The following is a 68,833-nucleotide window of genomic DNA, read 5'->3' as shown; positions in this document are numbered from 1 at the left end:
CCATCTGACGTGGCATTCAATTGTCTGGAGATGCTGGCCATGCTTCGAGTTCTCCCAGACCTAAAAGATCACCATGTGTTGGTGCGCACCGACAGCACAGCGGTATTCTCTTACATCAACCACCAGGGAGTTCTGCGTTCGCGCCCCTTGTACAAGCTGGCGCACCAGATACTTGTGTGGTCCCAGGGCAAACTCTTCTCGCTGAGAGCAGTTCACATTCCTGGGCATCTCAATATGGGAGCAGACATCCTCTCGAGGCAGGGGCTGAGGCCCGGGGAATGGATGCTTCACCCCGAGGTGGTGAAGCAGATATGGAGAGTGTTTGGCCAGGCTCAGGTGGACCTGTTGCGACTCATATGATATCACACTGTCCCCTCTGGTTCTCTCTGACTCATCCAGCTCCACTGGGGCTGGATGCCATGGTACAGACGTGGCCGAGGCTTCGTCTGTACACCTTTCCTCCGATTTTCTGCTCCCGGGAGTTCTGGAGAGAGTGCGCCGGGATGGGGCCTGTCTATTGTTAGTATCCCCGTTCTGGCCTGGCCGAGTTGGGTCTCAGGCCTGATTTCTCTCTTCGACGGTGCTCTATGGGAGATTCCCATCAGGAGAGATCTCCTCTCACAGGCGGAGGGCACGCCCCCACCCGGAGCTGTGGGTGTGGCCTCTGAGGAGGCACAACTCATAACTTCCGGTCTCTCAACCGAAGTTGTTGAGACTATCCTCCATCCAGAGCTCCCTCTATGAGGAAACTGTATTTCTGCGGAGACCGCCAGCCCGACCCAGCTAACTGCCCGTTTGGTACAGTGCTGGAGTTTCTGCAGGCCTGTTTATCTGCAGGGTTGACCCACTCCACCCTAGAGGGCTTCGTGGCGGCCATTGCGGCCTACCACGCCCCTCTCGGTGGCCATTCAGTGGGAAGACATCCTCTTCTTACACGTTTCCTCTGCGGTGCACTGAGGCCGAGGTCTCCGGCCAGAGAAGCTTATGCTAAGTGGTGGATCAGGATGCTATTCCATAGCCTCGAGTCCTCTGATCTCCCCTCTCCTTTGGGGGTCAAGATTCACTCCTCCAGAAGTTGGTCTTCGGGATGGTGAGCCCCGCCTACTTTAGCCACTCCGGGCTCTTCTGTTCTCTCGCCCTAGCTGTGCAGTCTTCCACACTAGGCAGAGATTTGGAAGTCTGGCGGCGTGGGCATTCTTGTTCCCCTAGCGTTTTTGATGAAGCTCGAGTTCCTGAAGAGGAACGTCTCAGGTTACGTATGTAACCCTAGTTCCTAGAGGGAACGGGACGCTGCGTCTTGGTGCCATACTTCCGGCGTCCCTGCCGGCGCTTGCTTCATTCCTAGAAGCTGACGCTGGCTCTGCTGCACGTGCTTTTATAGCTTCCTGGTCATGACGTCATCCACCGTGATGTCCCGTTCAGCTATTGGACTGATTTGACATGTGATTCAGAGTGTGGGTCGCAGAAGGCGTTCCCCCTAGGGTTTTCGATGCAGCATCTCGCCCTCTCGAGGAACTAGGGTTACATATGTAACCTGAGACGTTTTGTCTGAATGATGATTAGATTCACTCTTTTGGATTGCTGCATTTCATCTGTGAAAGCAGGTACAGAATGATGCCTCGGTGTATGATAGAGCAAACAGTAATAGCACGTGCAGCAGTGACAGCCTCCCCCAGGTTTTAATCTGTAGGGGACACTGTTGGCCTACTTCTAATTGAATTAAAAGTAAAATAGCCTACACAAATAACATTTAGACTGTATTTCTGATTAAATAAAGCAGTAATTGATGTCATAAAATAATGAGTATGTTTTGATTTAAAGGTCAGAAGCTATAGCTTACATGAAAAAAAATCACAAACATGACACTTGTAAATTAAATAATTGTATATATACCGATTTAGTCATTAATGTGTAATATGTTTTATTTTTTAAACAAATCATAAGCTCTAAAAGATTTTCAGAATTTTTGCAACTCTTTTGCTTTAGACCATCTACAAATGTTAAATCTTAAAATAAAATGTTATGGTTAAGACTGCATCTTTCTGAGGAAAAAAATACAGCGATTGATATATAGTTTATTTATAGTTATTTTCAAAGCTTCAATGTACTGTCAAAAAACCTTCATTATTGTCTATTTAATTCTAACAAATAAGTTCTTGTTAAAAACTAACCAAAATTAAAAATATTTTGCTTATAATTTCTGCACAGGAGAGACTTGGTGTTGTTTCCAAACAAAAGGAAATATATCGGTATCGTTATCGGTATCGGCCAAGATGAGTTGAAAGATATCGGCATATCAGATATCAGCAAAAATCCAATATCGTGCATCCCTAATTTTCTCCATATCTACATAGAGTAAAGTCATCAAAACTATCAAAAAAAGGATATGGGGATTCTGTGGTGATAAAATTTTTTTTATTCCAAAACCTCTTATATTAGTTCACATCATACTGGTTCCCTTGACGGAAACCCAGTAGGATTTTTCAATTGCCTTCTGGATTATTGCAGAAAATAAGCTCTGTGACCAACAAAAGTTTATGATTCTTACACGTTTTGTTCATCATGGTAATCCTCACTAATGCATTTTGAAGCCTGAATAGAATCGCCAGAGGTGAACAGCTAATAGTAAAGCTATAAACAAACTAAACCACAGTCACATGACTTAAACATCACCACCGTTAATCTATCAGTCTTCAAACTTTTCCCTTTAAGTTAGAATTAGAATAGTTTCAAGAGCGCGATTATAAACACAATGAGGCTGTGAAAGTGAGGAGTAGATTACCTGTTCGTGGTGATGATGGTTATTGTCATGACAACCTCTGTAGTCCCATTTAGACACTTAGCAACCAACAAGTAACTGTTTTTAAAAACCACAAGGGTGCATTACTGATAATTGTCAAATAAGAAATGAAAATATCTTGAGCCTGTGTTAAACACAGACCTTATTTCAGGCATATAAACAAAAACCCATTCAACAAACCGATGGACGATGGAACCAGAAGTGTTGAAGTGCAACTCGTTTCTGGGTTTTGACCTACAAAAATACATCATCCCTGCAGCACTCTACTGTAAAGGTATATTGTGATATAATTTTCACAAATGCGTTTAATATCACTGCTGCTTCCACAGCAGGTTTGTTTTCACATGCATCCACCGCATGTGTGTCTTTTTCATGTATAACACCATTTTTAAAAGAAAAACCTGACAGCTATCGTGTGAATGTCTCTGCACAGAACAAATCATTTCAGAAGCATCTGTTTTTCTGTCCTATTGGATTTAGTTCATAAAAATCATTCAAGATTTCACACTAAAAGACATGTGAAGCACGAGCTGAAGGAGGACGTTTGTAATTACGCTAAAAGACCTTGATAATAAAAAAGTCTAACCCATCAATCAGATGACAGAAAGCATGTAATAGATGTAGGTTTTCCAGCAAAGTTTTGATCATGTTGATAATGTAAAGGGTTTTAGAAATTCGAAAGTAGCAGGCATTATAGGGTTAATATTGTAATCAGTTTAACTGGTGCAATCTGATCTCTATCAGTTCGGTGAACTCTGAGCTTTGTTCAGATTGGATATTTAGGAGATGGTGTGATTTTTAAACATTCGTTTAGTGAATTGATGTCTTTTGAGGAGTTAAATAAGGAAGAAATGCAAGTGACAATAAGGCTCTGTGCCATAACCCAGTGAACTGCTATTGATACTTCTCAATAATGAGTGAATTATAGCTACTGAAAAGTTCAGTATTTCAATGTTCTATGTAATTAAAAATATGTCTATTTTAGCCAATGTTTGTGTGTTTTGTGTATTTTTATGTTTATTGCAGTAGAGTATTTCCCTTCATCTGTCATCATCTATGTGCACATTCACATTAGCATCTTCTCTCTGGAAAATGTGAGGCATCCTACAAAGATGTTTGAGGAAGATTTTTTTTCATTGTGTTGTCTTTTCATTGTCTTGATCCTCTATTATTGTGAACAGATTGTTGTTGTTGTCTGATCATGACTGCAAACTGTGCCTGTTGTGATTATTGATTTGTCTTCTTAAAATTTACTTTTTTTTTTTTTTGCATCTTATATGCTAAGTTGGTGGGAAAATCAGACAAACATCCAAGGTAGTCAGTTAGGAACAGCTGTAACAGTGCTGTTATATGTCATCCTGATGACTGCATACAAAAAATACCAAAATGATATTTACATGAAAGAAATAATGACACTTGTAATACTTTTATTTAACAAAGCATGCGTTAAATTGATTAAAAGTGACAGTAAAGACATTTATAATGTTACAAAAGATTTCTGTTTCCTGAAAAATATACATATCACAGTTAACACAAAAATATGAAGCAGCATTTGTTTTCAACATTGATCATAATCAGCATATTATGATTTCTGAAGATCATGTGACACTGAAGACTGGAGGAATGATGCTGAAAATACAGCTTTGATCACAGAAATAAATTACAGTTTAATACATATTCCCATAGAAAACAGCTATTTTAAATGTTAATAATATTTCACAATATTACTGTTTTTTTTATTGTATTTTGAATCAAATAAATTCCTTGGTCAGCAAAAATAACCTTACCAGTGTTTGATTTCTAGTGTGTGTTGTTGGTGGTTTTAGCTTTGCATCAGGGGTCACTAGGTTTTGGAAAAGAGCTAGTGTTCCTGTTTCTGGAGTTGAGAGTTACAAAATCACATCGTCCCCTGTGTAGACGGCTCTTACACTGCACCGGTGTCACCCTGTCCTGTTCATCGCTCAGATCCTGAACGAGAGTCTCCACCCCTTCTCTCTCATGATGGAGAAGTTTCTGGTTCTAAGCGCGAGTCCCCCGTGTCTCATTAGGAGCTCCACGCCACTGAATCTAAAGGCCAAGCCTGCAGGCAAAGTCTGCGGTGAATCCAGCTTTGTTATGCAGCGGTTTGAGGGGTTTCTCTTTAACAGACATCATAATGAAACAAACCTACAGTGTAAGCGGGGTGAAGTTAAACACGTCCTGGTCGGGTCGCAGAAGCACCATAGTGAGAACTTTCCACTTCCTTACTTCAGCAAATAAAAAATGAATGAGCTTGCAGAAATTTTTGTTTCTGGCACTTCAACTTTTTGATGACCTGTGTTGTAAAATGCCTTTCAGGCGTCTGCGGTGCATCCAGAAAAACAGCTAACAAACAAAATGAAAAAGCTGTCAAGGAAGAAATATCAAATATAGCCTTATTCTTATCATTAGAATTAGGCCTGCAGCAAACTCCTTTGAACGTGTTCATCTCTATGCTTTTAACAGTATGAAGGACAGCGCAGCGAGCAGAAGACAGGCATCACTCATGCTTTATTTTGCACTGAAATGCAACACTGATAAGATAGCAGTACAGTTAATCCTTATAGCTGTTAAGAGTGCACATAAAACAGTTCCTGTCCAGCCTCTTTTTTGTCTTTAATTCCAACTTATTTTCACCTGCAGTCTCTCTGTGTGAAGTGTATTTAAAAACTAAACAAATAAATATTTCATATTTAAATAATATTTTCCACTCAAGAGCACATGAGAGCAGGATTTTAAAATCCTAGCTAAGATCTAAAAGAGTTACTTAAGGTTTAAAAAAGATTCACAATGACACATAACCCAGGATCACATGATCAATAATTGTCAAATTTAGGACCGTCAGTTGATTAAAATCTTTATTTGAAAATTGATTACATTAAAGAATTAAAATCATATTAAATTAATTTCAGGGTCAGTCAGATTTGTTTATAATTTAGTTACAAAAGATGTATATTTCAAATAAATGCTGTTCTTTTGAACTTTCTATTTAGCAAAGAATCCTGAAAAATAAAATACATCACAGTTTCCACAAAAATAGGAAGCAGCACAACAGTTTTCAACTGATAATAATCAGAAATGTTTCTCGAGAAGCAGATCAGCATATTATACTGATTTCTGAAGATCATGTTACTCTGAAGACTGGAGTAATGATGCTGAAAATACAGCTGCGCATCACAGGAATAAATGACATTTGACTATAGATTCACATAGAAAACAGTCATATTGAAATTGTAATAATATTTCACAATATTACTGTTTGTTTTATCCAATAAACGCAGCCTTGGTGAGCAGAACACATTTAAAAAAAAATTGAATTGTAGTTTGTCAGTGTTTTTCAGACAGTCTTTTGAAATAATTTATCATGTTAAATCGACATCCCTAGTAAAAAACCTTCTTCTGCTCTTTATATGCATAAGCAGCTTCCACGTCTTACAAAAATCCCATCTGTATTTCACCCAGACTTCCATGCATCAATGCTTTTCATAAGACAGGAAGCAGTATTTGCTAGTACATCTATTTCAAAAGCGATCATGTTCTCCTTAAAACTCCAGGGGTCAGTAGATTTATACAGCATGCTGTCTTGACCTCCACAGTGGAGCTGGTAATGATAGATGGACAGTAAGGCAGGAGGCGATCTGTTTGCCTCCACACAGCCAAGATAAATAGCCCAATTTAACCAGCCAAACACTCCTGCCACCGGCCTCGTGGCTTTCTGCCCGCTCCAAGACCAAGACATGAGAGTAATAACACCATCATCTCAAACACACAGTATCAATCATCCATTCAAACAACATTGTGCAAAATCACACTTGAACAACACACTTGAAATACTTAAAGAGACATAAACTGTGATTTGTGCAGAAGTGATGATACAAAACTACAAAACTGTTGTTCCCTATTGATACTTAACTCGTACTGCGTCTGTTTAAGACGCTTTGGGGAAAAACTAATTTTTCTCAGATGACTGAAGCCTTTTAATAATGCAGTTAAACTGGACAGCCATTGGTTTGTGCAGTGTATTAAAAACGAACCAATGACTCGGCAGCAGAGCTGCACAAGCCTATGGCGGTAAAGTCCGCCAGAATGGGCGGGGTCATCTGGCTATATAAGCGGCACATCGCCATAGGATCCTCAGATTTCTTCTCCTTCAGTGATGACTAGTTCATCGCTGATCTACGAGACTAAAAGCCTCTCACCGTAGAATCGCCTTCGCAGCGGATCAAGCTGAACCAGTGACACTGACAGCTTCAAATTGGTGTGTGTGTGTGTTTTACCATGAAAGTAGTCTGCCCCTGTTCATTCGCGGAAGGCGGCCCCACCTCCCCGCTCTCATGTTTCTCTCCTCCCAGTTACCTCGGAGGAAGCAACGTCGAGCTCGCGGGTTGAGCGATCAGGATGAGCAATTCATGCTGGCACACATCATGCGTGCTTGATCTGCCAGTGTGTGTTACACATGAGGATATAGTGCCCCTCGTTACACCGAGCGGCTTAATCCTCCTAGGCAGATCAAAGCAGGACGTTTGCACCTTCGCATTTGTGTGTGAGTCGCTGAGCCCCGCCTCCCCCGCTCTTGTGTTTCTCTCCTCCCAGTTACTCGGAGGAAGAATGTGTTGTCTTTTCATTGTCTTGATCCTCTATTATTGTGAACAGATTGTTGTTGTTGTCTGATCATGACTGCAAACTGTGCCTGTTGTGATTATTGATTTGTCTTCTTAAAATTTACTTTTTTTTTTTTTTGCATCTTATATGCTAAGTTGGTGGGAAAATCAGACAAACATCCAAGGTAGTCAGTTAGGAACAGCTGTAACAGTGCTGTTATATGTCATCCTGATGACTGCATACAAAAAATACCAAAATGATATTTACATGAAAGAAATAATGACACTTGTAATACTTTTATTTAACAAAGCATGCGTTAAATTGATTAAAAGTGACAGTAAAGACATTTATAATGTTACAAAAGATTTCTGTTTCCTGAAAAATATACATATCACAGTTAACACAAAAATATGAAGCAGCATTTGTTTTCAACATTGATCATAATCAGCATATTATGATTTCTGAAGATCATGTGACACTGAAGACTGGAGGAATGATGCTGAAAATACAGCTTTGATCACAGAAATAAATTACAGTTTAATACATATTCCCATAGAAAACAGCTATTTTAAATGTTAATAATATTTCACAATATTACTGTTTTTTTTATTGTATTTTGAATCAAATAAATTCCTTGGTCAGCAAAAATAACCTTACCAGTGTTTGATTTCTAGTGTGTGTTGTTGGTGGTTTTAGCTTTGCATCAGGGGTCACTAGGTTTTGGAAAAGAGCTAGTGTTCCTGTTTCTGGAGTTGAGAGTTACAAAATCACATCGTCCCCTGTGTAGACGGCTCTTACACTGCACCGGTGTCACCCTGTCCTGTTCATCGCTCAGATCCTGAACGAGAGTCTCCACCCCTTCTCTCTCATGATGGAGAAGTTTCTGGTTCTAAGCGCGAGTCCCCCGTGTCTCATTAGGAGCTCCACGCCACTGAATCTAAAGGCCAAGCCTGCAGGCAAAGTCTGCGGTGAATCCAGCTTTGTTATGCAGCGGTTTGAGGGGTTTCTCTTTAACAGACATCATAATGAAACAAACCTACAGTGTAAGCGGGGTGAAGTTAAACACGTCCTGGTCGGGTCGCAGAAGCACCATAGTGAGAACTTTCCACTTCCTTACTTCAGCAAATAAAAAATGAATGAGCTTGCAGAAATTTTTGTTTCTGGCACTTCAACTTTTTGATGACCTGTGTTGTAAAATGCCTTTCAGGCGTCTGCGGTGCATCCAGAAAAACAGCTAACAAACAAAATGAAAAAGCTGTCAAGGAAGAAATATCAAATATAGCCTTATTCTTATCATTAGAATTAGGCCTGCAGCAAACTCCTTTGAACGTGTTCATCTCTATGCTTTTAACAGTATGAAGGACAGCGCAGCGAGCAGAAGACAGGCATCACTCATGCTTTATTTTGCACTGAAATGCAACACTGATAAGATAGCAGTACAGTTAATCCTTATAGCTGTTAAGAGTGCACATAAAACAGTTCCTGTCCAGCCTCTTTTTTGTCTTTAATTCCAACTTATTTTCACCTGCAGTCTCTCTGTGTGAAGTGTATTTAAAAACTAAACAAATAAATATTTCATATTTAAATAATATTTTCCACTCAAGAGCACATGAGAGCAGGATTTTAAAATCCTAGCTAAGATCTAAAAGAGTTACTTAAGGTTTAAAAAAGATTCACAATGACACATAACCCAGGATCACATGATCAATAATTGTCAAATTTAGGACCGTCAGTTGATTAAAATCTTTATTTGAAAATTGATTACATTAAAGAATTAAAATCATATTAAATTAATTTCAGGGTCAGTCAGATTTGTTTATAATTTAGTTACAAAAGATGTATATTTCAAATAAATGCTGTTCTTTTGAACTTTCTATTTAGCAAAGAATCCTGAAAAATAAAATACATCACAGTTTCCACAAAAATAGGAAGCAGCACAACAGTTTTCAACTGATAATAATCAGAAATGTTTCTCGAGCAGCAGATCAGCATATTATACTGATTTCTGAAGATCATGTTACTCTGAAGACTGGAGTAATGATGCTGAAAATACAGCTGCGCATCACAGGAATAAATGACATTTGACTATAGATTCACATAGAAAACAGTCATATTGAAATTGTAATAATATTTCACAATATTACTGTTTGTTTTATCCAATAAACGCAGCCTTGGTGAGCAGAACACATTTAAAAAAAATTGAATTGTAGTTTGTCAGTGTTTTTCAGACAGTCTTTTGAAATAATTTATCATGTTAAATCGACATCCCTAGTAAAAAACCTTCTTCTGCTCTTTATATGCATAAGCAGCTTCCACGTCTTACAAAAATCCCATCTGTATTTCACCCAGACTTCCATGCATCAATGCTTTTCATAAGACAGGAAGCAGTATTTGCTAGTACATCTATTTCAAAAGCGATCATGTTCTCCTTAAAACTCCAGGGGTCAGTAGATTTATACAGCATGCTGTCTTGACCTCCACAGTGGAGCTGGTAATGATAGATGGACAGTAAGGCAGGAGGCGATCTGTTTGCCTCCACACAGCCAAGATAAATAGCCCAATTTAACCAGCCAAACACTCCTGCCACCGGCCTCGTGGCTTTCTGCCCGCTCCAAGACCAAGACATGAGAGTAATAACACCATCATCTCAAACACACAGTATCAATCATCCATTCAAACAACATTGTGCAAAATCACACTTGAACAACACACTTGAAATACTTAAAGAGACATAAACTGTGATTTGTGCAGAAGTGATGATACAAAACTACAAAACTGTTGTTCCCTATTGATACTTAACTCGTACTGCGTCTGTTTAAGACGCTTTGGGGAAAAACTAATTTTTCTCAGATGACTGAAGCCTTTTAATAATGCAGTTAAACTGGACAGCCATTGGTTTGTGCAGTGTATTAAAAACGAACCAATGACTCGGCAGCAGAGCTGCACAAGCCTATGGCGGTAAAGTCCGCCAGAATGGGCGGGGTCATCTGGCTATATAAGCGGCACATCGCCATAGGATCCTCAGATTTCTTCTCCTTCAGTGATGACTAGTTCATCGCTGATCTACGAGACTAAAAGCCTCTCACCGTAGTCGCAGCGGCGCAGCGGATCAAGCTGAACCAGTGACACTGACAGCTTCAAATTGGTGTGTGTGTGTGTTTTACCATGAAGCCCCTGTTCCCCTGTTCATTCGCGGAAGGCGGCCCCACCTCCCCGCTCTCATGTTTCTCTCCTCCCAGTTACCTCGGAGGAAGCAACGTCGAGCTCGCGGGTTGAGCGATCAGGATGAGCAATTCATGCTGGCACACATCATGCGTGCTTGATCTGCCAGTGTGTGTTACACATGAGGATATAGTGCCCCTCGTTACACCGAGCGGCTTAATCCTCCTAGGCAGATCAAAGCAGGACGTTTGCACCTTCGCATTTGTGTGTGAGTCGCTGAGCCCCGCCTCCCCCGCTCTTGTGTTTCTCTCCTCCCAGTTACTCGGAGGAAGAAATGGCGAACTCGCGGGGAAGAGCAATAAGGCATGAGTGATTTAATGCCGACAAGCCCCCGCATGCATCACTCTCCATTCAATATCGCTGACAGCTTCGTATTTGAATGCGCCTCTCGCCTGGGTCACGCCCACACTGAGGCTGCGCTCGCTGGGACAGATCGCTCTCACTACGAGAGTTCATGTCTCGCTCTGCTTTGCTCGAGCACAGGTGATAACTCTATCGACGCTTCCTCCTTCGGAGCAAGGCCAAGAGTTGAACTTACTCTGTCCCGTCAGGGCGCTGGAAGTCTATGTTGAGCGTTCCGCCCCGTTCAGGTGGTCAGATCAGCTATTTGTATGCTTCGGTGGCCACACCAAGGGTTGTCTGGTTACGAAGCAGAGACTTCCAAATGGATAACTGACGCTATTATGCTAGCATACTCTTATTTGGGCCTTCTATGCCCCATGGGAGTAAGAGCCCACTCAACTAGAGGCGTTGCTTCTTCCTGGGCCTGGTCTAGCGGTGTGTCCACTGCAGAAATTTGTGTGGCGGCCAGCTGGGCCTCGCTGTCCACATTTGCCAGATTCTATAGTCTGGACATCCCGGCCTTACAGGCACGGGTCCTTTCTGCATAGCAGGGCACTCTGTCGTATGACAACCAGTGCTGGGCATTTGCCTCCTTCACGTACACTCTTGGCCCTCAGTGAGTTCCGAGGCGGTACTGAATTATTTCGGGATGATGATACAAGGCTGGGCCAACCTCTCTGAGTTTAGCCCTACTGCCTTTTGCGGGGCTTCCCTGCAAAATACTTGGTCCCTCTGGGCCCTCTTGGGTGCTTAAGGCAAGTTCAAGTATTAGTCATTCCTCTAGCATAGCACGGCGGGATTATACTGGTTCCCCAAAGCGTCTTAAACAGACGAAGTACGAGTGAAGTATCAATAGGGAACGTACTCGGTTACTAACGTAACCTTGGTTCCCTGAGATACGGAACAAGTACTGCATACTTTGCCGTGCTGTGTAGTTGCACGACTCAGTCGTCGCTTCAGTCAAAGTAACCTGAGGATCCTATGGCAATGTGCTGTTTATATAGCCAGATGACCCCACCTATTCTGGTGGGCTTTGGCGGGCTTTACCTGCTCCGCTGCCGAGCCATTGGTTAGTTTTTAATACACTGCATGAACCAATGGCTGTGCAGTTTAACTGCGTTATTAAAAGGCTTCAGTCATTGGAGAAAAATTAGTTTTTCCCCAAAGCGTCTCAAACAGACGCAGTACTCGTTCAGTATCTCAGGGAACCGAGGTTACATTAGTAACCGTTTTTCAGTTGTATGTTGTTGTTGTTTTTTTTCTAGTAGAAAATATGTTTTAGATTTGAAATGTAAACATCACAGAGAGTTTCACAAGCGGATCTGTAATTCATAAAATGAGAGAAATGGTTAAGAGCCTGAATACTTTTCGTGAGCGGCTGTGTGTGATTTAATATTTTCAGAAAAATGAGTTTGTCCCCATAGTTCAGCACTGAATTATCTGTTGTTTTGTGTGTTGAGCACAGAGCCTGAGGACACAGCAGCAATATCTCACTCATTTGATTATTTCATGAGAGCTCAGCATGAAATCAAATAAGATTCAGCTGTGGCTGTGGGGTATTTTCACCCTCTCTTTCTGTATTTCTGCATGTACGTGGGTTTCATTGCCAACAAATGTGAAGTTATTAATGCATCTCGAGACTAAGACACTAAAAGTGTTGTCTTTGCTTCTCTTGGGCTTCATTTATGGTTTTCCGAGCCTTTACTGAGAAATTCTGCTCTTCTGAGCTGTTTAATTTAATGGATCCTAAAAAGTTTTTCAAATGACAGACATTTGAAAAACTGTGACACAAACCTGCCAAGAGTTGAACTTACTCTGTCCCGTCAGGGCGCTGAAAGTCTATGTTGAGCGTTCCACCCCGTTCAGGTGGTCAGATCAGCTATTTGTATGCTTCGGTGGCCACACCAAGGGTTGTCTGGTTACGAAGCAGAGACTTCCAAATGGATAACTGACGCTATTATGCTAGCATACTCTTATTTGGGCCTTCTATGCCCCATGGGAGTAAGAGCCCACTCAACTAGAGGCGTTGCTTCTTCCTGGGCCTGGTCTAGCGGTGTGTCCACTGCAGAAATTTGTGTGGCGGCCAGCTGGGCCTCGCTGTCCACATTTGCCAGATTCTATAGTCTGGACATCCCGGCCTTACAGGCACGGGTCCTTTCTGCATAGCAGGGCACTCTGTCGTATGACAACCAGTGCTGGGCATTTGCCTCCTTCACGTACACTCTTGGCCCTCAGTGAGTTCCGAGGCGGTACTGAATTATTTCGGGATGATGATACAAGGCTGGGCCAACCTCTCTGAGTTTAGCCCTACTGCCTTTTGCGGGGCTTCCCTGCAAAATACTTGGTCCCTCTGGGCCCTCTTGGGTGCTTAAGGCAAGTTCAAGTATTAGTCATTCCTCTAGCATAGCACGGCGGGATTATACTGGTTCCCCAAAGCGTCTTAAACAGACGAAGTACGAGTGAAGTATCAATAGGGAACGTACTCGGTTACTAACGTAACCTTGGTTCCCTGAGATACGGAACAAGTACTGCATACTTTGCCGTGCTGTGTAGTTGCACGACTCAGTCGTCGCTTCAGTCAAAGTAACCTGAGGATCCTATGGCGATGTGCTGTTTATATAGCCAGATGACCCCACCTATTCTGGTGGGCTTTGGCGGGCTTTACCTGCTCCGCTGCCGAGCCATTGGTTAGTTTTTAATACACTGCATGAACCAATGGCTGTGCAGTTTAACTGCGTTATTAAAAGGCTTCAGTCATTGGAGAAAAATTAGTTTTTCCCCAAAGCGTCTCAAACAGACGCAGTACTCGTTCAGTATCTCAGGGAACCGAGGTTACATTAGTAACCGTTTTTCAGTTGTATGTTGTTGTTGTTTTTTTTCTAGTAGAAAATATGTTTTAGATTTGAAATGTAAACATCACAGAGAGTTTCACAAGCGGATCTGTAATTCATAAAATGAGAGAAATGGTTAAGAGCCTGAATACTTTTCGTGAGCGGCTGTGTGTGATTTAATATTTTCAGAAAAATGAGTTTGTCCCCATAGTTCAGCACTGAATTATCTGTTGTTTTGTGTGTTGAGCACAGAGCCTGAGGACACAGCAGCAATATCTCACTCATTTGATTATTTCATGAGAGCTCAGCATGAAATCAAATAAGATTCAGCTGTGGCTGTGGGGTATTTTCACCCTCTCTTTCTGTATTTCTGCATGTACGTGGGTTTCATTGCCAACAAATGTGAAGTTATTAATGCATCTCGAGACTAAGACACTAAAAGTGTTGTCTTTGCTTCTCTTGGGCTTCATTTATGGTTTTCCGAGCCTTTACTGAGAAATTCTGCTCTTCTGAGCTGTTTAATTTAATGGATCCTAAAAAGTTTTTCAAATGACAGACATTTGAAAAACTGTGACACAAACCTGCTAATAACACACACAAAAAAACAGATTTCAAAGCTGCACTCTAAAAAAAATGATCGAGGGGATCTGTTATCACAACTTAAATAAATGCATGGTTGCAAGTTAAAAATTCTAATTTTATAATTGAATTAAAACTTTTAAGTTGACAACATTATTTGATGAGTTCTGTTGACATGATAATGTTGATCATTACATTAACTTAATATTGTGTGTAATTTAATCTCAAATTTCTGTGTTCATTGAATTTCTTTCAAATTTAATTTGTAGTAACTCAATACAATTGTCTTATTAACTTTGGAAATTAGTTAGTGGATTTCAAGTTCCCAGCATGCTTTGCATAGGACTGGATAAGGATAGTAAATGTTGAAATTATGTGTTTTTTAGTGAAGGGAAAAACCTGTTAGTTAGTTTTTTTGGTTACCATCATGCTGAAGAGTATAGAGAACAAAGGTAAACACGACACTGATTCTATACGAAACAACTGCACTAATGCTGATAAGTAACATCTTACTTGTTAATTAAATATACATGCTAAATAAGTCACGTTTAGTATGTGCTATGATAGATTTGAATTGAAAAAGATAGTATAATTTGGTTCCAGGCCCACAAATCTATTAGTTGGAGCAACTTAATTTTGAGTAATCAACTTAAAAATACATGTGTATGCTACAAATTATTAAGTTCTTTTAACTCAGTATAGTTTATTGGTTGAACATAATTTCATTAGAAGTTGTCATAAGTAAAAAAAAATGTATGCAAACGGTTAACGAAGACTGCAGTGTAAAAGGCGAGTTTAGACAAACTGAATTTTTAGAGGTGGCATAAATGCAATCAATTGTTCTTATCAATTAAACAACAGTACAAAACAAAAAACTAATAAAGAACCAGATCGTTAGACTCTTTTATTACAGACTTCATAAGTTGTAACTCAAAAATAATTGATGCAAACTATTGTATACAATTTTTTGTTGTTGTTGAGCTAACACATTATGTTTGAGGTTTTTTTAGACACTTTTTTTTTCAATTAGAGAAAGAAAAAGATGAAGAATACTGAAGCTTGTATAAAAGAAAAAAAAGTAAATGGCAACATCTATTTCAGAATTCCAAACTTTCTCACAATTATTAGAACGTCTGAGTAATGACATATTGCTACAGAAAAGGCTCTCCAGCAAAATAATTGAAATAAAATCTTTTTTATGTTTGTTTGAATTTTGTTTATTATTATAGTGATACTAATTTTTATTATTTTTTTTTTAGTTTAGTTTAGTTTATAGGTTTTAGTTTATTTAACCATAATAACCATGTCCACAACCTTATATCATTGGGTTGTTGAATGTTGTTTATATAAATATGTGTATGCACACTGAACCATATAACACAGCAGATGTGTCTTCCTCCACTCTCCAGTCTTCTGTCATTTATTGCTGCTTCTGAAACTCTCTTTTCTCTCTCTCTCCCTTTCTGCTGCATTCCCTAATTAGACCGTTCACCTTCCACATTTGCTAAAGAAAGGTTTTGTTTCTTTCCTCTTTGTATGTAAAATGGTCCATATCCACTCGTCACAGAGAACTGCTGAAGGTGAGGAAAAAACAAAAACAGCACAATGGAGAATAGTGGACAGAGAAAACAGGCCACATTTAAAACCATCACAGCTTTCCCTTTCTATCTGAAGATACTTGAATATGAATGATTCTAGTTCCTTAATGCTTCCATGATCCTTTTAGTGCTTTAAAGGAATAAATATTTGAGGGGGGGAGAGAAAATAATAAATATAATAAGAAAATAATGATTAAAATAAATAAATAATTACAATTTAATTATGAAATTATAAAAAAAAAAAAATAAGTGTAAAAAGCGAGTTTACACAACAGAATTTTTAGAGGTGGCATAAATGCAATCCAGTCATTGGTCTTATCAAAACAGCAGTACGAAACAAAACAAATACAATTAAGAGCCATATCATAAGACTAGTTTCTCATTGAATCCGACTGCAGACTTCTATGATTTGCACTGTAGATTCAGTGTTTCGTCCACATTAGTAGAAGAATGCATGTGCAAGAACCATTAAAGGAACCAAATTTTTAACTATAAAAAAAAAAAAAAAAATCTGTAATCTGGGTGTAATAACTCATTGAAAATGAAAATTCTTTACTGATTTTTTTTTTCTTTCTCTTTCGCTGCAGCTCTCAAATTTCATTCTCCATTCGATTTATTCATGTGCATCATGTTTTTCGCAGCTTAGATGTGAATGAAGTCAAACCTGGTCTACATACCATTTTTAATCTGAATGCAATCTATTTAAGACCTTTCGACATAGAGGTTGCCTATCAGTGAATAATAACTTAAAAATGGGTCTGTTTCACACCCAGCGCCATCATATGATGACAGAAATGGTGCAAGAGTCATATGGACTACTTTAAAGGGGTCATGTGACGTTGCTAAAAAGAACATTATTTGGTGTATTTGGTGTAATGAAATGTGTTTATGCGGTTTAAAGTAAAAAAAACCCACATTATTTTCCACATACTGTACATTATTGTTGCTCCTCTATGCCCCGCCTTTCTGAAACGTGTCGATTTTTACAAAGCTCATCGGTCTGAAAAGCGAGGTGTGCTCTGATTGGCCAGCTATCCAGTACGTTGTGATTGGCCGAATACCTCAAGCGTGTGACGGAAATGTTAACGCCCCTCACCATGTGTCCCGGCGTGACGAGACAAAACCAATAAAACCCATTACAAATGAGGCATTTGTTGCATCCAGTGGGGACATAATTACTGATTATAATGACTTATACTGTCTTTTTACGCGTTGCATTGCGTATCACGTTGCGTAAACATGAAACCATGTCTGCATGTGTGATCGGAGAAATGACAAACAACAAGCGCTACTCTACACTGCTCAAAACTCGCGTTTGAATCATCAGTGGCAAATTATTTAAATATAAAAAACGTACTTACAGGCTGTGAGTCAGAAGCGCCAGCCTGTCCTTGCAAAGTTGGAACTGCCCCACTTTATAGAAACAGCCTTTGTGCCACAGAGGCATTGCAGGCTACTGGTTCAGGAAACAGTCCTCATCCATCCTCCATAAAATGTGCTGCACACATCTGAATATTTGGGTTGAAGTGTTCTGGAACAGTGTTGTAAATACAACTTAACCACTGATTTCTAGTCGTGTCCTCTTTTGGAAGACCAAACTAAGTAGTTTCGCTTTCACAACGAAACACACAGCGTCTTCATGACACGGCGGTGGCAACAACAACAGTGAGAATAAAAATTACGCCTTCTTTCTTTGTGTGAACATTTGGGCGGCGTTATGCAAATCTTCCCACATAGTGACATAGATATGTGGGGGCGTGTTAGAACGAGGCGTTTTAGGTAGGCGTGGCTGACTCTTAACTTTTATAAAGAATATCTCTTTGGATTTGAGACTTTAGTCTTTGCAACTTTACAGATCTTCTTTATGCACCAAGAGCTTGTAACACTCCAAAGAGAAAGGAAACATTGAAATCGCATCATATGACCCCTTTAATGGTGCTTCTTGCTTTCTTGCCCTTTTTGAACTAAAAAGGAGTCCATGAATTTGTCAGGTCACTCATTAGATGCATCAATACGCTCTTATCAGAATGACCCCCCACTCAGAAAGGCAGTGTAACCAGAGAAGTAGTAATTGGCTCTATCAGCGGCGTGATGAAGGGAAGTGTTACGGTTGAGCGCCACACATCTGCTATCTATACTGCACACTCAGGTTTCACGCCACTTTAGCAATATTACATTCCGTTACAGGACAGCATGTACAGTTTAATTAGAGCAAGCTTCAGATGGGCCGCTCTCTGTAAGCACAAATTACACTGGCCATGCATAAACATTAACAGAGTCATATCAGATGGTTTTCCTCATTTAATCCCCCCCCCGAGGACAACATGAAAAGTTAGTAAAGTTTTGTGTGCTAGTCCATAATATAGATTTTTACACACTTCCTCAAGAGTTAAACAGGTTGATTGAGTGGTTCTTTGTTCTTTGTGCATTAAAGTCATTTAATGCACTACTAGCTGTGTAAAAGTTTTTGTATTTTATATATACAAAATGGCACATCTAGGGGATCTGGTGCATTAAGAATTACAAACAACAGCCTCTCATTCACAAAATGTGCTTCCAAACACAGAGATAAAGTACAGTTTATCCTCGCGGTGTCCAGCGCTGATGATTCAAATTCATCTGCTACAAGACATGTGTGACTGAATTGATGCAGGTCTTCTTGATATTATTGGCTTGATATAGTACAGCAGATACTTACATAAAATGCTATAAATATCAGTCGTCACTCTATATTTCCAATAATGTGTCTTAGTAAGATGAGATTGAAATGATCCAAACATATAATGCAATGCAATCCAGTGATGATTGAGAGATGAAGAAACAAACGCTCCTCAGAAGATCCTGAGGATCAGATTTGAGACTCTAAAACATGATTGATGGAGAATCAAGTAAAGCTGAGCTGCTTCAGTCCAGTAAGAGTTCATCTGGAGATATTACTAAAAATATCAAAGTTTTTCTTATGTTTGTTTTCATAGCAAAAAGACACGTGAAGCTCCAGCTGAAGATGGACGTTTGTACAATTACACTAAAAGACCTTTTACTTGATGAAAAAGTCTAAACTATTAATCAGACACCAGAAGGCATGTAGTAGATTGTGTGAAACAAGTTTAACAGCAAATTTTTGATCATGCTGATCATTTAGAGACCAAATATGATACAGTGGACTTTATAGGCTTCAGTGAATTCATGCTGATTGCACAGAGCCTCTCCATCAAACCCAATGACAAATGAATGATTTGAGAGAGTGGTATCCATTTACTCAATACAGCATGATCGTGAACAAGTGCAAAGTAATGAATGCGTCCAGCTCATGATTTATTCTGAGAGAGGTCATTAGTCGTAATGCCACAGCTCAGGCGCGCGCTACACACTCCATTACAGTCAGCAAGGGTCCCGCTTAAAAGCATCCTAACAAGATTATATTGCAAACCATTTTGGAGCCGCTGGTTTTATCGTCCTTAGATCAGCATGACATGGGAATTCACTGCAAAAGCATTTTTTAATGGACATGCTCAACTAAAAATGACCATCCTGTCATCGTTTACTCAAATCTGAACATTTTGAGAGATGCTTAAAGCAAAAAAAAAAAACATTTTGTAGTGACCAAAGGCCGTGTTGCTGTTTTTGTTAACTAAAACTATTTAAAATGTGTTTGGAAATTTAAATTAAGCTTAAATTAAATAAAATATAAATATTAGATATAAATATTACAATATAAGTATATTGAACTAAACTTACAAAAACTTACAAATTTGGCAACTAAGTGAAATATGTTGAATTTATTTAAATACATGAACTAACTTATTTAAATAAATGGCTTAATAAGTTATACAAATAAATAAATTACTAAAAACTACCGCTAAATAGAAATAAAACATAAATAAAAAAATAACAAAAGCACATGAGCACACTTTAGAAATATAAAAATGAAAGCTAATTCAAAATAAATACTAAATAATAATAATAAAATTATAATAGTAGTAAAATAACACAGGTGAGAACAACTGTCAAATAAACAAATAAATAAAGTATGGAAAATAAAAAGTATGGACTACTCTTTTTTGCTTTTTAAAACAGTCGTGATCACTCTGTGTTGTTGTATGAAAAAGAACTGAAGGAATTTTGATTCTTCAAAATGTTCATTATTTTCACACAAAAATTATTTTAATTATTAGTTTTTTTAATCTTCAATCTTATAATCTTTCAGTAAGATGGATTTCTCCAGCCTGCTGTGTGATTTTACAAAACATGAACAATGAACAAATCAGTTCATTTACTGTATACTGAAGTCTAAGCAGGTATTCAGGTGTGTGTGTTTGTTCGTTCCTCCTGAGAACAGAAGGTAAACGCTACACTGAAGTAATTAAAAGCAGTTCGTTATAAATCTCCCACATACTGCTGTCGACAGGCTGAGTAAACCTGTGTGTGTCTCGAGGGCAGAGAGACGCGGAGAGCAGGACACACTGTTCACATCACGGAGAGCTCATACCTATCTTGAAATAAGTCTGATAATGTCAGCGTGTGTGTCTCTGTATGGGCCGTGTGTGATCATTACTCTCTCTCTCATGCACCACTGATGCACATCTCATTACCAGATGCTTAATAACGTGTGTCGTGACGCTCCAGACCCTCTTTTCTTTATGAGTTCAACCAACACTCATTTGTTCTGGTGCAAAACATTTGTTCTTTACACTTCTTTACACTAGTTATTAAATATAGGCAGGGCAAAAATCAACACTTGCCAAGCAAATATAGTAATAGCTGGTTTGTTTGCCAGTAACACTTTTTGCAATATAATAAATGGTTGATTTTAAGGGCTCATATTATGAGAAATCAAATCAGGGTTGTTATAGTGAACTAAAACTAAAAAATTTTTTTACTTATGATGACGTAAAACATTAATTAAAATTTATTTTTTGTATATTATTTTGTTTCAGCTATAGGTGTCAAGGCAACATTTCTCATTATAATTTAGTTTAACTAAATTATAGTTAACTAAAACTATAACTAAAAAAAATGACTTTTTTTTCATTTCAGCTAGTTGCCTAGGCAACATTTCTCATTTTAATTACGTATATATATATATATATATTCAATATATTGAAATGAAAATGGAGAATATAAAATAAAAACTGATTCAAAATATTGATAAATACTACAATAAATACTATAAACAATATAGTAATCTTAATGATACAAAAAAAAAAACACTGAAAGTATTAAAATAACTAAAACAAAACAAACCAAAACTAATAAATACAATTAAAAACTTCATGGACATAAAAAAAAACTAATAAAAATGACATACAACAAAATTTAAACATTAACTAAAATTCAATTGAAAACAGAATATATAAATATATCTAAACTAAAATAAAAATAATCTAAAATATAAAAATCTATAAATCTAAATACATAAAAATAAATTCAAAATATGAAGAAAAATATAATGGTAAATTAATTATACTAAAATAACACTGAATTAAATGTACATACTTTAAAACAACACATTTTAGCACTCAAAACAGTCTGCCAAAATGGCTTGTTCTGGAGTGCTTGGTATTCTGACATCAGAAAACGAAACATTACTCTGTGACTGCCCTGATTGACACATCCAGACACACATGCACTACTAATCACCGAATTATAGTCAGTTATACTTCTCCCTGAATACATTCTCACACAAACAGCAACAAGAGAGCTGATTCTTGACAACATGCCAACAGACAACAGGGGAGAAAGGCTCGCGGTTGTTGTTGTTTTTGCTTTTTTTGCACTGAGCAGGAAACATAAGAAAAAAAAGAGATGAAAATGTGAACGAGAGTGCTCGGGCAGACGTGCAGTTCGATGTTTTTTTTGGAGAAAAAAAAGCCTTTCCTCATGCTGTTCATTGGTGCTCTTGTGCAACATGCGGTTTCGCAGTTTGAGTATAGTGTGCACTTGACTTTAAAGACACTAGCCTATACGTAGAATTCAGAAACCCTTGTTATTAACTGCAGCCAGCAACTGCTTGTGCTCGCATTCGTGCACACTTAAATAACAAGAGACTGAACGTGATTCAAGGCACCAATATACTCACAGTGAAGTTCTTTTTTGCTCTTTGCTTAGAAGTAAAAATTAGTTGGAAGTACCTTTGCAGCTACATACTGTTAACGAACATCCAGACGCCGTCCACACTGCTGAGAGCACATGTTTAGATGAATATGTAAATATGTGCGGTGGGCTTTCCTCAATAACAAAATAAACGCACAACAAAAATGACAGCAGTGAGAAAGCAGCCATTAAAGGGTTAGCTCACCCAAAAATGAAAATTAGGCTGCGTTTTACTCACCCCCGAGGCATCCTAGGCGTATATGACTTTCTTCTTTTTTACAACTGCTGGCGCAAGCTAGCTAAATAATGATTATTACGTTTTGAATAGGGATATTTTTCTTAAAAAAACGCATCGATTCGCTACAGGAGGCCTTTGTTCACCCTCCGCAGCCGTGCGAGACACTTTTTTTATGGAAGGGCGCTTTTTATTTCACTTCTTTTGGACTGAACGCCCGCTGAGTGGCATTAAACAGCTTGAAAGATCAAAGACAATTTTTAATATAACTCCGACTGGATTCATCTGAAAGAAGAAAGTCATATACACCTAGGATGCCTCGGGGGTGAGTAAAACACAATTTTAATTTTAATTTTTGAGTGAACTAACCCTTTAAGAAAGCATCTGATCATAGTGATGTGGACATGTTTGCTCCAGCTCTGCAATTGTTCTTGAAGTTTCTTTGCAAGCTGTTCACACATTGTCAATAAAAAAGTGATTTATGCATGACAATTCTTACATATATCTAAATAAAAGCGCCATTAAAGGCACAGTAGCAAACAGTTTATAAAGTTGGCATGAAACGGATGTTTCAACTTTATTACTACTATATTGTGACAAATTTGAGTAAAATCGTTAGCAAACAAACATTAAACAGTACTTTACAGAACATTGGATTTTATTTTAATAGAAGAATTTTTCTTCTAAAAATTACTTGGAATAATCAGTTGAAATAGTTGAAAATTCTGATATTAGAATAGAACTAAATGCTGTTTAGGTAGCAACACACTTTTGAAACAACACCACTGTATATGGTAACATCCTGTAAAGTGACAGTAAAAACAACTCAGTCTCGTAGTTTGTAACTATTTTTCATTTTATGAATTTTTATTTCTATGTTTCAGGATACGATCTGCTACATCCCAAAGACAGTTACGTTTAGAGGTGGGGTTAGGGGCAGGCTTTCGTGATTCACATCATACAAATTCATACAAAATCACCACCTTTTAAACTAGTTACATTTTCCCATGAGATTGGGTAGGTAAAAACTAATTTACAGTTCAAATAAAAAAGTTTTATGAAGCGATAAACCTCACATTTTAGCCTAATAAATGATTATCTGTGTTATATATAATTGGTCTGAACACAAACAGCAGGAGGGCCGAATGAAAATACTATGATTTATGCATGACAATTCTTACATATATCTAAATAAAAGCGCCATTAAAGGCACAGTAGCAAACAGTTTATAAAGTTGGCATGAAATGGATGTTTCAACTTTATTACTACTATATTGTGACAAATTTGAGTAAAATCGTTAGCAAACAAACATTAAACAGTACTTTACAGAACATTGGATTTTATTTTAATAGAAGAATTTTTCTTCTAAAAATTACTTGGAATAATCAGTTGAAATAGTTGAAAATTCTGATATTAGAATAGAACTAAATGCTGTTTAGGTAGCAACACACTTTTGAAACAACACCACTGTATATGGTAACATCCTGTAAAGTGACTGTAAAAACAACTCAGTCTCGTAGTTTGTAACTATTTTTCATTTTATGAATTCTTATTTGTATGTTTCAGGATACGATCTGCTACATCCCAAAGACAGTTACGTTTAGAGGTGGGGTTAGGGGCAGGCTTTCGTGATTCACATCATACAAATTCATACAAAATCACCACCTTTTAAACTAGTTACATTTTCCCATGAGATTGGGTAGGTAAAAACTCATTTACAGTTCAAATAAAAAAGTTTTATGAAGCGATAAACCTCACATTTTAGCCTAATAAATGATTATCTGTGTTATATATAATTGGTCTGAACACAAACAGCAGGAGGGCCGAATGAAAATACTGTTTCAGTTTTTTGGAAAAGCAGAAATATAGTGGTTACTCCTGTACATGAAGCAGCACTGCATGTGCTTATAAACACTACTGTATTAGGCATCAGATAAGATGAAAAGAAAATGCAATCAGAACTTTTCTGAATAGGGTCAGTCATATAACACCCTTTTTTTCATATCATAACAGCAAATTTCACTGAAAGGCAATGAGTTTGCAAGCATTAAAAAGAAGAATTAAAAAAGGTAGATGAATTGTTTATAATAAGATGCATTAAGAAATTAAAACAGTCAATTTTGATTTCACGCTGACTTTAATATGAAAGAGAGGGTGGAATGAGGAAGCTAAATCATGAGGTGTTCGCTGCATAAAGCATTGACTAAGAAGATTATAGGTAGTGGATCTAAGGGGAAACTATTACATAATAAAAGATGGAAGTCTGCTCTTGTTGTTGCTGTTGACAGTCAAGCATTGTGAGCCGTTACATGGCATTTGCATTTCTGGTAATGATGCCCATGAGCAAAGTTTACTGCATGACCTTTCCCGCAGAAATAAATACATACAGTACTTTAACTTCCAGTAAATTCACTCGAGAATCAGTGGATAAAATGTAATTGTGGAACCTGTATAGAATAACTAATTACATGAATAAATAATATGAGACCATTTGTTTTCTGAATATTTATATTTATATTATATTTGACATTTTTTTTGTTTACTTTGACCAGGTTTAATGGCCCTTACAAATTATTTTGGCTCTCCATGACTTCCAGAACATAAAATGAGCTGCTCTTGTTTGGATATGAAAGAAAAATATTTGCAGGGTGGACCTATCTGTCTCTCTGTTAGCACTGTCTGTCTCTGTGTCTCTTTCTGTCTGTCTGTCTGTCTCTGTGTGTGTGTGTGTGTGTCTGTCTCTGTCTGTCTGTCTGTCTGTCTGTCTGTCTGTCAGTCTGTGTGTCTGTGTGTGTGTGTGTGTGTGTGTTGCTGTTGACAGTCAAGCATTGTGAGCCGTTACATGGCATTTGCATTTCTGGTAATGATGCCCATGAGCAAAGTTTACTGCATGACCTTTCCCGCAGAAATAAATACATACAGTACTTTAACTTCCAGTAAATTCACTCGAGAATCAGTGGATAAAATGTAATTGTGGAACCTGTATAGAATAACTAATTACATGAATAAATAATATGAGACCATTTGTTTTCTGAATATTTATATTTATATAAATATTTGACATTTTTTTTGTTTACTTTGACCAGGTTTAATGGCCCTTACAGATTATTTTGGCTCTCCATGACTTCCAGAACATAAAATGAGCTGCTCTTGTTTGGATATGAAAGAAAAATATTTGCAGGGTGGACCTATCTGTCTCTCTGTTAGCACTGTCTGTCTCTGTGTCTCTTTCTGTCTGTCTGTCTGTCTCTGTGTGTGTGTGTGTGTGTCTGTGTCTGTCTGTCTGTCTGTCTGTCTGTCAGTCTGTCTGTCTGTGTGTGTGTGTGTGTGTGTGTGTGTGTGTGTGTGTGTGTGTGTGTGTGTGTGTGTGTGTGTCTGTCTTTGAGCTGGATGATGATGAATGTGGGTTCAGGACTGCCACACAAAGCAGTTCCTAAATGTGATTATTTGTTTAGTTTCTCACTTTTATGGAAAAAGCAATATTCAGTGTTTTCAGCCGCTTATGCTTTAGCATAATGAGGTATGAAATATGCTTTTCCCCCCTGACCTGTCCCATGCCAACATTTATTTTGCCCAAAGCTTGAACAGCTTCAACAGAAAAACAAAATTGACAACTTTTTTTTTCAACAGCTTGTTGATTTTTTTTAGAAGCTGAATTTCTTTCTGAAGAAAGAAGTAAAATCTCTAGCAGAAATTATTGTAACAAATTAATGTTTTTTGTTTGTTTGTTTTAAAGTGGGATGCCTATATGTCACGGTGCCCACACACGAGGAACACGGGAACGAAGGAGCGAGGAAACACGGCGATGAAGTAACTCAAACTTTATCAACTTTATTAACAAAGGCTGGGGATCACAGGACTGGACACATCAGGATGACAGAATGACATTTAACGACTGAAAGGACAAGAACTAGAACACACTTTAAATACACAGGAACTGATGAGGGGAAGACAAGGGACACCTGAAACTAATAAGACAATCAACATAGGAAACACATGGGAACAATGAATTCAAAACACGAGACAGAGAAACTGGACGACGGAGCACATAGGGAACAAAGACACACACAACACCTGGCCCAGAGCCTGACACTATATTATGGAAGCCCATTTCCGCCACTGAATAAAAAATAAAAGAGGTAATTGCGACTTTCTATCTCACAATTCTGACTTTGTTTCTCAGAATTGCGTGATAAAAACTGACTGTGAAAAAAGTCAGAATTGTGAGATTAAAAGTCAGAATTGTAAGATATAAATTTATTTTTTTTTAAATTCAGTGGCGGAAACGGGCTTCCATACTATATGCCTGTTTTCAGTGCAGAATAAATAAATAAGGTAATTGTGACTTTTTTGTTATCTGAGAAAAATCTCAGAATTGTGAGATATCAATTTAAAATTGTGAGATAAAAACTAAGAACTAAATTTTTTGGTTTGTTTGTTTTGTGCTGGAAACAAAAAAAGTCAGAACTGTGAGATGTAAACTTGAGATGTAAAAGATGTAAAAGTGAGATGTAAAAGATGTAAAAGTGAGATGTAAAAGAAAATCTGAATTCTGCAATTTGCAATTTTGAGAAAAAAAAGTCAGAAATCTGAGATTAAAAAGTCCTGATTCATTCATTCATTCATTTATTATATATATATATATATATATATATATATATATATGTATACTGTATTTATTAATTCATGTTCATTCATATTACATTAACTAATATAAATTTATACAACTTGAAATACACTGTAAATATATATTAGCTAATAAATGCTATAAAAGTATTGTTAATTAGGTAACACTTTCTTTTAAGGACCAATTAGTTGCTTATCAGCATGCATAGTACTAGAATATTGGCTGTTTATTAGTAATTATAAAGCACATATTAATGTCTTATTCTGCATGACCATATTTTTGATCCCTTAATCCTTAAACCCCATACCTAAACTTAACAACTACCTTACTAACTATTAATAAGCATTTGGAGTTTATTGAAGCAAAAGTAGTTAATAGTTAGTTAACAGTTAGAATTGGTCCCCAAGCTAAAGTGTGACTCTTAATTGTTAGTTCAAGATACATAATGTTAACAAATCAAACCTTGTTGTAAAGTGTTAACAGGAAAGAAAATTACTAAGGTCAAGATCTTGTATGGTGATAAAATCAACCCAATCTCATGAAAGTGCGTATAAATAGTACGCCAAATAAAAACGAAAGCTTGTGGTATTGATACGCAAAAATGGACTTTGGCGTGTATATGCTACGCGATGGGTAGGTTTAGGGTTGTGGGGTAGATGCGTATCATACGTACACGAAAACTGCGTATTATATGCACGCCAAACACATGCGTATCATATGCACGCCAAAGTCCATTGTTGCGTATCAATACCACAAGTTTTCGTTTTTATTTGGTGTACTATTTATATGCATTTTCATGAGACCAGGCTCGATAAAATATATACTCTGCACAGTTTCAAAGATCAGACTCTGCTTATTGATTTAATTTTCTTTTTATGTCAGATGGAATTTCAGCAATATTTGAACCACCTGTTATTTTACCCACAAAGTTGTCAAAAAGGTCAAAATCCCTAATGAAGGTGCACTAGGCAGAGCAATGAGAAATTTAGTTTGAGTCAAGTCAAGTCATCACCTTTATTTGTATAGCGCTTTATACAATACTGATTGTGTCAAAGCAGCTTTACAGAGTCAACCAGGAAAATAGATGGTCAATGATGCAAGAAGAGAATAACAGAGTCATTTTTCAGCTAAAGTCAGTTCATTGATGATTCAGTGATGTCATCATTCAGTTCAGCTTCAGTGTCTGTGCAATCAGTCAAGCGTCCCCAACTAAGCAAGCCAAAGGCGACAGCGGCAAGGAACCAAAACTCCATCGGTGACAGAAATGGAGAAAAAACCTTGGGAGAAACCAGGCTCAGTCGGGGGGCCAGACGAAACCGGCATGGTGTGGTTTAATTCCAGGCTGCATCACAGGTGCAGAGGTCTTGTCTGGTTCCCGTGGTCTTGTGCCGATGGTCGTCGAGGTGATGAGGTCTTCGCAGGGGATCTGTCTCCGCTGACATTCAGGGTTGTCGAGGTCGTCTCTATGTGCTGATCCACCATCTGGACTGGATACAGACCGGATCTGGTGGCTACGGTGACCTCGGAACAAGAATGTAAGAGACTAATATTAGCGTAGATGCCATTCTTCTTACGATGTAGCGAGTACATCGGGTGTTATGGGAAGTGTTGCCGGTTCCGGTTAACCTAGTTAATGCAGCCTAACAATCCTTTAACGGATTTGAATTATAGAAATGCGATAGTGTATTATGTGTATGCCAGGTTAAAGAGATGGGTCTTTAATCTAGATTTAAACTGCAAGAGTGTGTCTGCCTCCCGAACAACGCTAGGTAGATTGTTCCAGAGTTTGGGCGCTAAATAGGAAAAGGATCTGCAGCCCGCAGTTGATTTTGATATTCTATGTATTATCAAACGGCCAGAGTTTTGAGATCGCTGCGGACATGAAGGACTAGAACGACTATAACCGTGGAACCGAAATAGGGCCATACATACTGTAGTAGAGAATCTTAATGAGTAGCAAAGCTGCGTGTGCTCAAACTCCACGACAAATTTGAAAAAGATGTGCTGTGACATCCTATTATACTTATTAAAGGAACAGTTTTCCCAAAATAAACATTTACTTTCCCTCGTGTTGTTTCAATAGCATGCTATTTACAGGACAGAATGTGAGAGCTGCTCTTTTTCATAGAAAGAAAGTAGATGCTGATTTAGTATGTCAAACTCCAAATCAGACTTTAAAGTAGACTTGTGCACTATATTTCATGTCTTCTGAGTCATACAATAGCTTTGTGTGAAGAAGACCAAAATTTAAGCGGAAAAACATTTTAGACTGAAATCATATCAGTCTGATATTTGCGAAGTCAGACTAACAGAGAAAATGTGATAATAGCTTTGTATACACGGTAATCAGATTACAACTGGCCTTGGCGCTGAGCATTTGTGCTAAAAGACAGAGGTGATGCACAAACCTTCAAAACTGATAATGCATTGTGTCATGTATACTTAAAGACTGTAGCTTGATTTTAACTGTGTGTGTAAATTAAAGACGTTAGGCAGCATTTGTGCATGAATGCACCTCCACAAGAAACCGTTTAACTGTTTCTCTGTGAAACATTATGCAATGCACTACCACACTTCAAAGGTTAACGTGTAGGTATCTTGCAATCGAGTTCAATTAAAAATAGAAATCTCAAATACCATGACATGACGTACAGTACCCTAGAAATGTGGCTGCGGCGTGTTGCTATCAGCGCAGTACTTGACGGTGGGTTGAGGGCTCTTGTGAGATGGGCTGAGCTGGGTTTGTGCCAACCGTAAAGATCAACATCGTTATGTCAACAGAACTCATCGGCCCATATGGAAATGTAATATATGGCATATTTTTCCCTATATCAAGACTCAAGAGTGATATGTTAAGGCGATATAGAATTTTTACATTATCTGGGTAGATGAAGATATAAGTTTATAACATAAATAAAATCCCCATAGTAAATTGTGAGCTAATAATATCTATACAATATTATTATTTTTATATTGTATTATATGTAGAAACCACATGTATGCATGCATATATATATATATATATATATATGTATGTATATGTATATATTTAGAGTGCACGTAACAAAGGCTGGAAATGGAATTAACATGCACTCACTAAAAATCAAATGTGCATTCCGATCATCATTAATCAAACTCATTCAGCTTGGAATTACAGTTCTGCTATGGTTGACCTTTCCTTCTTTTCTGGGTATTATTTCAAGGGTTGAGAACAGTGTTTTATCAGAATAAATGAAGGCCATTCTTTCCTTTCTGCAGGCACATGTCTCATTTTGTTCTCATGTTATCCCAGTGGAGTCCAGAGAACTGGCCGCATTGGACTGCCAAGGCTGTCGACTCGTATTTGTCTTCATTTATTTTTACGCTCATTTAATACAACTCAGCAGGGAGGGATGAACATCTTTTCACAATATATTCTCAAAGCTTTGCAGAATCATCCTTTAACAAACATTCATAAAGAAAAAAACTCAAAAACACAAAGATGATGTTTAGATGCTGACAATGCTTAACTTGTAAAGATGATGATAAGGGAAAAGAAAGATGAGTCTTGAGTCTAGACTTTAACTGTAAGAGTGAGTTCCAAATATTTCCAGGTTATTCCAGAGATGATTTTGCAACCATGAGTGTGCCAGATTCCGTCATGATAGAAGATCAGAACAGTGAAGCTAGAATTACTAAATGCCTTGATATGATCAAAGACTTTAAAAGCTGCATTTTGAACCAACAAATTGTTGACTGAGTCTGCAGGACATCTAGCCAGTAATACATTACAGTAATATAAGTTTTCATAACTGAGCAATTCTTTTAAGATGGAGAATGCTGTTCAATAAATACTGGAATGTGGTTCCACGGGGATTTTAAAGGGATTGTTCACCCAGAAAATAAAATTCCATCATCATTTATGCTACGTTTACACGACAACGATGTAGTCAAAAACGGAAACGTTTTCCCTTGCGTTTTTACAAAATGATTTGCGTTTACACATATCCACAAAAACGGCCAAAAACGCTGTATTATGTATGCCAGGCCAGTAGTTGGCGCTGTCACCTTGTTAGTAAACAATACCTGTAGGGAAGTGACGATTATATGATGTATATGATGCGTCTCCACTGTTGGTTGTAATATTGGTGAATTAAATCCACACTTTGCTGAAGAAGCGTTAGCAAACTCTTGAGCAGCAACAACAGTACCACGTACTCCGCCATTGTTGTGTACGTTTGTTCATGCTTGCCTTTAAAATCGACACGTACTGCACATGTCTACATACCTAACATGTACTACAAACAAAAACAAACCCTAACCCTAACACGTACTACGCACGCGCATGACGTCACCATTTTCAAAGATTCCCATTTTGGGTGTTTACACGGAAACGATAACGGTGGCGTTTTCAAAAACTTGCACTTTGAAACCCGTTTTCAAAAATATAAGTTTTCAGTCCCCAAAATGCCGTTGTCGTGTAAACAAACAGGCAAAACGCATCAAAAGTTTCCCGTTTTTGGCTGAAAACGTTGTCGTGTGAATGGCCCTTTAGTCACCATCAAGTTGTTCAAAGTATATTTCTTTTATCAATTGATTTCAAAATAAGATATTTTGAAGAGTGTTGATAAGCAAACAGTTGACAGTACACTTGAGGGTGAGTAAATGATAACTTTAAACTCAAAATTGTTCATAAAATCATGATCTATGGTCACAAACATCACAGTAAATACATATACATTTGGGGTACATTACAGCGATATCCCAGGTTCTGGAATGCATAACTGTATTAAGTTTAAATTTAAATGGTTGACTATTAAATGTAATCATTATATTAATTGGTAAAAGCAAGTAAGAGCAAAACTATCTGTTTGTCCAACGGGACTGTTTGGGAGAGATGAAGGATAAAGTGTTACAATATTTATTAAATTCTGTTGAATGATGGCAGTGGCACATAAACTACACTCTTTAATTTGAATAAACTAAATAGGGGTTTTAAATTTGTCCACTACTCGTGTTTGGCCATTATGGACTTAACTTCATATGATTCGCTTGGTATAACCTGTCCTGATTTATGTCTGTGAAATCATCAGTACTTATTACTTTTCAATGGACAAAAATTGACGACAAAGTCTACACATAGTACATCCTCTTCCTGTGGGGTTAATAAGCTTCAGTGTGGACCAGACTCTGTAACATTTCACTGCTATGCGAGCCCAGGCAAGCCCTAAAGTGAATGTCAGTCACATGCTGTATGCAGGCTATGTATTCCCGTATAGTGCATTCAAAATAAATGGACACCTGAAAACAGGTGGCAACACAGCAGGGACAAAACAGCTGGGAGTGAGAAATGGAAAAATGAATAGCAGTGTCAAAAGATGTCATGTTTGGAAAAAGTCTAAGTTTGCTGAAATATCCAATGCTGCTTTCATCTATTTGGAGTCCAGGTTTAATATGCACAAGGGGTTATTAAGAGGCTGCAATGGCAAAGTGAAAGCACCGGCCCTTCCAATGGACAAAAATTGACGACAAAGTCTACACATAGTACATCCTCTTCCTGTGGGGTTAATAAGCTTCAGTGTGGACCAGACTCTGTAACATTTCACTGCTATGCGAGCCCAGGCAAGCCCTAAAGTGAATGTCAGTCACATGCTGTATGCAGGCTATGTATTCCCGTATAGTGCATACAAAAAAAATGGACACCTGAAAACAGGTGGCAACACAGCAGGGACAAAACAGCTGGGAGTGAGAAATGAAAAAATGAATAGCAGTGTCAAAAGATGTCATGTTTGGAAAAAGTCTAAGTTTGCTGAAATATCCAATGCTGCTTTCATCTATTTGGAGTCCAGGTTTAATATGCACAAGGGGTTATTAAGAGGCTGCAATGGCAAAGTGAAAGCACCGGCCCTTCTTTAAAGGTTCTCCTGCCCTACCAAGCATGTCTGAGCTAGTTAATAAAAGTCTGCCGAGAGTCACCCACTGCATAGCAAGCACATGAGGTCGAGATTGTCACCGTGGAAACGTGAGATAGCAAGCACCTGTTCCTTCCCTGCAGAGGGGCGACCGAGGCCCGGCCTCTAGGGAAGGTGTAGCGATTCCTTGGAGTGTCATCGGCTGCCAGATTCAACCCAACACAAAGAGCCGCATCTCGTACAACCATCAAGCTCCTGCTCAGCTCTGCAGGCAAACGATGTCAACCAACCATTGAACAGAGCTGATGGTGCTGGTACAAATGCTTACCATGCGAGATTTTAAATCGGGAGAACTTGGAAGTAGTAACTCAAAAACCCCAATCAGCCAATTCTGAAGAAACCAGAAACAAACATATGAGGTTATAATGCAAACACGCTAGGCCAGAAACATACTGTGCAAGTACACAAATGGGAATGCTTGGTCGACACGTTGCATTATGCTGATTGTTTTGGTCTGGTGGTAAAACGGTTTCAAGTGGAGTTACTTTCAGATGTGAAACAGATTATCTTTACTTACCTTATTCTGGAGGACGTTTACCTGCCTAATAGCGATGCCAAGATCAAGGGTGCAATTCCTAAGTAATGCACATACTGATACATTACATTCCTTGAATGCTAAATGAATAATGTACGGTTAACTCCATTGACCTCGCCATGACATCCAAACCTGGAATACGGTTCAAACGCAAATCACTACAAATCTACAGCAGACAAAACAAGGATCATTTTTGGTGTTAAGCTACAGTACATCACAATAACATTTAGCTCATCATTCAAAGCTAAAAGACAGAAGGCAATTGTTTGGATAAAATGACGTATAGTCACACAAAGTTTAATAGAGATTAAATGTATATTTGTGCTGTTGTTTGGATGGGCCACAAGTATCTCATATAGCACCCAGCTTAGGTTCTGAATGAAACCTATAAAATCTCACAGCTTCCACATTATGTAAAATGTAGTTCTGTTCGTATCATTTCAGCCGTCTATTGCATTCTAAATATTAGTGTGTCACATAGTTTAATAATTCATATTTCCTCATTGCTTAATGTTTAATAACCAACCACTGCCTGAGTGCTATGGAAAGAAAATAAAAAAAATTTCAATTCTGTTGTCTAACATACTTGCAAGTACTGTACAACAGAATTCTGAATGAGATTTTTTTTCCCCTGTTGGAAACTGACTGAATCACGAGAAGGGAGAGTTACGCAAAACACTGGAGTGAGGTGGTTTAAAGGGGAGGGAAATGTGACGTCAGCTGAGAGAGATAGCAAAATCATTACACTTTGATAAAAATGATGAAGACAAATTGCTTTTTTTTGGAATAACATGCCCGACCAGACCAGGAAATGTGCATTAAGAAGCCCATTTGGATTTCAGTGCTTCTCAAGCATAAACATCACAAATAACAAGATACTAAATGCTGGTTATTATATCTGTTGTAGAAAACGAAGCGTTTGAGAGAGGCGGGGCATAGAGGACCTACAATAATGTACAGTATTTGAAAAATAATGTGTGTTTTGAACATTAAAGCATGTCAACATATTCTGTTACACCAAATACACAAAATAATGATCTTTAAAAAAGCATCATATGACCCCTTTAATACAAAAATAATCTGTCTCAGTAGCAATAAAAATTACTACAATTATTATACACATATAAAAAGTCTGTCTCATGTAATGATAAATTCTGAACCTAAAATCACTGGACTGGAGAGAAAAGATCAGTGCAAGACCTTTAATTCAACAGGGCATCCCCTAGAAAAGAGTTGATCTATGTCCAGCCAACAAATGTAAACCAATAAATCATCATAAAAAAGTGGATATTGCCATAATTTTACATCAATAAAAAAAATACATAAATACATGCATGGCAGTCTGAATAGTTTTTTTGCAGGAGAAATGAACTAAGCTATAAAAAATAACATTACGGTATGTTCTTACATTTTGCAAAAGGACGGGTTACTCTGTAATTTCAGACTTTTCATCAGAAAAGACAGACTCCCTCCACAGTCCCATCCATTGTGCTTTTATAAAAATGGGAAATATGAATTCTAAACGTATGCACTTGATGTTCTTGATTCATACGCGTTACTGGACAACATTGTAGCAACACACCGGCATATATGAATGAGCCTGCAGCGAGCATAACAGGGTTGACGCTTGCAGAATCCAGTTAACGTCCTATCCGACGAAAAATAATGCATGTCACTGCAAACCTCTAGTTATATATGTATTCATGCAAAGCTAGCGTCTGATCATTGCGTGCCAGTTGTGCAAGCCAGTTCTCCAAATGTGTCTCGTCACACATCGGAGTTGAGGCTGAGGTTGGCTAGCTGCGGGTCAGAGTTGATCTCGTATCTGTAATGGTATCCCTCCATATGATCTCTGCACGCGTCACGGATATTGTACATCCACCCCTTGATCCCTTTCCTGTTAAGGTAAAGGACCAGAAGGAAGATGACCCCAATGAGGGCAAGAACCATCCCCAAGAACACATAGGAGGGCTCCAGCACACGGTCCATCGCGTCTCCGGCGTTGCTCCAGCACGAGAGCTGTGATTGTATCAGGGTTAAAAGTGGGGCATTTTTTAGTCTAGCCGGGTCAGAACAGGTTAGGTTGAATCTGTCTATCACAAACTCATGTTTCGCCAACCAAATCAACATGTCCTCAATATTGCAATCACAGCGCCAGGGGTTTCCCGCGAGTCTGACTCGCAAATCAGGGATCGAACTGAGCTCCTCTAGGGTCACGTTGGGCAGGACTTTCAACGCGTTGTCTCGTAAGTCTATCTATCTATCTATCTATCTATCATGTGTAAGGTATGCCCCGTAAGCCCCGCCCCCACTGCGCTGACGCAAGAGACGGGACTCCCTTGCCAGCTCGCCATGACACTAGCAACCAGCATACAGTGGAGTCCGTCAAACAAGCCATCTGCGATTATCATAACTAACGTGAGAGTTTCCATTAAAATAAGACGTATGTTTGTTTGTGTCTCAAGCGCAAACTGTGAAGCGCTTTTTACTCGCCGAGCCGTCCAATGACAAATAACGATACAAGTCTGCAAGTTGAACTGTCCAATGAAATGTGAGGACGCGTGTCCGATGGGCCAATCAGAATTCGTTTTGCTCGTGCGTCTCCACTCCTAGCACTTACTTGACCGACTAGCTCTGCAGCAGCATATTTACTGTAAAACATCAGGTTTAAAGATGTTTCTGTGGATCTGCCGCATTTGGGAGAACACAAACATGGCCTTTTCTTTCATCTAGCGTCAGGTGAGCGAGCGATATTAGCGCTTTGTCCTTTAATCCGGCAGTGTTTGAGTACATAGTTCAGCCCGGTATGGTTCATTAATATGATGATGTGTCAGTCACTCGACAGTACACACTTCATTACAGACTTAACTCAATATTAAGTGATATACACGATCGGCTCGCGCGATAATGAGTCGAGTATTTCCTCTGGACATTACAGCTCGAGTGTCGCTTGATTGTCAGTGTTATATGTCCCTGACTGACATTACATTCAGAGAGAGAGAGAGGTGGGAGGCAGGGCTGTCCACTATCACCGACCCTCTTCAATATCTACATTAATGAACTAAAATACTCAAAATATTCCAATCAGTCATAGAACCTATTGTAGCACGAATTTAATTGAATTTAATTGAATTGAGAGACAGAGAGAGAGAGAGAGAGAGAGAGAGAGAGAGAGAGAGCGCCTCCAGATGTAAACAAACGGTTTCAACTAACTTATTTGAGCATTATTCATTTAAAGTTTAGAATTTTAGCTGTAGGCTGACAAAATGATCATTAAAATCCAGAAACTGATGCAGTAAGACTGAAGTATTGGGAAGGTGTCAAGCTACAAGTGCAGCACTTCATAATGTTTCTTCAACTATGTGATCTTTTTGTCATTAAGTAACATATTTCACCTTTTTTGGATTGTTTTGGGAAGGTGACATTAAAACTGGCTTGAAAAGTTTACATCATTCAGTCATCTTAAACTGATGCTTTTTTTGTATATATTTTATTGTTTGACCCGACCTAATCTTAAGATATGACCATCCATTATATATATATATTTAAAATATTAGATAACTACGATAATCCGAACAAAATTAGTAGACAAACTACAGAGTTTAAAAGTAGTTTTTAATTATTATTTTTTTATTTCAAGCAGTCTACAAAGTGTCCATGATTAAAGAAACATCCAGTTATGTTATTGATAATTTTGCGTAATTAAATTCGAACTAATCTGAGTGCTTAATTTGGTTTATTATTAATTTTCAGCCTAGTCTAGTCATGAATAAAGGCACAACAGAAGCACTTTGTTGGATCGGGTAAATTCTGCAATTTAATTGCCATTTTGTTGGGAATGTTGTTTAGTGAAGTTGATATTAATGCGCCATGCTTTCTTTCCAGGCACCTTTTGCAATTATGGAGGCTTAAGTGGTGGAGCGTTTTGGGGGGAAGGAGCCTTTCCCCTCAAAGTTGGTGGACTCTTGAATGGACAGTACAGGCTTTGCCTATAGACAGATTACAATCTAACTTATTTTGGAGAAAACTGGAATATATTTGTATGTTTTTGTACAGAAAAATTCGTATTTTCTTTGATGCCGATGATTGTGCCAAAGGTTTTGTGGAAAGTGTTGCTGACATGGTGGATTGAGATGAGCTAGATCTTCACTCTTGGGGCCGCTAGGGTGCCGTGGAACCTCAACACATGCACAAGTCTAGCGCCCTGATTTCCCACTTGAACATATTCCCACTTTTTTGTGTTGTTTTCCTTAATTTATTGCAGTAATTTGAGAAATTAATTCTATGTTAGTCTGAGAAATTTAAGCACGAGCTTGTGGGTGTAGAGGGTGTTTTGGGCTTTTTGGGGTTGTAAGTTAGCGGGTGGGAAACTAAGATGAGTCTGGGAAGCCCAGACTGCACACCTAAGTGCCGCTCTGTGAGGCACGCAGAGGAAGTGATTGCCGCTTTGACCAGCGGCTCGGAGGGCAGTCTGCAGGGCTTTCTGTCCGTCCACTGTCACAATGCAGCTACCCTGCGGGACGAGTTTGGGCGCACGGCTCTGCACCTCGTGGCCTCTCTGGGAAAGTGTGATCTGCTTCAGTGGCTCCTGGACAACAAACATGCCGACATGCTGGCGAAGGACAAGGAATCTGGGTGGACCGCACTGCATCGCAGCGCCTTCTATGGACAAATTCACTGCCTCATGGGGCTCATCAAGGTGAGACTAATATGAGCTTTTCATTGACCAATATCAATATAATGTTTAGAGAGAAGGGTGCCTGATGTGATGTACACCACTGGCCAAAAGTTTGGAAGAATTAAGATTTTTTTGAAAGAAGTCTCTTCTGCTCACCAAGGCTGGATTTATTTGATCAGAAATACAATAAAAACAGTAATACTGTGAAATATTATTATAATTTGAAATAACTGTTTTCTATGTGAATTTCCAGCATCATTACTCCAGTCTTCAGTGTCACATGATCTTCAGAAATCAGTATAATATGCTGATCTGCTGCTCAAGAAACATTTCTGATTATTATCAATGTTGAAAACAGTTTTTACTGTTATTGATCAAAAGTGACACGCTTCAAAATATTAATATTTTAAATAAATGCTGTTCTTTTGAACTTTCTATTAATCAAAGAATCACAACATTTTTTAAAAATACATCCTTGATAAAGTTAAATGACGTGCACAAAATTTAATTGTGAATTATTTTGGTGCTGCTAGAGGCACAGTAACGGCACACTTCACCTTTTAATATATTAATTAAAAACACAAAATGTGCTTTTTTTCATCCAAATCTGTTTTTTTTTTTAAATATCATAATAGTGATAGACTACTTCTGTTAATTTGGCCAAGTGGGTATTATAGTTATGGGTTAATAATCTCCAAATGAGCAAATAATGCCTGATTAAAGGTAGGGTAGGCGATTTCAGAGAGGCGATAGCAAGCTGGCTTTGAAAGCATAAGATCCCACCCTCCCTGCAAATCACTCTCCAAAGCCACGCCTCCTCCAAAACACATGAACACACACAGGCAGAGCAGAGGCTAACCAGCGACACGATGAGAGACGGCGTTGGTAGAGGGTTGAATGTAACTCTGTCAGATTACCTCATATCTCATTTACCGGTGAGAAAACATTACAGTACAAAGCACATAATATTATAATAATGACGCCTTCCATTCTCGCTCGGTCTGTAATCGCGTAATAGAACGCGCTGATGGCGTATCATGTCTGTGCGATCAGGTAGAACAGCCTATCACAGCCCTCGGACCAAGGGATATGATTGGACGAGCATTTTTTGGTCCCAAGCCTTCCACAGACGATATAAATAAATTTAGACCACTTAGCTTAGTGATTGCTTTCGGGATGCAAAGAGACTTTCAGCCAGCATAACGGAAAATGTTTTGGAACCATATTAATTGGCCTGGGTGATACATGAGTCAATCACTGTTGAAAACTACTGCAGATTTTGAAACCCGGTGGACTGTGGAACGCGAGTCACCAGAACAGCTTTATCTTTTCCTCCCCATTCCATTGGTTTAATGGTTTATGTCTTTCATTGCACCGTGTTTATATGTTTGTGTTCCAGCGTGGTGGAGCACTGTCCATCCAGGACAAGGAGGGTCTTTCGGCCCTAGACCTCACCATGAAGGACCGCCCAGCTCACGTAGTGTTCAGAAACACTGGTAAATATGGATTCATTTCCTTATTAATATTTAAGACTGTACCAGTGCTAAAGAAGTATCTGTGATAACTATTAAATGAGTTGCTCAACTTCATATGAAAATTTTGTCCTCATCCATCCTTATATCATTCTGTGCCTGCATGACTTTTTTCAAAAGTGAATTTTCCCTTCTTGCATATTCACACTTGACACATAACATCTAGTTATGAGACATGTCAGAACCAATAGCGTTTGTTAGTTGCATTGATCAGTCAAAATTAAGTTTTCGTCTCCATGCTCCAAGTTTGAATATGTGTTCGTGTGAATGAAATGATTGAATGACAGTCTCATAGTACTCTTGTTGTTTTTGAGGCTATGTAGCCCCTCTTCACGGAGTCAAATGAGGGTTTGTAATGACATGATGGCAAATAAATGAGAGAATGTTTGTTTTTGGCTTAAACCTTAAATCATTAAAACAAAGATTGCCCCTCACCAATCCACTTGTTAAGTCTGACATCAGCATTTCTGGATCCAAGCACACTATCAGATCCCAGAAGCAAACAACAAACGGTGCTTTTATACACTCACGGTGTGCTGTAATACAGCTTAGTCAGGTTAGACACCATATTGAGATGAAAATGATTGATTGTATTATCGCTTGAAGAGTAGAGACTTGGACCTGGAAACAGTATTTGTTACCTCACAACTTAAACACAAGCACATAACTCGCTTTGTTGATCTGATCTCATCGCAGACCCTACTGAAGTGTACACTTGGGGAAGCAACACAAATTTTAGTCTGGGACATGGAAACCAGGAGAGCAGACACCATCCTGAGATTGTGGACCTGTTTTCAAGGTCTAGGATCTATGTGAAGCAGGTAAATGTTGTTCAGGGTTAAACTTCATGTAGTTTTTTTTTTCATGTAGTTTCTTTTTAGACTTTATTTTAAGCATTCATTTTTGTTCCTTTTTATTATTATTTTTTAATCAGTTCAATCAGGGCTGTAACCACCATAGACATTGAGGGGAACAAGTCCCCCCAATAATTAGAAATGGCCAAACTCCATTACGCAGCGCTTTGTTTGTTAGTATGACAAAAAGATTTAAAAGTTATGTTTTCAGTCTGGTCTGCCTCAGCGGTCTGACAGCGCTCGTCAGTGTCAAAACGATTGAGATGACCAATCAAATCAAAGTGGGTGGGGTTTACTGTTGACAGAAGCAGAGCGAGAATTCCAGCACAAAGCATAATTTTTAACCTTGAAAGAGAGCGAGGTAAGTGATGGAAGGAGCAAATCATTTAATATTTGACTGCTGTTTTATGATAGAAATGTTGAACAACCAACAGTAATATCCAGGGATGCAAACTACTTGACTTTGAAATGTGGTTGTCCTGTTATCATTTACATGATTCATGCAATTCCTAAATGAATGTGACGAAACAAGAAATGTTTTGCGCTTTTGACATATTAGGCATACAAATAAAAGTACATGCGTTTAAAATATTATTTGCAAATAGTTCAAAATGATTACTTACTAACTTGAATTGCACCAACAAATTCCTTCACTATTTCTTTATGATTTATTAACCCCCCCCCCAAAAAAAAATACAAAGAAACCACAATACAGTAAAATATAATTACAGAAAAAAAAAGCATTAGAAAAAGTCACAAAGAATGAAATAACCACCCAGATCTAATAAACACTAATAAGCCATTCCACAACTTAGGTGCATCAACTGAGAATAGTTAATAATATTTTTTTTACTGCAGGTTTTCATCTTCAGAAACTTTTATTGATCATATTTTTGATGTTGTCACTACTAACTTTCTTCATCATTTTACTTCTATTTGGATTCATTTCTGCTGATGAGGCACATAGTGTTATTAAATCCTCATCTGCAATGCAATTCCTTGGGGTTTGTGCGAGCTAGCAGTGCCTAAAACTCCCCAGGGTTACGTGTGACAATAAAAGAGGACGGTAAAAGCAGAGGACCTGCAAGTGTTGCCTTGATAACAGGCTCCTCACAGGGAACCTCCTTCAAAACAGAAATCTCCAAGGGTCCCTGCAAACCATCCGAGGAAACTGGGACCTCTTTGTTACTCTATAAATTGTTCTTGAAGATGCCCTTGAGGATGAAAACTATGTTCTTGTTGGTGGAGAGAAGCTCTTTGTGCTGGAACTCATGCAACTAAGGTTTTTGAAAATAGGCTAATTTTCCAACTCCCCTAGAGTTAAACAGTTGAGTTTTACCGTTTTCGAATCCATTCAGCCGATCTCCGGGTCTGGCAGTAGCACTTTTAGCTGTAGCTTAGCATAGATCATTGAATCTGATTAGACCGTTAGCATCTCGCTCAAAAATGACCAAAGAGTTTCTATATTTCTCCTATTTAAAACTTGACTCTTCTGTAGTTACATCTTATACTAAGACTGACGGAAAATGAAAAGTTGTGATTTTCTAGGCCGATATGGCTAGGAACTATGCTCTCATTCCGGCGTAATAATCAAGGAACTTTGCTGCCGTACCATGGGTGCAGCAGGCGCAATGATATTACACAGCGGCCTAGAAAATCGCAGCTTTTCATTTTCCGTCGGTCTTAGTACACGATGTAACTACAGAAGAGTCAAGTTTTAAATAGGAGAAATATAGAAACTCTTTGGTCATTTTTGAGCGAGATGCTAACGGTCTAATCCGATTCAATGATCTATGCTAAGCTAAGCTAAAAGTGCTGCCGCCAGACCCGGAGATCGGCTGAATGGATTCGAAAACGGTAAAACTCAACTGTTTAACTCTAGGGGAGTTGGAAAATGTGCCTAATTTCAAAAATAGTGTAGTGTTCCTTTAAAGACCAACTCATGCCAACATCATGCATTAACACCGTATAAGTTTCCATTTTTCCGTGGTCATAGCGGAGACTCATTTGCATTTCGGATGGATAACCAACATGTGCTTATATGTGGATGGGAAATGTGATCCAGTTGTGTTGCATGATCCCATTGTCAGCCTTTCATTTAGGATTTGGGCATTTTTGAAAGGAGAAGCCCCAAGTGGTTAAGGGGTGATCAAAATGAGTGTGTTAAGCCAAATCTCTCAGCCGTTTAGGAGGATGGAAAGCTTCTAGAGATGCATCTTAGCCTTGAGAAGACACTTCAGCAATGCATTTAATTTTTTATTGTTAAGTCGGTGTGTGTACTTACATTCGGCTAATTAATTTCTGAAGTGCAGGGCAGTCCTTTAATTTTGCACTGCTCATTGTGATGCCGGATCTTGTTTCCTGACCCATTCATCGGCACTCCAATGCCCCCTTACATGGAAAGAGAGTGCATTGTGACCCGCCACTCTATTCTGCAGATGCTTTCAGTTAAATATTAAAATATTAATTCAGGATAACAGCAGCAGATTAAATAAGCGTTGCGAATACGTGCGTACGGCAGCGAGTGAGAGCGGCTGCAGATCATCTCTTGCTTCTGTTTCAGCCTTGAGGAGTGTGTTAAATTAGTGATGATGTTGACCTTGGCACCCCTGCTCCGTTGTAGTCGACTCCGAGCCAATCCAGAGCTGGCATGCTTTGCAGAGAAAGGGCAGAGCTGTCATGGCTAAAAGTCAAGCCCTTGTGATGAGCAGAACGCAGCTGGTTCTTTCTGGCCTGCAGTCATTCTGTCCAGGTCTCATTTCTTAATCGACCAATAATAGCATGTTTAAAGTGGCCTCTAAAGTATTTGCTGCACCAAAAGATGCCTAAATGTTGTTGTGTTAGATGTTCTTGCAAAAATGGCCCTGAAGAGTGAAACTGGTTCTGAGAAAGAGATCTTTCTGGGGGGTTTTCTTTCGTTTTGCAGATGCCTCTTGCTTTGGTGTTTTTGCAGTGACTTTTGACCAGCTTGTCTCGAAGGTTGTGTCTAAAGCAGCCGAATCAGTCAGTGACTTAGTAGTGTGTTTGCGTGTATGAATTTCAATTGACCTCCCAAGTAAACTGATTTCACACCGACTAATGATCTTGATCAAATGTTTAATGACTTTCTTTGTAACACAGAATCATACGATGAAATCATAAAAAAAAGATGGGTCAGTTTCTTTCAGCTGATCCACTAACATTACTATTTAAAAGTTTGGGGTCAGTAAGAATATTTTCTTTTTCTTTTTTTTGTTGTTGCAAGAAATGTATCATTTTATTAAGCAGTAATGCAATTTAATTAATCAAAAGTGACAGTGAAGACATTTATAATGTTATAAAACTTTACTGTTTCAAATAAACTTTGTTTATTTGAACTTTCTATTCATCAAATAATTTATCCAGAAAAATGTAGCACATTTTGCACAAAAAAATAGGCAGCATAACTCTTTTCAACATTGATAATAATCATGAAGACTGGTGTAATGATGCTGAAAATTCAGCTTTGATCACAGAAATAAATTACAGTTAGAATATATTCACATAGTAAACAGTTATTTTCAATTGTAATAATATTTCACAATATTATTTGATTAAATAAATGCAGCCTTGGGCTCATAAGATGGACTTACTGAGCCAAAAAACGAATTGTCATGTAGCCTTTTATTGTTTATCAGTTCTATCTTTGTTTTGCTTTTTGAAAGTACAATTATTGTTTTATCTCAAACCAAACATGATTATATTTTTGAAATGTTTGGCTGGAAAAGTGTTTGTGCTACGTAAGTGTGGCTTAAGCGTGCAAATATAATACAACAATACAACAATGTCCGTAAACTCGAACATAAAATTGAATGATTATTGCAACATTGCTGTGTTTTTGTGTCTGTTCAGGTGGTGTTGTGTAAGTTCCACTCGGTCTTCCTGTCCCAGAAGGGTCAGGTGTACACATGTGGACATGGACAGGGTGGACGACTCGGGCATGGTGATGAACAGACATATCTGGTGAGACACTTTGGTGTGGGTTGACGCATATGTTTCTGCATCTGCTGTCTTTCTAAGTCTTGGTGTCCACGTTCATATCAAAGGTTCCCCGGATGGTGGAGGGGCTTTTGTCCCATCACTGCTCTCAGATCGCAGCGGCCCGAGATCACACTGTTGTTCTGACAGAGGAGGGGTACGTCTACACCTTTGGACTCAACACTCACCATCAGCTGGGCCTGGCACCTCCTCCTGCTTCCAGCCAAGTTCCCAAACAGGTCGGACAACCTGGTCTTATGTGTGACACGCAGTTTCACAAAACTAGTGATGCACCAAAATGAAAATTCTGGATGCACTTGGCCGAAAATAAATTTAATTTAGTAGTAAATTAATGAATCAATTGTATTTAATAATCATCTCTCAGATAAAAGCTGAGTTGTACAAACATTTAAACTGCACATAAGGCAGTTTTTTTTAATGTTAGTTTTTAATAACAGAATTATGTTTCTACTCCAATTTGTTGCTGAAGTCTTGTGTTCTGTAATAACTTGTTTTCATGACTGATTCATTCAGACATACATTAAATACACGTTTACCTGTTGTACTGTAGTTTATTCTCATTTTGTCATTGTTGCTGTGAATGATTACAGCACTCCAATACTATTTCTTCCAAAACCGAAAACTGCTTTTTCGGCTAAATATTTTCGGTTGCCGAAAGTTTGAGGCATCACTACCATGAACTCTAGGTAATCCCATAAATTGCATTTTTTTGTGTTAATTTCTATGGACCACAGGTCACCTCTAAGTCCCTGAAAGGGAGGTCCGTGATTGGTGTTGCAGCCGGCAGGTTCCACACTGTTCTTTGGACCCGAGATGCGGTGTATACCGTAGGATTGAATGGTGGCCAGCTTGGTAAGCTGCTCGAGCACCCAGATCTGTTTATCACATACAAACAAACAGATTGTTTAACTGATCTAAAGTCTCTCAGGTGTTTAGCAAATCCTCTTCATGCAATTTCATCAGAGCGTCTGCTTCATTTGCCTCTTCCCATATGAAAACTTGTGGTCCAACCGTTGTGATACATTCAGGTTACCTACTGGAGCCCAACGGAGAGAAGTGCGTGACGGTTCCTCGACAGGTGTCTGCTCTGCACCACAAGGATGTGACCATCGCTATGGCAGCAGCGAGCAATGGGGCCACCGTGTGCGTGACCGAAAAGGGAGATGTGTACCTGCTGACAGATTATCAGTGCAAGAAACTGGCATCCAAGTGAGTGGAGTTACATGTAGGAGACTCGAGTCATTATCTTGTCTCAGCGATCCAGATTTTGTTCAATATAACCAGAAAACTGATCTCATTGCACACCATCTAAAATATTGTTTTAGTCATTCTGAAATGCCTGAGCCAAAGTCTGTCATCAAAATGATTTGGCTTAATTACTTCGTCTCGCACGATTGCGTCAAGCATCCGAATGCTAGATAACATGACAGCGTTTGTTTGTCATTTCGTCTGCACGCTCTAAGGCACAATTAATTTGTTATGTAGGAAACAAGAGTCGCAGGCTTGTTGAAGCAACTTTTTATTGTCTTATCAGTGTTTCCCGTGGACCACGCCCCCTTCCCCCTGGTGGTTAAACCTCCTCACCCCAAGAATCACATGCACTCAAACTCAGAATTAATTTTATTTTAACTAAAAAAGACAAGTAAACAGTAAGTAATAAAATAAGAACAAATAATAATAATTATTAAATATAATAATTAAATTACAAACAATAGCACAAACAAAAACAATAACAAGATACAAATGAAATTAACAGTACTTTAAGTTTTCCAGGTAGGTCTAACAGTAATATTTATATACAGAATTACTGCTGAAACTGAATTCAACTGTAAAAAACACCGGATAGGTTTATTTAGGCTGCTGTCACTTTAAGACCTCATGCATGGATCTAATATACTGTTACACGTGTGTTTTGCTTCTCACCGGTTTACATTCAGGGGGCGTGTTAGAACGAGCCGTTTTAGGGGGGCGTGGCAGAGTCTTAACTTTGATAAAGAATATCTCTTTGGTTTTGAGACTTTAGTCTTTGCAACTTCAGGGATCTTATCTATGCACAATCAGCTTGTAACACTCCAAAGAGAAAGGAAAACTTGAAATTGTATCATATGACCCCTTTAATAGCCTACATACCAACTATGTTTAATATAAACCAACTGTGTTTAGGCAGTCTTTGCAACTTCAGGGATCTTATCTATGCACAATCAGCTTGTAACACTCCAAAGAGAAAGGAAAACTTGAAATTGCATCATATGACCCCTTTAATAGCCTACATACCAACTATGTTTAATATAAACCAACTGTGTTTAGGCGAATATTCACCAAGACGGGCATTTTGACATAATTTTTTATGTATTTGGCTGTTTACACGCAATAAGACGCAAAACATAACTGAATTATGTAGTTGCGCGCGGTTTCAGAGGAGACTTTAAGTGTGCGTGATTTAGATGTGGGCGCATTGAAAACAGTCTATAAGAGGGGGAATGTGATTTCAACATGTTCCTTGATCAACATCCTTGTTGATCCTGGAACAACGTCCCAATCAACCAATCAGATTTGAGGAACAAGTTTACTGGAAATGTCAGTTTTAGGCTTACAACCAGGGTTAAGGCAGCACAACACCCCTGTTATTCAGCTGTTATTTCCCTCTGATTTTAGGGATAAGTTATGGGGTTAGGTCTATGTTTTTGGACGGTAATGTTGTCCCAGGATCAACAAAAGATAGTGATCCAGGAACATGTCTGACTTGCCAAAATCATAGCGACCCTATAAGAGAGCGTGCGAGTACTGTATTGAGTTCTCTTTTGCATTTTTTTGCACTTGAATTGCTTAAAGTCGCTTGGATGTTTAGATTGGCAAGACTTAAAAGCACGTGCCTCTGTCATCACGTTCTAAGCGCGGAACCTGCGGGAATGAGGAGAATTATGTACAATACCCGGTGCAACCGCGCTGATATTCAAGCCCTGCTCAAGTCTCCTCCACTAATTCCTCGACTGTGAATTATGTGAGTGGCGTCACTATGATGTCACTGAGAAGCTGCTGCCGTGGCGGGGATTATTTTTGGTGTGGCGGCCCGCCACGGCAGAATGAATGTAGCTGAAACACTGTTTATTACTGATACTCTGCGCCAGTTTCCCTGGAAGTGATGATTTTGTTCTCTTGAACACATGAGATGGAAATGGTGCTTTATGCGCAAATGTTTAATGCAATATTATACTTTTTTAATTCACAGCTTTGGTTGAAAACATAGCTGCTGCTAACACTGTCCTTGTGTTGTTCCCAGGCAGCTGAACCTGAAGAAAGTTCTAGTGAGCGGTGGTAGTTTGGATCATCGTATTGATCCTCAGCTCCTGCACGATGGTGGAGGAGAGAAGCTGGTGATTTTGGCTCTAGATGAAGCTGGGAGGGTGAGTTATATGCGACACTGATCTGAACTTCAATCTCATAAGTACTCATACAAATCAGAAACAGTAATAGGATCAAAATATAAATATAACAAAGTTTAAGATAAGCTTGGATCAAACCCAAAACCGTAATCAACTGATCTGTCCTAATCATACAAATACCGTTTTTTTCCTTTCCTTAAAAATGCTCATGAGGGAATGTCACAATGCATGTTTTAAAAATATCTGTTCTTTTACTGAAAGAGAGAGTCTATCTCTTGAGTCAAGTGAAGATGCTGTCATTATATTCACAGGGGGAACATCAGTGTTCAAGTGAACACACCATCAGTCTCACACTTACATGAATATAGCTACTAAAAGCAACATTTCTAACTTTTCTCTGTAGCTGTAAAAGCTTGTTTCTAAAATAATTTTATCAAAAGTGCTTACGTTAATCACATGAAGTGACTTGACAAACATTCAGTGCAGTTCACCATCATCGGAAAACTTTCATCTGAACTAGAAGAAGTATAAAGATGTTTGTGGTCTACATTACAGTTATATCTAATGCTGTGTTTCCTAATATTATCACCTAAAGTACAAGAACAACAAAGGGCCTGAGACCGAGCCTTGTGGCACACCATATTTTGCCATAGTTAGGTCAGGCAGATTTTCATTTACACAAATGAAGTGGTAGCGATCTGACAGGTAGGAGCTAAACCATTTTAGCTACTTATCAAGTTTCCAAATAGTGTTTCGTTTTTATTGCTGATGTTTTCCCCCTATAATATATGGTGACTTCCAGCTATCTGGTTATAAAGTCTGTCTAACCAAGATGTTCAGTCTTGTGGATCTGTGCGTGCCTGATAAAAGGCTATCAGCTGGACCAGCCCAGTCAGTGGAAGGGGGTCCAAGTTGGATTTAGTCATGCTTAACGATTTTGCATTTTCACAGAGTAAATACCAGTGTGCTTCTTATATCTATGTATTTTAAAACACATGGTTTTTATATAATAAAAGCTTCTTAATTTGATGCTGGCATTTGTTTTGCCAAGCATGTCTTCCTAAATGTCTGGTAATATGCCAGAGTTATTTGCTTTTATATCTTTACAGCTCGTCACTCCATCTGTTTATTAAATGCCTGCCTTAGCAAACACCATCATTTTTGCTATTGCTCATAAGGGGTTTGAACAAACCCTGGTCCCTCTAATCACGTTGCTTATTTGTTTGATGAGAGGTTCACTACTCCTTTTTCTGAGTAAGTCTGACTTAAGATTTTCTGTGATGTGGAGAATGCAAACGGAATTTTGGAATCCAGTCATAAAAATAGAATTTGCTGTATAATGTGGAATGCCATGGAATTTGGTATATTTTGGATGATTAAATCAAAAGTAGAGGAGTGCATTTAATCAAATTGTGATTTGATTAAAATTCAAAGACTTCACGTAATACGTAATTACGTTGAAAAGGTCACGTTTGACGTAGGCGGAAGGTAGGTTTCAAAAGATTTAAACATCCAGGATACGCACACGAAGTGACCATTTTAAACGATAAACTGACACAAAGACACTGGAATGTGTGTTATTGAACATACAACAACTTTTGAACGGTCCTCCTTCTCCACATTTGTAAACACTGAGTTGGTACTTCCGCCTACGTCAAGCGTGACCTTTTCAACGTAATTATGTATTACGTGAAGTCATGGGCGCGGATCGCAGAGCAGTGCAAGGCGCGCATTTTTGTTTATAAAGCATTTACTTTTTTTTTAGAAAATGACTGGTCGTTTCACTAGATAAAGACCCTTATTCCTCGTCTGGTATCATGTAGAGCCCTTTGAAGCTGCACTGATTGATTAAAATTCAAAGACTTCACGTAATACGTAATTACGTTGAAAAGGTCACGTTTGACGTAGGCGGAAGGTAGGTTTCAAAAGATTTAAACATCCAGGATACGCACACGAAGTGACCATTTTAAACGATAAACTGACACAAAGACACTGGAATGTGTGTTATTGAACATACAACAACTTTTGAACGGTCCTCCTTCTCCACATTTGTAAACACTGAGTCGGTACTTCCGCCTATGTCAAGCATGACCTTTTCAACGTAATTATGTATTACGTGAAGTCATGGGCGCGGATCGCAGAGCAGTGCAAGGCGTGCATTTTTGTTTATAAAGCATTTACTTTTTTTTAGAAAATGACTGGTCATTTCACTAGATAAGACCCTTATTCCTCGTCTGGTATCATGTAGAGCCCTTTGAAGCTGCACTGAAGTGTTATTGAACATACAATTACTTTTGAACGGTCTTCCTTCTCCACATTTGTAAACACTGAGTTGGTACTTCCGCCTACGTCAAGCGTGACCTTTTCAACGTAATTATGTATTACGTGAAGTCATGGGCGCGGATCGCAGAGCAGTGCAAGGCGCGCATTTTTGTTTATAAAGCATTTACTTTTTTTTTAGAAAATGACTGGTCGTTTCACTAGATAAAGACCCTTATTCCTCGTCTGGTATCATGTAGAGCCCTTTGAAGCTGCACTGAAACTGTAATTTTGACCTTCAACCGTTTGGTAACCATTGAAGTCCACTATAAGGAGAATAATTAATTTATTTTCGACTGAAGAAAGAAAGGCGTAAACATCTTGGATGACATGGGGGTGAGTAAATTATCAGGAAATTTTAATTTGAAAGTGAACTAATCCTTTAAAAAGTATGTAATTTAAAAATCAGAATATAGGAAAAAATAAAACTGATTTCATAGAGCCATACAAATTAAAATTTTTTATTAAACTTTTAATACATTTTTGTTAAAGAATTAGTTCACTTCCAGAATAAAAAATGTACTGATAATTTACTCACCCCCATGTCATCCAAGATGTTCATGTCTTTCTTTCTTCAGTCACAAAGAAATTAAGGTTTTTGAGGAAAACATTCCAGGATTTTTCTCCATATAATGGACTTCAATGGGGATCAAGGGGTTGAAGGTCCAAATTGCAGTTTCAGTACAGCTTCAAAGGGCTCTACACGATCCCAGCTGAGGAATAAGGGTCTTATCTTGTGAAATAAATAGAGAATACAGAAAAAAAAAAAGTAAATCAATAAATAAAATAAAGCACAATTTCATAAGGCCTTATTTTTTGCCTGTGTTTTGACTTGAGTCTGTAAGGCACCTTGCAACTACTCAGAACACATTAGCAACCATTTACCTGGTATTGTATTCATTATATTCATATTCCTGCTTTCTTATCTCTGTCTTTCTCTGATGTTTCAGGTGTTTTGTTGGCGCTCTATGGGCACGTCAGTGAGGCAGTGTCGCTGGGCATACGGCCGACAGGTCTTCATGTCAGACATCGCCCTGAGTAAGAACAGCATGATGTTTGTTACTCAGGATGGAGAGGGCTTCAGTGGCCAGTGGCTGGGCCAGTACAAGAAAGCTGTAGACAAAAAAGGTATTGAGGCCATCAGTTTAACTCTAAATATGTTATAAATAAAATAAAATTTCTAACTAGATAGGAAGGACCCGTGACTTATGAATGCTCTGTTGTGTCAGATGGCGTGGAGGTGTCCGGTCACTCAGATGGAGGGGGTGTTTATGAACGAATCCGTCTGGAGAAGCTTCCTTACGTCCACAGAGCCGTCAGCATCACCATGGATTCGAAGGGTCGGAATTTCGGAGTGCTGCAAGCTGATCCTAAAACCAGGTGCAGATAATGATGATTACTAACAAGGGCACAGATGTTTGTGACTAAATGACGTTTGGAATGTTGGAGTCTTAACATTTCTGGCTTTCAGTGTCACTGAATAGTCCCAGTTCCTTCTGATCAAAGTTGTTTACTATACAAAAGTAAAGGAAAAATGTCCTTGGAATCAAACACTGATTTTTTTTTTGTGTGTAAATTACCATGAATTACTTGCGCCCAACAAAACCAGGAAGTGACCAAATTGAATTTTTTTTTAAAGACCAGCGGAAGTGTAATTAATCATCCTAACACATTGGAAAAGATTGTTAATACTGCATTAGTAACAGCCATGTTACCAGCTGATGAATAAATCTGTGGCCAAATACTGTAGAGTTTACTTGGACGCGGAGCCTTAAGAGCTTGACATCAGCAACAAAAAATATGAGAGGCATTTGGTTTGTTTTGTTATCTTAACTATGTATGTTTATATAGTTAGTAACATTTTATTAAAATGCATTTAGCATTGTTTTTATCCTCTGCTGCACATGGTCTGACTGAGCAGCCTATTTTAGGGTTGTGACCCACCAGTTGAGAACCACTGGTCTGTGTTTTGTATTTTGCAGAGCCCAGTTTTTTCTCTTATCACATTAAGGGCCTATTTACATATGTCACTTCATGTGTTCTTACTGATCCAATTTGTTAAAACTGTTGCATATATCTTCAATTCTATGCTCTGCCTTTATCTTTTTATCATTTTGGGAAGAATAACATTTATATATGTGGCTTCCAGATGCATTTCCACTTGTTCAGTTGTGTCTCAGACCATCTCCTGATGTGGTTTGCGTGATCGGATCGCCATCCATCTCACAAAATTAAATCATAAAATGTATAAATAAAGTTATTAAAAATGTACGACGAAAAGCTACCTCAATTATACTAAAATAACACTGCATTCAAGAACTATTAATGGAATAAAATTGTGAAAATCATTCAGTTCCTGTACTTTGTTCTGAACTGTTTTCCAATTTTAATCATGTGTCATGATATATTTTCAGCCTACTTGTGTTAACGTTTCTTCTCTCTGTTCTTCAGCTTGTATGAAGTTCCCACCGCTTCTGCGTCCACGTTCTCCCAGCACTTCCAGTGCCTCCTGGCCGAAGCCGATGAGACGGACAGCATCCATGACGTGACCCTGCAGGCTGGCGATCGCACCTTCGCAGCACACAAATACATCCTGTCCATGCGGTCGGACTTCTTCCGTAAAGTGCTCCACCCAGAGGGCTGCAAAGAGGGTGTGGAAGATGGAGAGGTGAAGAAAGGAGAAGACGCGGTGGGCTGTGATCTGCTGGTCCTGGAGAAGGTTTCTCCTGAGATGCTGGAGCAAGCGCTTCACTTCATCTACACAGACTCCTGTGAGATGCTGGTTCACGGGACCCGGCCCATCGTCCCTCGCTCTAACCAGAGCTCTGATCCTGAACCGCAGCAGCAGCTGATCCACAGTCTGCAGGCTCTAGGGCTGGAGAAGTGCTCCGCTCTGGATGTGTACCGCTCTCTTCCTGCTAAGACTCTTGAGGATGCAGACAAGCCCAAGGCCAAAAGCACTAAGTCTGGGAAAAAAGGCAAGAGTGGTAATGTCGGTGAACCTGGACAAAACCCAGTGAAGATGCTGCAGGGTGTCGCCAAAAAACTGGGCTTGGGGAGCCTCTCAGCACGGTGAGATGCTTTTTGAATGTATTTTTTCCCCCCAAAGTTTACTTGTATGTTAAAGGAATAGTTGACCAAAAAATTTTAATTGGCTGAACATGTTCTTCTCACCCTCAGGCCGTCCAAGATGTAGATGAGTTTGTTGCTTCATCAGATTTGGAGAAATGTAGCATTGCATCACTTGCTCAGCAATGGATGCTCTGCAGTGAATGGGTGCCGTCAGAATGAGAGCCCAAACAGCTGATAAAAACATCACAATAATCCACACCACTCCAGTCCATCAGTTAATGTCTGGTGAAGCCAAAATACGGGTCCATAATCCAAAATACCGTTTTCTCCAGTGAAAAAGTATCAGATCAAGCACCGTTTACAAGCCGAAAACAAATATGTGGGTGGATTGTGACATCAGGTGATGGACTTTTTCACTGGAGGAAGCGTTATTATGGATTATGGTATCGGAAGCTACAGTATGAACTTAAAAACGTATTGATGGATTCGTTTTTCACAAACCTGCAGCTTTTGGCTTCACAAGACATTAACTGATGGACTGGAGTGCCGTGGATTACTTGTGGATTATTGTGATGTTTTTATCAGCTGATTGGACTCTCATTCTGACGGCACCCATTCACTGCAGAGCATCCATTGATTGCAAGTGATGCAATGCTACATTTCTCTAAATATCCAAACTCATCTACATCTTGGATGGCCTGAGGGTGAGTACTTTTTTGGGTGAACTATTTCTTTAATCAAAGTGTCTTGCACCAAAAGCAGAAGAATACATGCAATACTACCTTATATTTTGCTCAAAACAACAAATATTGAAGTACATTTTGCTGATGTACTTTCAATATGTTTGTATGTAAATGAGGGGTTTGTATTTGCTGTTGCTATAATTCATCAAGGTATCCTGGTTGCTAATTAATAAGCATTTTACGACTGACTAGGCTTGATGGGGTGAAGTTTGAAAATGGGAAGATCAGTGTGGTGCAGAAGAAGACGGGCAATAAGCTGCGATTCAACCAGAAAAAATGGTGTGTGTTGTGATGAAGCATCAATGGAGGTCATACACTCTTTCAGTGGCTGTGAATACAGATCTTCTCATTGTGTGTCCTCAGCTCGTACCTCTGTGACGTCACGCTGCGCTCGGAGGACGGCAGAGAGTTTCCATGTCACAAATGTGTCTTGTGCGCTCGGCTGGGTGAGATCAGATATTTTATTTCACACTTGTGTCCACTGACATGTTCATACTGATTCAGATGATGTATTTAACAGCTTTATTTTCATTTGAGTCAAATTAGTGTTGGAAGGTGAAGCCTGTTACATTGCACTGTTGTATAGCAGAGTACTGAACGCTGATGAAGCATTCAAAATACATCTTTGCAGTTTTTTATTGGACAGTAAAATCATGTCTCCCCCCATTTTTATCAAATAAATAGACTACTGTTCAAAACTTTGGGGGTCAAAACTAAAGACATAAAAATTGTCATTACTTGAAATTAAACATTGTCTGAAATAAAATAAAATGTAATATAAAAAACGAAACTTATTTTATTTCAGTTAAATGCTAAGGCAATTGTTCTCATTTTCATTATTTTTTTTTGAAGTACTAAAATAACTAAAACTAACAGTACAATAACAAAAAATAAGGACAAAAACACAACAGTATTACTAAAACCTGTATAAAATGTAAAATAAAAAAATATATAAACATAAAATCAAAGTATTAGCATATGTTAACAAAAAATATCAAAATGTATAATAGTATGATCATACTACAATATTATGATACTGGTCAATAAGATTTTTCTTTTTTAAATTAATGCTTTTATTCAGCAAGGGTGCATTAAATTGATCAAAAATGCCAGTAAAGACATTTATAATGTTACAAAAGATTTCTGTTTCAAATAAATGCTGTTCTTTTGAACTTTCTATTCATCTGTGAATTCTGAAAAAGCTAATATTTTCCTCACAAATATTCAGCAGCACAACTGTTTTCAACATTGATAATAATCAGTTTCTTGAGCTGAGCTGAAGACTGGAGTAATGATGCTGAAAATTCAGCTTTGATCACAGCAATACATTACATTTTGCAATATATTCATACAGAAATGTGTTATTTAAAATTATAATCTTTCACATTTTTACTGTATTTTTTTTAAAGCAGCTTTGCTGAACATTTCAGTTCAAAAACATGGTAATAATGCACCAGTCAACTTTTGTTTTGTATATCTGTATGTATCTGTCTGCCCTGACTAAACGCACCTATTATGATTACTGATTCTCAGAGAGATTTTTGGCCACTTCATTAACTTCAGATCCTTTTAAAACCTGTTGAAACAAAACGAAGAGATTTATCAGAATGCTTTTGCTGCTGTTTTCCAGACAGTGATAGTTGAAAATGACTAGAAAACGAAAAACTGACCCATAATTTGTTCATTTTTCTTGTGAGAAACAGACCAAAACTTAAGTTTCTTGCTAAAAATCCTTAATTTGATGGTCCTTTGGAGCTTGAGAGTGCCCATTTATCTTCATTTTGTAGCTTAGACATTCTTCGTGCGTGTTTCACATAAGAAACAAAGTGTGCATTATCATATTTTATTATACATGGTGTGTGCTTTTAGTGATTTAATTTTGACTCTCTTATTTGTGCAGAGTATTTCAACAGTATGTTGGGCAGCCCCTGGATTGAGGTATGATGAAATGACATGAAGTAGCAGCATCGTCTCTCTGAACTGGAACTGTTGTGTTCATGTGAGTGTCTTCTGCCCTCTTCAGGCCACCAGCTGCACTGCGCTGGATATGCCCACCACCTCGGAGGTCCTGCAGGCCATTCTGGAGTACATCTACACCGACGAGTCTCCCACTGTCAGAGGTTTCACCCCAGACTTTGTGCTGGGATATTATTACCTGCCGTTTCTTCCTTTCGTCAGTGTAATCCATTTTCTGTCTTTTTATCTCAGAGTCTGTGAATGTGGAGTCTGTGTGTAACGTGCTGGTGGTGGCGGATCAGCTGCTGATCACCAGGCTGAAGGAGATCTGTGAGGTCGCCATCACTGAGAACCGTAAGTCTGCATATTTTTGTGGAAACTGTGATGCATTTGATTTTTCAGGATTGTTTGATGAATAGAAAGTTCATATTTAAAATCGATTTTTTTTTGGTCATTATAAATGTACTTACTATCAGTGTTGATCAGTTTAATGCATCCTTGCTGAATAAAAGTATTAAATTCTTCTTCTTCAATAAAAAAAAAACGTACTAACCCTTAATTTTTGAACAGTAGTGTTTTACACGGGCCGTTTGTCATATTCCAAGAATGACTGCAACTTGATATTTTGAATAGTTTTGTGGAAACTGTGATGCATTTGATTTTTCAGGATTGTTTGATGAATAGAAAGTTCAAAACAACAGCATTTATTTAAAATCGATTTTTTTTTTGGTCATTATAAATGTACTTACTATCAGTGTTGATCAATTTAATGCATCCTTGCTGAATAAAAGTATTAAATTCTTCTTCTTCTTCTTCAAAAAAAACTTACTAACCCTTAATTTTTGAACAGTAGTGTTTTACACGGGCCGTTTGTCATATTCCAAGAATGACTGCAACTTGATATTTTGAATATGGAAAAGTAGCAATAACAATTAACTTATCTTTCACTTGATTGTTATTATTGCATTGCATATAATATACCATGCATAGTCCAAAATGTTGCAGTGCAAGACAGACGCCAAGGTGAGAGGATTTTGTCCATGTATTGTGTGCAGTGACGCTGAAGAACGCGGCGGAGTTGCTGGAGTTTGCCACCGTGTTCAACGCTGATCAGCTCAAACTGTCCTGCCTGCAGTTCATGGTCCTCAACATGACGGCGCTGCTGGAGTCCAGGTGAGATCCAGACCACTGATGCATTTTATTTTTCAGGATTCTTTGATGAATAGAAAGTTCGAAAGAACAGCATTTATTTGAAATAGAAATCTTTTAACATAAATGTCTTTACTGTCACTTTTGCTCAATTTAGTGCATCCTTGCTGAATAAAAGCATTAATTAAAAAGAAAATCCCCAAGTTGCTCATGTGTCTGTCCGTCTCTCTGTCTGTCAGAGCGCTGGAGATCCTGAGCGATGGTGTCCTCCTGGATCTAACAGCTGCGTACAGGAGAATGGTAAGTTTAAATCATCGTTCTTGTCTGCTTCATTGAAGCTCTGCTCAAAGATCCTGACATCAGACTCCTCTGACAGATCCCAGCCATGCAGAGACGTCTCATCACGCCATACGCCGACGCTCCGGATCTCAGCGCCTATGAGGACCGAGAGTGGGACTCCGCTGTGGACTGCAAAAGCGGCTCTGAAGCCGATCGCTCCAGGTGTGAAATCTTCCTGCTGAAAGACTGTAATATGAATGACTGTCCAGCTGTACTCGGAGTCCTCTCTGTGTTCAATCTAGCGATAGCCTGCTGAAGAAGGCCAAGATGAGGGCTAAGAGGAAGCCCCGGCGGCGCTCGGACAGCTCTGGCGGATACAATCTGTCTGATGTCATTCATAGCTCTCCTACTGATGTCATCCAGAGTCCGGCCACTGCAGGTCAGCTCACTCGGCCTGCATATGAAACACACTAATGAACTGTTTGAGCAGAGCAGCACTCTCACTATTGCTCATCAGATCCCTCGGTGGTCTCTTTTGAGATGAGTAACCATCACAAAATACCTTAGCAACCACTCATAAGACCCTAGCAACAGAAAAATACCACTCGCACTTTCTTCAGAAAGCTGATATTGATCATCTAAATGAGTGGTTCTCAATCAGTGGGCATGCATGAGGAGCTTTCGAATATTGTGTTGGAAAATGGGGGGCCTTCAAGTCAAAAAAGTTTAGAACGACGAAAATCATGTGATGATCACAAAGCAAAAATGAATTATTAGGGCATTTCTATTATTTGAGTAGTTTTACTTCAGCCATGTTTATTTTGGCTGGATCTGTTTGACCTGGCTGTGCTCCTCAGGTTTGGCTCGTTCAGTGAAGGCCAGTTCAGTGGAGTCTCTGCCGGAGCTCATCACGTCTGACTCTGAGGGCAGTTATATGGGCAGCCCTCGAGACCTGCAGTCCCCCGTCTTCCACGACAGGCCTGATACGCAGGTGAAGCCACGACACCCGCATAATACAAACTCTCAAACTCCAGAGACACACATTTCATTATGTGGGTGGTATAATAACACGTTATTTAAAATGCTATTTTCAGTTTCACTTGCTACAGAAAGCAACAGCTATGGTAATATTTAATCCAAAATTATTTCAAAATTATTATTGCTTTTTAGTGTAACTTTACTTTTTATATATTAAGATATTATTTTTGTTTTATATATAATACACAGTACTCCTATATATTTATGTACTGACCATTTGTAAAATGTAAAGATATACTAGTAAAATTAGTATAATAGTAAAGCCTAGCTGTAGGCTGCATTTATTTGATCAAAAATACAGTGAAAATATGAAATATTATTACAATTTAAAAGAACCGTTTTCTATGTGAATATATTATAAAATAGAATGTATTTCTGTGATGCGCAGCTGTATTTTCAGCATCATTCCTCCAGTCTTCAGTGTCACATGATCTTCAGAAATCAGTATAATATGCTGATTTGCTGCAAACAGTTTTGAAAACATTTTAGTGAAAACTGATGCATGTTTTTTTTTTTTTACAGTAGCCTTACAAAAGCCTTTGAAATAGAATGTTTTGTAACAATGTAAATGCCTTTGCTGTCACTTTTGGTTAATTTAATGCATCCTTGCTTTATAAAACTAATTTCTTTTAAAAATATATAAATAATCATACTTATGATAGTGTATATTTTGTATTAAGATTCTACACAGTTATAGTCCAAATAGCTGTGCTTTGTGGATTCACTCTGCTTGAGTTATCACAATAAACTGAATGCTGTTGAGTTTCATACGGTACTGAAATTTAAGTAATTTTTCATCCTCCCACCAGAGAACTCGTATCCCATTATGTCTGAGTAAATGATGACAGAATTTTCACTGTTGCATGAAAGAATATTTGGTGTTTGTAGGATGAGAGACGTGGACCGATAGGACTAAAGACTCCTCCTGGCACCCCTGTTTTGAAGAATGGCCCCGTGCCGACCCAGTCGTCCACCCCTGAACCCATCCCTACAGTCAGAGCAAGGTGATTGAAATGCTCTGTCACAGCAAACAGTGTATGTTCTTGATTGGTATCGCTGTAATTCTGAATGTACGTTCAATCTCTGTAGACCGGCTTCTGTCCTGGACCTCAGGGCCATCATGGAGATGGAGGCCAACTCTCTGAACATGGGTGCCACACACAAGAGTCCCAGCTCGTAAGTCTTCCATCATGGTAGTTCAGCTAGTTATTTACTGTGCATTGTTATTTTTACTCTATTCTCTGCTTATTGCTTTTATGAACACCAGCTCGAGCAGCAGCACTAAGGTCTCGGTCGTCCCCAGTAAGATGTCTCAGAAGCAGAGGAAGATGATGGCTCTGGCCTCCAGAGTGGGCAGCACAGAGAATATTTCTGCTAAATCACCGCCGTCTCTTACTCCGGTTAAACCTGTGAAGACCTGGTGAGAGCCTTATTCCATTATGTCTCTCAAATGAAGTGCATATAATGTAGGGTGACCATATGTCCTCTTTTCCCCTGACATGTTCTGTTTTTTGGGGCCTTAATTGGTTGCACTTTATTTTACAGTACGTGTACTTACATGTACTTACCCAAGAAAGTACTGGTAATATAAGGTAACTACATGGGGTAGGGTTAGGTTTAGGGTTAGTACCTAGTTATTGTAATTACTACAATAAGTACATAGTATGTACATAAGGACCAGGACTGTCAAATAAAGTTAATTAGGGGTGTGCGATATGACGATTTTTGATCGTGAACAATTAAAATGTCTCCACGATCTGCATTTGAAGAAATATGGTAGTATCGCACTACTATTCTTATCAGTTGCAGCTCTGGCACCTCCGTCTCAATATACTGTACAACATACATTCACATCAAATGTTAACTCGCCGGTAGAGTTACACTCATAAAACACTGCACTTATTCACAATCACAAAAGTACATTATTTGCATGTGCTTTAAAGTCTTGCAGGTTAAACATTTCATTCACATGCTGTTCTGATGTGCGCTTTTTCTGAGCGCGTACACCTGAAGCGCGCGCATGCTAAAAAGCCTGTCAAACAGCGCCTGATTACTGAGTTCAAAGTAAAGTAAAATCAGATGTGTGCAGCTCTTGAAGTGACAGCAGACAAATGGCGCTTTTCCACTGCATGGTACGGCACGGTACGGCTCGGTACGGTTCACTTTTGGGGGGTTTTCCACTGGGTACAGTACCTGGTACTTTTTTTAGTACCACCTCGGTTGGGGTTCCAAGTGAACCGTACCGTTACCAAAACGTGACGTGTAAACTCTGCTGATCACGGATTGGCCGGACAGAATCGTCACTACCCGCGTCACTGAACTTGCGACACAAACACAACAGAACCGCTAGATTTAAATCAGCACAGCCAGCGAAGGATCGAACGTAACCGTTTTGAAGGAGCGCACCTTTTTTTAACTACCAAAAAGTTTTGTTGTCTGTTGCGTAAGGACAGACGTTCCTCTCGTTGATAGCAGAGGAGCAGATCCAGCAAGAGCTTGATGGGGCGATGCGGAATGAAAAAGTTTATTTAGGAGTCGTGGTAGTAGAAGGCGGCGCAACTATAACGACAGGTGAATAATCCCGCCCACTCTAAAGCGGTACTGAACTGCAGTGGAGACGCAAACCGTACCGTGCCGAGCCGAACCGTGCCGTACCGAGCCGAGTCATACCACGCAGTGGAAAAGCGCCATAATAGTACTAAACATGATGCCGCTTGTCATTAAAGGGAGAGTTCACCCAAAAATGAAAATTATTCACTCACTTTCATGTTGTCCCAAACCTGTATTAATTTCTCTCTTGTGCTGAGCACAAAAGAAGATATTTTGAAGAATGTGGGTAACCAAACAGTCGCCGGTCTTTGAATTCTTTAAAATAACTTGGGTTCAACAGAAGAAAGAAACTCATTCAGGTTTAAAACAACTTGAGAGTGAGTAAATGATGACAGAATTTTCATTTTAGGGTGAACTATCCCTTTAATGTTAATAAAACAACAAAACACAAAGAGAAAAATCACTCACTGCTCTTGACTGAAGAACTTTAATACAGTCACTTTAATAAGAATCAATGTATAATTTATACAGTGAAGTGTATATAGTTTTATATATATATATATATATATATATATATATTTGTTCATTCAGTTTTTTTAATGCTGTTGCAAAATACACCTACTGTACCTGAAAAATAAAGCACTGTTTGTTTTATTTGTATATTATGTGTATTTGTAATGTTAATGCGTCTTTGTCATTATTTTATCTTTGTTATTAAAAAATAAGAACAAAGATTTTTTATCTTTGCCCACTTTGGCCTAAATGTCTGCCATTGTTTTTTTATTTTATATTTTGTTACCTTATAAGGCTTTGTTTTTAAAATAGGAAAATTAGTTTGACTGTACTGCTCAGACAACTTGCAACATATAAAACCAACATAACATAAAAAAATCGTGATTTTCATGAAAAAAATCGTGATATGATATTTTTGCCATATTGCCCACCCCAAACTTTAATCTGCTGCCCTCTGCCAGAAAGTTGTCAATGGGAAGGAGGTTTACCTTCCAACATGACAAACACCCAAAGCAATACGAATACATTTTAACATTTAACAAGCTGTATAAATAGTATACCTTGATTCCTAATGCATTAAATAACACAATTAATTAACAGCTTTATTTCAGTTTTTACCATTAAAAAGTAAAAGTCTATCAAAAAATAGAATAAAAGGTGAAAACATAAATGCATACATAAACAATATGGTCACTTTATATAAGGGAAATTAGTTAAAGTGTCCTAGCTTAAGCCTATGGGTGATTTTGGCAGAGCCGTTAACTTTCTCATTTAGAAACATTGATTGGCTAATGATGTTTTCAGTTCATCAGTTGTGTGACTCATCCAAACCTTATGTCGTTGTGTCGTCAGGTCGACAGCAGTTCAGTCCCCGCCCTCCTCCAGTTCCTTCCGGGATCTTCTAGTAGAGGAGGAGCAGCGTGGGAAACCCTCTCCAGTATCCCCAGTGACGGCCAGGAGTCCAGCAGCTGCTGCAGGACCACCAATATGTGCCAAAAGAGTGACTTTTAAATGTGCCGAGAGCAGCGACCCGGAGAAACCAGCAGGGTGAGGAACATCTCATTCAGTGCACAATGTCCGTTCACTAAACACCTGATGCGCATGACACACTAAACTGGAAACACTTTCAAATCTGATCTAAATCTGATTGGCTGGATGTACGTTATCCCACTTATTACACAACTGCTTGCCACATAAGTAAATCATTAGACACAAAATATTGATCTACATTTATGGCATAATGTACAGTCGTATCACTAATTACACAGCTTTTCACCACATAAAAATGTTATTTGAGAAGAAAGCGTTTTAAAATCTTAACTCTTTATTGTCTTAATTTGGTTAAAATTCCTCATTGGTCATGTAAAACAACATCTTTCTTTTTTTCCTTGTCAAAATCAGCTCTGTTTACAGCGAGCCGTTTCAGTGCATGTCTCTTTAAATGCTAATGAGCTACTGCTCACCCCGCCCCTCTCTTCTGTGGGGCGTGTCGACACAACAGTGTGAAACATGTCTGTATATGGCTAGGAGGTGGTCTAATTCAAATAGCTTGCTATCTATGTAGAAACCGGCTGCAGGTTTAAGCGGCTCGCTGGATGATACAGTTTCAGACTCAGATAGCACGTAACAAACTGGCTGCGTGTTTTCTTTTCTGCTTTTCTGGACTGACAGACATGCCAGAAACTAAATGCTAAAAAAAAGCTAAAATATTTTAAAAAAAATGTCCCCTTTAATATTCGGATCTCCCAATTTGCTTGTGGGCATTAGAGACATGAGAGACATGCTCCAAAAAGATATATACTGGGAGTAAAAAGACAGAGAAAAATAGGAGCAAAAACACTCAACTATGTTGTTTTTAGTAGTGTGCTTCTGGGATATTTCATGTATCTCTGTGAAGGATATATGCAGTACATCCAATGAATTTATCCAAAATAAGGTATTATTCTTCTGCGGCCTCCCTTTGAGATGTCTTACATTTCCTCTTTTGTAGATGCACACTAGGTTTTTGGATCAGAGCTCTTGTGAGAGAGCAGGTGTTGCTCTGGTTCTCATTCATCTGTATGTTCCAGCAGGTGGCGCTGTAATGCTTCTGTATAACCCGGCTGTAGTCAGTGGGACTGAAGTCTCAGTCATGAGACAGTACATCTGCTGACATGCTGCTGTGTTTTGTAGGTGTGAGTTTTGGCTGATATTTGGAAGAATGATCCTTTTTCCTTTTTGCTGTTTTCTCAAAGAAATGGGATGTGCTTAGATCTGCAACAAGTGAAATGACCCGGAATATTTATTCAACTAGACAGATAAAAAGCTTTTTTTAATTGTATTTTATTGAAAAATGTCATTCCATAATTTCCCCTGTGATCTCCTTCCAACAATGTGGAAATTAATAGTTTTGAAAGCACACATAAAATGTCTGTGTATATGCATTGTGTGCAGAATTGTTAACAATATAAAAGTTGCGTTTAGAATTTAAAGATCATTTTTCACAACAAAAACAAAAAGCTGTCCACAGTTGGGAAGCAACAGTTTAGATTTTTTATAATGAATATATACAGTATATGTGTATATATATATATATATATATATATATATATATACACACACACTACCATTTAAAAGTTTGAGCTAGGTAAGTTTTTTTTTTTTTGGCATTTATTTGCTAAAAAATATGGCAAGATCTTAAATATTGTGAGATATTATTACGGTTTAAAATAACAATAGAAAATAGTAATTTATAGTAAAGTGTCATTTATTCCTGTGATGCGCAGCTGTATTTTCAGCATCATTCCTCCAGTCTTCAGTGTCACATGATCTTCAGAAATTATTCTAATATGCTGATTTGCTGCTCGAGAAACATTTCTGATTATTATCAATGTTGAAAACAGTTGTGCTGCACAATATTTGAGTGGAAGCAGTGAGGCATTTTACAGGGCTGAATATTTATCAGCAGCGCTCCACTGCCCGGCTGAGATTGTAATCTCTTTTGATAAGAGCAAACTTTGTCACAAACACACTCATCCCTGGAGCTCGACGTCACCTGTGTTTACGAGTGTGTGCCAAGAAGGTCGGACAGGCTGTAGAAACTCACCGTGCATCGCTGTTCTCAGGCGGAAAGTGTTTTGTTTTAGTTTTGTTTTTGTGCGTGTGTTGTGTATTCGTTTTTAATTTGTGCTCATTAATGGAGTCATTTCATGACTTTCAGTTCTGTGAACATTTCTGGACCGCCTGCATTCTTCCAATGATGTAAACAGAACAATGTACAAAATATGCAATATACAAATACGCTGTCCATTCTTTCAATCTAAAAAATAACTCAAAGAATAATTAGCAGAATCGTTAAAGGAACAGTTCACCCAAAAATGAAAATTAGCTGGAAATGTGCTCACCCTCAGGTCATCCAAGATGTATGTGATTTTTTTATGGACTGGAGTGCTGTGGATTATTGTGATGTTTTTATCAGCTGTTTGGACTCTCGTTCTGACGGCACCCATTCACTGCAGAGCATCCATTGCCGAGACACTGATGCAATGCTACATTTCTCCAAATCTGATGAAGAAATAAACTCATCTTGTATGGCCTGAGGTTGAGGACCGTTTCAGCTATTCATAATTCATATCCCTACTGCTTAAGTCAGTTGAAGCATTGGAAGCAACTTCAGAAATTGTTACTCAGCATTTGTACAAGTAAGCATTGAACCCTTTTCTCATCTGTGTTTTTCCCATCAGCCCTTGGGTGCTGAGGGCAGTTGGCAGCCCTCCTTCCACTTCTACATTTGCCTCCATTGTGGAGGAGGAGAAACAACAGGAAGCCGCGCTAATCCGCAGCCGCGAGAAACCGCTAGCGCTCATACAGGTAACGTTCTTCTGTCTTGTGTGCATTTGACATAGTGACATAGACATCCTTTTATTCACCAAATTAAAGTCGTGTCCACAGTTGATGGTCAAGACAGTAACTTTAACCTGGCAATAACACTGGACATGTCAGGTTGTCAAATGGCATGATGTGCATTATTTAGAAAACATGCTATTTTAATCAAACGTGCTCTGCTTTCAAACATTTCTACTTGGGAAAATGCATTACCATTTAAAACTTTGGGGCCAGTAAGATTTTTTCCAAAATAAGTGTCTTCTGCTCACCAAGACTGCATTTATTTGATTAAAAATGCAATAAAACTGTGAAATATTATTGTGATTTCAAATAGCTTTTTTCTATGTGAATGTTCGAATGTAATTTATTTCTATGTTCAAAGCTGTATTTCCAGCATCATTCCTCCAGTCTTCAGTGTCACATGATCTTCAGAAATCAGTATAATATGCTGATTTGCTGCTCGAGAAACATTTCTGATTATTATCAATGTTGAAAACAGTTGTGCTGCATAATATTTTTGTGGAAACTGATACATTTTAGTTTTCAGGATCCTTTTGTAACATTATAAATGTCTTTACGGTCACTTTTGATCAATTTAATGCATCCTTGCCAAATAAAATTATGAATTTAGCTCAAATATCTTATTTACCCCAAACTTCTGAATGGTGGTGTATGTGTGAAAACATTTTGAAGAATAATGATTAAGATGTGCACACTCATGTACTTAAGGTATGAGGAAAATATTTACTTTTTGTTTTATGATGCATGACATTACATCTTTTAAAAATTGAATTGGATCATTAAAACCTTGACTAAAAACAGTATGAAAGTGTCAAATTGTACAAGAAACACTTGTGCGCATTTTTAAGAATTTTTTCAAATGTGTTGTAAACTAGATTTTTAAAAATGTCCTTTTCCTGATGTTTATCATTTGACCCTTGTATTCCGTTCATCTCATCTTTATCGTAGATTGAAGAACGAGCCATTCAGGACCTGTTACTCCATTACAAGGCCATTAATAACCCAGAGGAGCTGATATTAGTGGAGAGATCCCCTCAAGGTCCAATCGCCATCCCAACCTGGAACAAACACTGATGCTGATGCGAGGTTGCGGTGACACTTCCCACTCGCGCTCACGTTTCAGCCAGTATTAAGGTGCATCACAAGCCATGTTCTGTTTTCATCACCTTATTCTGCAGCAAGCACAATTGCTTTCTTTGACTGCATACTTTTACATTCTATATGCTTTTTTTCATTAATTTTGCTGTTTTCTTGTAAGAAAAGACTGGAATATAGAGTGTAATCTGTTGTTCTCAGCCTGAAGAGTTGCCACATGTGCCAAAATGTGATTTAAAAAAAAAATTTTTTTTTTTTTTATTATTATTTTATGATGCAGTGCTACAGTGATCTGCATCTCACAGCTAGTGTATGTGTTTATGAAGAGCAAACTCGCATTGTAACCAGACGAAGAAAATCCAATCAGCCGTGAAAAGCAATAAAGACTTTATTAGGTTGCTCACAAGGGCTGTTTGAAAGAGCTGGTGTTAAAGAAAATCAAGTGCACAATGAAAGGAGCTGAGATTTACGAATATGCATTTTATTTTTCACTTCCTCATGCAGTTAACGTCAATAACATTATCATTTGGTGTTCAATATAATGATAGTTTGTTTGTCACTAGCAGAATAGGATTGGTACTACAGATACAAAAAAATGAATACCTCAAAGTCATCTTTGCTTAATGTTAAGAGAAGATATTTGCAGTGGCATGCAATAAAGAGATGATTACGAGCTCCAGCGGTTGTTGTTTTGTATGTCATTATAGTCATTTCTTAAAGTTTACCCTGTTACCCAGACAGACCCCCACTAACTTAAAGTTACTGCATATTAATCTGCCAGGAGAGAAAGTATTCTAACATAAAAATATTACATTTGCCTTTAATGACTTGCCATTCCAGCTTAACTTCAACACTATGACTCTGTCAAGGTCAAGACCATATAATATTATTTAACAGGGCTGAATATTTATCAGCAGCGCTCCACTGCCCGGCTGAGATTGTAATCTCTTTTGATAAGAGCAAACTTTGTCACAAACACACTCATCCCTGGAGCTCGACGTCACCTGTGTTTACGAGTGTGTGCCAAGAAGGTCGGACAGGCTGTAGAGTGCATCGCTGCATCGCTGTTCTCAGGCGGAAAGTGTTTTGTTTTAGTTTTGTTTTTGTGCGTGTGTTGTGTATTCGTTGTGCTCATTAGCTCATTAATGGAGTCATTTCATGACTTTCAGTTCTGTGAACATTTCTGGACCGCCTGCATTCTTCCAATGATGTAAACAGAACAATGTACAAAATATGCAATATACAAATACGCTGTCCATTCTTTCAATCTAAAAAATAACTCAAAGAATAATTAGCAGAATCGTTAAAGGAACAGTTCACCCAAAAATGAAAATTAGCTGGAAATGTGCTCACCCTCAGGTCATCCAAGATGTATGTGATTTTTTTATGGACTGGAGTGCTGTGGATTATTGTGATGTTTTTATCAGCTGTTTGGACTCTCGTTCTGACGGCACCCATTCACTGCAGAGCATCCATTGCCGAGACACTGATGCAATGCTACATTTCTCCAAATCTGATGAAGAAATAAACTCATCTTGTATGGCCTGAGGTTGAGGACCGTTTCAGCTATTCATAATTCATATCCCTACTGCTTAAGTCAGTTGAAGCATTGGAAGCAACTTCAGAAATTGTTACTCAGCATTTGTACAAGTAAGCATTGAACCCTTTTCTCATCTGTGTTTTTCCCATCAGCCCTTGGGTGCTGAGGGCAGTTGGCAGCCCTCCTTCCACTTCTACATTTGCCTCCATTGTGGAGGAGGAGAAACAACAGGAAGCCGCGCTAATCCGCAGCCGCGAGAAACCGCTAGCGCTCATACAGGTAACGTTCTTCTGTCTTGTGTGCATTTGACATAGTGACATAGACATCCTTTTATTCACCAAATTAAAGTCGTGTCCACAGTTGATGGTCAAGACAGTAACTTTAACCTGGCAATAACACTGGACATGTCAGGTTGTCAAATGGCATGATGTGCATTATTTAGAAAACATGCTATTTTAATCAAACGTGCTCTGCTTTCAAACATTTCTACTTGGGAAAATGCATTACCATTTAAAGCTTTGGGGCCAGTAAGATTTTTTCCAAAATAAGTGTCTTCTGCTCACCAAGACTGCATTTATTTGATTAAAAATGCAATAAAACTGTGAAATATTATTGTGATTTCAAATAGCTTTTTTCTATGTGAATGTTCGAATGTAATTTATTTCTATGTTCAAAGCTGTATTTCCAGCATCATTCCTCCAGTCTTCAGTGTCACATGATCTTCAGAAATCAGTATAATATGCTGATTTGCTGCTCGAGAAACATTTCTGATTATTATCAATGTTGAAAACAGTTGT

At 38.4% G+C, this 68,833-nt stretch overlaps 3 protein-coding genes across 3 annotated transcripts in view; 2 read left to right on the top strand and 1 right to left on the bottom strand.

Moving 5' to 3' along the window:
- LOC107564514 (E3 ubiquitin-protein ligase E3D-like) overlaps nucleotides 1–5,059 on the top strand; it is a 38,918-nt gene extending 33,859 nt beyond the window's left edge. Inside the window, exon 10 of the mRNA XM_016249611.1 lies at nucleotides 4,718–5,059. Coding sequence (XP_016105097.1) covers nucleotides 4,718–5,059 — 342 coding nt within the window. The remainder of the gene's footprint in view (nucleotides 1–4,717) is intronic.
- Nucleotides 5,060–34,620: 29,561 nt separating this feature from the next.
- LOC107564513 (trophoblast glycoprotein-like) lies at nucleotides 34,621–35,787 on the bottom strand. The gene is made up of 2 exons (XM_016249610.1): nucleotides 35,755–35,787; nucleotides 34,621–35,689 (listed from the first exon to the last, which is right to left on the bottom strand). The coding sequence occupies exons 1-2, from the start codon at nucleotides 35,785–35,787 to the stop codon at nucleotides 35,201–35,203; spliced, it is 522 nt and encodes a 173-aa protein (XP_016105096.1). The 3' UTR covers nucleotides 34,621–35,200.
- Nucleotides 35,788–35,983: 196 nt separating this feature from the next.
- On the top strand, nucleotides 35,984–67,084 carry LOC107564511 (inhibitor of Bruton tyrosine kinase-like). The gene is made up of 28 exons (XM_016249605.1): nucleotides 35,984–36,172; nucleotides 37,319–38,132; nucleotides 39,511–39,607; nucleotides 40,340–40,464; nucleotides 44,368–44,478; nucleotides 44,562–44,732; nucleotides 45,249–45,366; nucleotides 45,543–45,723; nucleotides 47,795–47,918; nucleotides 51,167–51,344; nucleotides 51,446–51,596; nucleotides 52,668–53,288; nucleotides 54,224–54,310; nucleotides 54,395–54,477; nucleotides 55,932–55,969; nucleotides 56,055–56,151; nucleotides 56,240–56,341; nucleotides 57,043–57,160; nucleotides 57,376–57,436; nucleotides 57,513–57,637; nucleotides 57,718–57,854; nucleotides 58,273–58,406; nucleotides 59,342–59,457; nucleotides 59,543–59,629; nucleotides 59,721–59,873; nucleotides 62,369–62,563; nucleotides 65,239–65,365; nucleotides 66,350–67,084. The coding sequence occupies exons 2-28, from the start codon at nucleotides 37,809–37,811 to the stop codon at nucleotides 66,473–66,475; spliced, it is 3,987 nt and encodes a 1,328-aa protein (XP_016105091.1). The 5' UTR covers nucleotides 35,984–36,172; nucleotides 37,319–37,808; the 3' UTR covers nucleotides 66,476–67,084.
- The last annotated feature ends 1,749 nt before the right edge of the window (nucleotides 67,085–68,833 follow it).

The sequence above is a fragment of the Sinocyclocheilus grahami genome, unplaced genomic scaffold (genome assembly GCF_001515645.1).
Source record: "Sinocyclocheilus grahami isolate Dianchi unplaced genomic scaffold, SAMN03320097.WGS_v1.1 scaffold943.1, whole genome shotgun sequence".
Lineage (NCBI taxonomy): Eukaryota > Metazoa > Chordata > Actinopteri > Cypriniformes > Cyprinidae > Sinocyclocheilus > Sinocyclocheilus grahami.
Note: the sequence above shows the minus strand (reverse complement) of the source record. Positions and strands in the feature narration are given on the sequence as shown.

What these genes read in the sequence shown, in the direction of transcription:
- LOC107564513 (XM_016249610.1), bottom strand. Translation starts at nt 35,787, where the DNA reads ATGGCGAGCTGGCAAGGGAGTCCCGTCTCTTGC. An exon ending in AAGGGAGTCCCGTCTCTTGC is followed by an intron (nt 35,690 to 35,754) that starts GTCAGCGCAGTG and finishes ATAGATAGATAG; the next exon opens with ATAGACTTACGAGACAACGC.
- LOC107564511 (XM_016249605.1), top strand. Translation starts at nt 37,809, where the DNA reads ATGAGTCTGGGAAGCCCAGACTGCACACCTAAGTGCCGCTCTGTGAGG. An exon ending in TCTGAAGCCGATCGCTCCAG is followed by an intron (nt 57,638 to 57,717) that starts GTGTGAAATCTT and finishes TGTTCAATCTAG; the next exon opens with CGATAGCCTGCTGAAGAAGG. An exon ending in ACGACAGGCCTGATACGCAG is followed by an intron (nt 58,407 to 59,341) that starts GTGAAGCCACGA and finishes TGGTGTTTGTAG; the next exon opens with GATGAGAGACGTGGACCGAT.